At 39.1% G+C, this 60,948-nt stretch overlaps 1 protein-coding gene and 2 long non-coding RNA genes across 4 annotated transcripts; 1 reads left to right on the top strand and 2 right to left on the bottom strand.

Moving 5' to 3' along the window:
• Nucleotides 1-903: 903 nt before the first annotated feature.
• Nucleotides 904-44,181, bottom strand: slc13a1 (solute carrier family 13 member 1). Of its 2 annotated transcripts, none has more exons than XM_011475720.4 (16): nt 43,985-44,181; nt 39,887-40,194; nt 31,115-31,243; nt 29,870-30,006; nt 26,446-26,612; nt 24,302-24,341; nt 24,123-24,198; nt 17,713-17,870; nt 17,090-17,209; nt 9,982-10,080; nt 9,727-9,828; nt 9,481-9,575; nt 7,799-7,893; nt 4,908-5,069; nt 3,372-3,509; nt 904-3,284 (listed from the first exon to the last, which is right to left on the bottom strand). In XM_011475720.4, the coding sequence occupies exons 2-16, from the start codon at nt 39,989-39,991 to the stop codon at nt 3,141-3,143; spliced, it is 1,767 nt and encodes a 588-aa protein (XP_011474022.1). In that variant the 5' UTR covers nt 39,992-40,194; nt 43,985-44,181; the 3' UTR covers nt 904-3,140. The 2 variants fall into 2 exon arrangements, with proteins under 2 accessions (XP_011474022.1, XP_078804458.1); XM_078948332.1 differs by having other exon boundaries at nt 39,887-40,189.
• LOC144992405 (uncharacterized) lies at nt 13,881-14,305 on the top strand. Its single transcript, XR_013656313.1, has 2 exons — nt 13,881-14,013; nt 14,093-14,305. It is a non-coding gene; the product is annotated as an uncharacterized LOC144992405 (long non-coding RNA).
• On the bottom strand, nt 35,254-37,608 carry LOC144992404 (uncharacterized). The gene is made up of 4 exons (XR_013656312.1): nt 37,505-37,608; nt 37,050-37,161; nt 36,682-36,941; nt 35,254-35,690 (listed from the first exon to the last, which is right to left on the bottom strand). It is a non-coding gene; the product is annotated as an uncharacterized LOC144992404 (long non-coding RNA).
• Nucleotides 44,182-60,948: the final 16,767 nt, after the last annotated feature.

Below are 60,948 nucleotides of genomic sequence, written 5' to 3'. Positions count from 1 at the left end.
TCACATAAACACTCAATTGAGCACAGGTGTTAGCTCACCTTTGCACTAATAGTTTGCGTGATAGAATGAAATATTTCACACTAGTTGGTTTTAAGGTATAAGTATGCATGTGTGAACACTATCTGTTTTGTGTACATGTTGACATGTGGACATTATTGCAGCTAGCAGGTGTGTTTATAACATTTGAGTGTGTGTGTGGACAGGCCCCGCCCTTTGAGATTTGTATTACATCTGTACCTTACCATAATGATAAACATCCAGCAACTTATTGCTTTATGCTGCTTCATGGTTTTACCCCCCCCTCCTATTATCACCCTCCTATCCCCTCTCTCTCTAACGTCCCTCTCTCTTCTTCCCTCCTTTCCTTTTCCGTCCGGTCCAACACAAAAGATTTTCAAATATGATAGAAATGAATAAAGTTTGGCCTCAATTACAAAAGGGGTTTATTCAGACATACCTTTGGTTTGTCTGAAGATTAATAACCCCTGTTGTCAAAGTAAAATATGTCCAACACAAGAGGCCCTCAGCTCTCATCTGCCTGCCCAGCTGTTGGACAGGACAAAAAAAATAAATAAATGCTTTGTCATCCAGGCTGACAAGCCACAAACAATACTTCACACTAAGCAAGGATCAGTGCGCTGCTTAAGACTCAGGTGGTTGATTGTCAATGAGAGTCAGGTGAGCAGAATCTGGGGACTCCACACTGGGGTGACTGGGAGATGTAGCGTGGGGGAGCAATCCAGAGATGGCTCCCGCTGGTGACCAGAAGGGGAGGCAAAGCTCCAACTCCTGTTAACCCACTTTACCTTCTCAGCAGCCACAAAGTTTTTGTTATTTTGGAGCACTTTACTGACGTACATACATAGACAGACATTTTCGCAGGAAGAAAGAAATATAGATCCGTTTTTGGTTGTTGTTTGATACATTTATTTCCACATTTGAAATTAACTAGAGTCAAAATTAACAATACAAAAATTGCAGTTAAAGTCCCACTCCGATCATCTTTTGACCTGTTGTAAACGTGTCAAAAACCTGTGTCATTTTTCTAGGACATAGTTTCTGCAGAGCAGCAGTAGCTTTTTAGAAATTCAGCTCAATCTGTTTACATGCTATCCATTTTATGCTAGGGTTGTGAGGGGCTGTAAGCTAGCGGGAGAGCATGTAAACACATTTATGATGGGAAATGGCGGCAGGCTTGCTCCCACCCACATCTCACAGGTTTATTCATAATGTACTCCTGCCGCTCTGCAGAAACTATGTCCCCACAAAAGTTTTTTGATTTTGGCTAAAACATCATAATCATATAAAAACAAAAACACTTGGAACACTTTAACAATAGAAAGAGGGACCAAGCACAAAATTGTATTTTGTAGTATTTCTTTAATCAAACTGTTGTGAAATAGGAGCAGATGCAAAAATGCTGTTGTAAAAATTTTGTTGCAATGATGTAGAAACTGCTACGGCAAGCCACAAGCTTCCTGCTCTGCTCCATTCTGATGCATCAACCTGTACACAAAAAGATTCATCTACATCTTCATTTTTCTCTCATCAGAGCTGGCATCTGGCTCAAAACTGCATAGCTGGATAGCTCTGAAATTGCTCACCATTTTTGTTGCACTGACAATGTTAGAATGGGGCTGTGAGGGGCTGTAAGTAAAAATGGTGAGCAATATTGGAACTAGTTTTAAATCAGATGCCAGGTCAGAAAAACAAACAGGAAAACAAAGATGTATAGGGATCTATTTGTCTGCAAGTGGATACAACGGAATGGAGCGGAGCAGGAAAGCTGTGGCTTGCCGATTGTAGCCCCTACATCACTGCTACAAGCGTTTTAAAACAGCATTTTTGGATTTGCTCCTGATTCACAATGATTTGAACAGAGAAATACTCAGAAACAGAATGGTATGCTTAATTTTCTGTAAATGTGTACTTCAACAAGAGAAAAATGCCATAAGAACACAATAAACAAACCAGATGCATGATTTGATCTTAGCGGGTCTTTGAAGAATTACAAGCTGTTTCTGGCCTTGTCTAATGAAAAAGATACTAAAACAGCATTTTGATGAACTCAACAAAAAGCCATAATTAAGAATTTGCACATTTCAAGTTCGAATTAGTGGTAATATATTCAAACATGTATACATTCATAAAATGTTGTGTTGTACTCAAAATAGAAACCACACTACGTTCTTTTATAAAGTTTACTATCATCCCTGTCATTGTCCAGCAAAGCTATGAAGTTATTCCTGCCAATGTTTCTTATTCCTAACAATGTCAAACACAACGTTTTCTTCTATAATTGCACTTTGTCTTATTTTCTTGTGGTGGAAAGATGAAGCCCCTCCCAAACATGACCTGTAGACTTTTGACTCATGAACATTGTCTAAAGGTGCACAGTGACAGGCTTAAGCTACATTTTATTGCTAATGGCAACCATTCTTGGTGTATATATAGTCAATTAAAATTGGCTTTAAGGAATCTGTATAATATTTGTGGTTTTATTATGTATTTAAGGTACTATTTTTTTATTGTTTTTGTTTGATTGGGGGTTGTTTAAAAGGTAACAGCAACATCTGTGTATTTAATTCACTTGTATCAAGAATGGGCTGTTGTAAATCCATAAATATGGTTGGTAGTCTGGTTGTCTTCCATTCAGAGGACATGTCGCGCTGCCACACTGCACAACAAACAAATTAGGCTAGATTTCTTCAACAAATACTGAAAATTTACTCATTTTACCAAGGAAAAAAGCTGTTCCAGATGTTTTCATTCCACAGGTCTCAAACTAAAACCACTTTATTTTAGTTTGGGATTTACAGTATTGGTATTTGGTCATTTATTTAGTAAGCATTTTGTCGTATAGCAAACATTCCTTACTTGCACTGATCATAAAGAACATACAAAAAAACAGGAAAATACTAAAATAAATTAATGTTTTTTTTATTTGTTTGAAGTTAAAGCAATTCCTTATTGAATAAAGTCAACTAAGTTTGGAAGTTTAAATATTTACTGGCAAAACCAGTCTTTAGAAAACAGTGATAAGAGCAGATTATATTTGACGTTTCTGAGCCACACACACGCGCGCACACCCACACACACACACACACACACGCACACACCAAAAAATCCTGTCCCTATCTTCAGGGTGTTGTGGAGTTAAAATTGGGAAGAACTGGTGCCCAATCAGGGTATGAATCCAAAGAGAAGAGAGGAATTCCCCATGTCCCCACAGCCAAGAGGACAGAAAGTAGTCCAATGACATTGACACCAAGCCCAGCCTTCACCTGCAACAGCAGCAATAAAATGACCAACTTTGTTCCATCAAATGCAGAAAAAAATGTCTTGATTGTAATTGGTACTGAAGGACCCACCATATCCATGATAGTGATGTGTCCATAGGCATACACCACAGCATTGGGTGGATTTGACACAGGCAGCAGGAATGAGAAGGATGTGCACAGAGTGGTTGGGATAAGGATGTACAGTGGATTCACATGGATAGCCTCGGCCTGAAAAGTGACAGTGACACATTTAATTAAGCGATTGAACCAATCTGAAGGAAAATAAACTTTGTCAGATGCCAAGCTATTGCTATTCATGGTAAATGTTAATTCCATTTAAATATTTAACTGCTTCGTAACTGAGTAAAAAATAAATATTAATAAAAAAAAATTTGAACAAAAAGGTGTAAAAAACACAATATACTGGATATGAAATCCAGAATTGTGTTACACTTGGAAAACGTATAAGTTTGTCGAAGTGGAAAACCACTTACACTGTTTAGATCGACCATTAAAGTACAAGCAGCACATACAGTAGAAGAATAAAGGTAAGGTTTAATCATTTTTTTTATTATCAAACATCCTTTGTGAGTAAAGTCAGCTCTTGCTCTATCTCATATTCAGTCAGGCAGTTTTGAGCAACTGTTTCCCAACAGTAGCCATTCTATATTCTACTGTGTCTCCAAACATTAAAAATACATGGTTTGAGTGTATGGAGGATTGTGTCTGTGGTCAAGCCTAGCCCTTTGTAAACATCAACATGTCAAAGTAATAATGATAAATCTCAAGCAAAGAGGTGCCTCTTCTGCGTTTCTGCAGACATCCTCTATTTTATCCCTCTTCTTTTCTTGTACCCATGCCTCCCACATCACCTACTCCAATTTTATTAAATTGAAAGTTTAGCCTCAAATATAAAATGGGTTTATGCAAATATACTTTTTTTTTCTCCGAAACTACATAACCCCTATTTTAACAGTAAAATCTGTTTGCTCAGCTGCTGGACAAAAGAAGTAAAAATAAATAAAGGCTGTTTAAAAAGTTTTGGACTGAGTGAATGAATGAATGGGATCGTTGGAAAATATTAGTGATGTGAATTTTAAACAGTGGTATTACAGTGGGGTATGTTTGAATTCAAGGTGTGTTTAAATTGTGTGATTGAACATTCACCCTGTGGAAATTCTTGGGTCCAAAAAACGCTGACTTCTACTTTAAACAAAAGCTGCATTTACAGAATTTTGCATGCAAGTGAGATAAAATATGTCACATGCATATGAAGTATTCACGAGCAAGATTGTCACACCTTGCAGGTTGCAAAGGCTTTAAAAAGAGAAAACAATCAGAAAATGAAAGAAGTGAAATAGCTGAAACAAATACAGAGACACTTTTTTGTTTACAGTAAGCACACGCCGATCGCAGAGTTATGGGAACAGGATCAGTTTAGTTCAAGAACTAACTTGACAATGACTTTTCCATCCCAACCTTACATTTGTAGTTTTTGTAAAATGCACATGCAGTTCACTAAAAGGGGGAAATCTTGTGTAACTTGTAAAAGTTGGAATGACCACTCTTAATTTACTAGCAAAATATGGAGCTTGCCTATATGCACAATTTACAGTAAAAACCTACCAGTGGAGAGAGGATAGGGAGGAAGATGGTGGTGGTTGCAGCATTACTGGTCACTTCTGTCAGCATGGTAACAATAACACAGGCCACTGTGATTACGGCAAAAACTGGCAAATCTCCTAATGGTGTCAAGAGCTCAGCCACCCACAAAGACAGGCCAGACTCCTGCAGACACAAACATCACAAAACTCACAAAGTAGCAAAAGACATATAAAGTAAGTTTATGCAAAGTAATCATTTTACGCAGTGACAATATTCATATTAATGAATATCAAAATCCATGTAAAATGACTGAGATTACTGTAAGTAAACCATTTGAAAATGATCAAATCAAGATTGTTTTAAGAACTCAATAAGACTACACTCACATATCTGAAAACGTCACTGTGAGGCTACCTAAATGCAACCCTTTCAGCAAATTGGGGAGGTGGCCATGCTGCGGCATTTGTAATAAGGGGGTGGCAGTCGCATTTTTACACGCCTTGCGGTGGCCGGTGAGGTTTTAAGAAAAAGTTAAAATTTTACAGCGACCAGGTGATTGTTTGACATTGCTCAGTGGCTGCCCAGGCACAGTTGGAGGTTGATGGTGGGAGTACAGTGACAAGTGGGTGGCAGGAAGCCAGCAGCATGGTGACTGACAGGTAAGAGGTTCTCCAAGGTCCCCCAAATTATGTCATGATCAGTCAATCTCAGACTGCCATCTTCTAGCTATCCCCTGCCCCCGTGCAGCTGTCCCTCCACCACTGGAGGGTAGCATTGTAGGCACTCGACAAGGGCTGTTGACAAGGGCCGGGGCCCCAGCGATCGACCAGACATCAATCTGGTAATCTCATCCTCTGTGGGTCCTGCAAATAAACGGCAGGATGGCATTGATGCTGCACAATTCTCAACACGGCATTGATAGCACCACAGTGACTACAAGGTCTGCATCTTGATGAATTACGGTTGATGCTAAGAAAGATGCAAAGAAGACAGAATGTTGTGCTTGCTGCACTACTCAGAAAAAAAGCAACGCAGATAAGAAGGGCGAAGAAGAAGAAAAGGGTTTTGGGTGAAGTCGTGGTTGCAGCACAGAGTGTTGCTCGGACAGTTTATATACTCCCTGGCAACTGGGAGGTTGGCGAAATCAACCTTATTTATTATTATTATTATTATTATTAGAAAGATTCAGTGTTTCAAAATCAAGGTCAACAGTCCAGAGTAAAGGAGAGAGTGGAAAAGAAGTAAAGGAGCAATTGCAGGCAGGTTGGAATGGGTGGAGAAAAGTGTCAGGTTTGATGTGTGATTGATGAGTTTCAGCTTAGACGAAAGGAAAGGACAGAAGAAGACAAGAAGAAGAGCTGGAGGTAGCAGAGATGAAGATGCTGAGGTTCTCTTTTAGAGGGACCAGGATGGACAGGAATGAGGACATCAGAGGGAGAGCACATCTTAGAGGTTTTGGTCAGAGAGGTCAGACTGAGATGGTTCAGAGGAGGAGAGACAGTGAATATATTTGTAGAAGGATACTGAGTCTGGAACTGCCAGGCAAGAGGTCTAGAGGAAGACCAAGGAGGAGGTTTATGGATGCAACATGAAGGTAGCTGGTGTTAGAGTAGAGGATGCAGAGGACAGGGTTAGATGAAGGAAACTGATTTACTGTGGCGGCTCCTGAAGGGAAAAGGCAAAAGGAAAAGAAGGGGCTCAAAGTCGGAAAAGGGTAGCATGCAGACTTTGGTGTACAAAGTAATAAAATGTTCAAGAATAAATAGCACGGTGGAACTAACAAAAGTAAAAAGCCTTCCTTAGTCTAACCCCAATTGTCTAACCTTATGAGGGCTTTAGAGGAGTAACTTTCTGCGGGCCATGTTCCCGTAGATGTTAATCACATATAAATCATTGTGATTTATGGTTGTCTTTTTCAATAGAGAAGAGAAAGAGATCAGTGAGCCTCTCTTCTTTGCACAGGCTTCTGAATTAATATTTGACCAACTTTAGCTTGGACAAAAACCTCCTAACTGTTGCAATGAGCACTGGCATTGTGGCATGTCCATTTTTAACAGTTCCAAATATTTAGGTATTTAATTTGGTGTTCTATTTTTATTTTACTTTGCCTCATCTAGTGGTCAAGGCACGAGGAATAAAGTATATTAAAAGTGGCTGAATTGATTTTGGTGTTAATTTATTGTTTTTCTTTGCTGTCAGTTCTCACGGCACATAAGCCCTGTTTTAAAAACCTCTGCTGGACGTGCTTGGAACCGTTTCAGAAGCAGAGAAGTGGGAACCAAAAGAGTATGTTGACGTTTTTACAGTTCATCTAGAATGCCGTGCCAGACAAAGAATGAGGAGAGCCACAGGGCTGACAAGGAACAGGGGCTATTGAGTTATTTGAAAGTCATTCTTTTGCACAATAGAATGATTAAATGGTTGAACAATTAAACAGTTTAGTTAATCTTATGAAATGTTTTGGAATGTTTCCTTATGGAACGCTAGGGGCACTGCACATCCAGGAGGCACCAGAAAGGGAAAAAGGAAAGGAGTGCAACCTCAGCTCTGCTTAAAATTGGTTGTCCCTTTTTGTTTATATAAGAAAAGATAAACTCATATTATTGTATTTCATCAGTGATTCACTATTTGCAGAAAGAGTTACAAATTACTCAGATTTCCTTCACTGAGCTCCAGCTGTTTCTGATCAGAATCACTTAGAACTACAAGGACTGTCAGACACCGTTTCCCACAATGCATTGTTTTGTAGTCATCAGTCTTTTAGCCACAGTCAGGGAAGTACCATGTGTCCAGCTACGTTAACCTGGGAAGGTGCCTTGCACCCGCCATTTTCTTGCGCACCAGGCGCAGGGTTGCGTCCATCTGGGTAATCTCAGACAGGACTTATTGACATGAGAAACAAACAATCTAACCTTTGTCCCTTCAGCAAGTGCGAATCCTCCACCAACCAGAAGGGCAACTTTCCATGGCATGGAAGCCTGAAACTCACTCCAGGTAATCATTGCCTCTGTGTGAGGACAGAAAAACATCAGGTACATCAACAAGAACAACAGAAACACTTACTTATACTCTTTTTATAGCTGATAAAACTTTTTTAGCTGATAAAACTGGATAGGAAACTATGAACAATGTAGATCTTATATTAGGTTGATTATGTCTAGGATTTCATTTCCCACTTAAAAGGTGAGAGAGGTCTGTAATTTTTATCATAGGTAAACCTCAACTATGAGAGACAAAGTGAGAATAAATCTAGAAAATCGCATTGTCTGATTTTTAATTAGTTGAGTGGCTTAACCAGTCTCCAGATCTCAACCCCATGAAAATCTTTAGCGGGAGATGAAAGTCTGTGTTGCCCAGCAGCAGCCGCAAAACATCACTGCTCTAGAGGAGATCTGCATGGAAGAATGGGCCAAAACACCAGCAATAGTTTGTGAAAACCTTGTGAAGACTTACTGAGAATGTTTGACAGAGATCATTGACAAAGGGTAAATAACAAAGTGTTGAGTTGAATTTTTGTTATTGACCAAATGCTTTTTTTCCAACATAATTTACAAATAAATTATTAAAAATCAGGCAATGTGATTTTCTGGACTTTTTTTTTCTAATTTCTCTCATTTTGTCTCTTATAGTTGAGGTATTATAATGGAAAAACAGTCCTCTCTTTCCCTTTAAAATGGAAGAACTTGCACATTTGGTGGCTGACTAAATACTTATTTGCCCCACTCTGTGTTTATACAGTGGTGTGAGAACCTTTTTGCCCCTCTTCTGACTAAATACTTATTTGCCCCACTCTGTGTTTATACAGTGGTGTGAGAACCTTTTTGCCCCTCTTCAAGATTTCACTTCAGGATCTTCCCTCTCTGATTTTTGCCAATATTAATTGCGGTTTAGCTCAAAACAATTACTGAGCTGCTAGTGCCACCTTAGGATCTTTTGTGCCTTCTGACTTAACTTGTTGACCAGCTTTGATCTATAGCTCCCAAACATGAAAGTCTGTCAAAAGTGTTATAGTGAAGATGTTATTAGATATAGATAGATATAAACTTTATTAATCTCCCAAAGGAGAAATTCAGGTGTCCGGTAGCAAAACACACAACCACACACAACAAACAACAGTAAAAAGACAGTTCACAAAATAATATCAGTTCATATCAGGCAGGTTCATTAAACAGCCTGATAGCTGTAGGGACAAATGAGTTCTTAAAGCGCTCTGTCCTGCAGCGCAGTGAAAGGAGTCTATTACTCCGTGTGCTCCTCTGACCTGACATCGTGTTGTGCAAAGGATGTCTGGGATTGTCCAGGATGCTCTGAGTCAAGGCCCTCATCCTCTTCTGCAGCACAGATCCCAGAGAGTCCACCCTCCTCCCGATCACAAATGCACATCTCTTAATCAGTTTGTCCAAGTTGTTTAATTTGGTGTTCTATTTTTATTTTACTTTGCCCCATCTAGTGGTCAAGGCACGAGGAATAAAGTATATTAAAAGTGGCTGAATTGATTTTGGTGTTAATTTATTGTTTTTCTTTGCTGTCAGTTCTCACGGCACATAAGCCCTGTTGTTTTAGATCAAGTGGTGTCATTTAAACATAAAGTTACCATATTTTTTGGCAGGTCCATAGGCAGGTATGATGAAGAAGAGGAGGCCCAGCAGCAAAGCCACATTGGCATCAGTGAAGTAACCTGACTGACTCCTTTGTAACATGACAGAAAAACAAATTAACAGGATCACAATTTATTGTAAACTACGTTTAATGTAATTAAAAATAACAAAAGTTAATTTAACTAATAGGCAATAATACAACACAGAAAAAAGGTTAACATGGAAAAACGAGGGGGTCTTACTTGGGAAAAAGAGAAGCCCACCCAGGAAAGAATCCTGGAGCCCTGGTTAGCCACAACAACACCATCAACACAAAAACCACTCCAGTTACTATTTCCTGAGACCTGTGAAAGAGAATGAATTCTTGTTTGCATTTATTTATTCATGAAATCTAATTTAAAATTCAGTCACATGTTATGTACTGTAAAAAATACCCAGTTTACATTTATAATGGAATCATATTCAGTAAAGGGATAGATGTGTCACAGATTGATTACCCCATTGTTCCCAATGAACTGTACTCCTCTTCTATCACTTTTTTAGCTGACATCTCTTTCTCTGAATGTTGTCCTTTATGGCACCTTAGGAAGCGAAAGCTGTTTGCGAGAAAAATATTAAATACTCAAATCAATTTCAATTAAATGTTCTTAATTTCAAACACAAATGAACATACACAAAATAGTTTAAAAAAGACAGATAAAACAAGACAGTGTGATTGAAAAGGAGTGGGTTGAAGAGAAATCTTGTGTGATCCCACCCCTTTTTTACAACACCTGTTGATCTACGTATTTCTATTCACAGTGTTGAACACATTAACTATTAACACCAATAATAACACACTTTTGATTTATTGTGATCAAAATAGTACCACTGAGTGAATAGGTTTACTATCTATCTATCCATCCATCCATCCATCCATCCATCTTTATATATATGTATAATTACTTGCCAGTTTATTAGCCACACCTGTCTAACTGCTCATTAATTGAAATGTCTAATTAGCCAATCACATGGCAGCAACTAAATGCATTTAGGTATGTGGTCAAAACAATCTGCTGCAGTTTAAACCAAGGATCAGACTGGGGACTTTGAATGTTTTATTGTTGTTGGTGCCAGATTGGCTGGTCTGAGTAATTCAGAAACTGCTAATTTACTGGGATTTTCACACACACCCCTCTTTAGGGTTTACAGAGAACGGTCTGAAAAAGAGGAAATATCCAGTTAGCGGAAAAGTCTTTTTGATGCCAGACGTCAGAAGAGAATGGCCATAGTGGTTCCAGCTGATGGAAAGGCAACTGTAACTCAAAAAAGCACTTATTATAACTTAGGAATGCAGAAGAGAATCTCTAAACACACAACACGTCAAACCCTGAGGCAGATGGGCTACATTAGCAGAAGACCACCCCTAGTGCCACTCCTGTCAACTAAGATCAAGGAACTGAGGCTACATTTAGCTCAGGCTCGCCAAAACTGGAAAATGGAAGATTGGAAAGATGTTGCCTGTTTTAACCAGTCTGAATTTTTGACAGCTAATACCATTGCAACACTGGCTACTGCCTACCTCATAACCTATAAGTGACTATGAAACATGACATTTATGCCGGCACAGACATTGCAGGGCCAAACAAGATCAGATACACCCTGATGGAAAGTGGGCTATTAGAAGAAGATGGAAATGGACTAGATGTGAGAACAAAGTTCTGTTGGAATGCTACTACTCAAGTAATCCTCCTTAAAGAGGTTACATGCAGAGAATGTGGAGTGACTGGATGTTTCAAAACCCCCAATCATGGCTAACTGTCGAGCACCTAGTAGCTCATTTACCAACATCCAAAAATAGCAGCTCTTATGACAATTTGAGATTGAAGTGGTACAACACAATTGCAACCCCCCCTGGTGTGCCAAAACACCAGATCAGAGAGAAGGCTATACCACACTCCCATCCAGGAGTGTTCCAAACTCAGGAACACAGCCCCAGTAACGTCTGTTACACTGAGCGAGTAAGTACAGTAACTGCCCTGGAAGACAAGATCATGTCTAGAATAAACAACAGGCAATCCCAACACCAACTACAACAGTTAAGTGATGTACCTCCTGAAAGTCTCCTGGAAACTTTGAATGAAGAATTTGAGGGGTAATTCCTACCACAATAATCACAGAAACCAATGGACGTGTTTATACTTCAGCAACAGTGATCCATGAGATGTTTGGCCATAAGAGCAACCATGGGGAAAAAAAAAAAACACTACTCACCATGAAAGCAATGATTGGAGGCCAAAATCAAGGCAGCTTGAAGGGATGTGAGTAAGCTGGCAGAGGCTCAAAGTGGTGCAATACAAAAAGCAAATACCTAAGAGATACAGCCAGATGCCCATACCTGAAGCCCTGGATACTGCCAAGGAAAGGCTCCTAGCCTTGAGCAGACGCCGAAAGGGATAACCAAGAGACATTGAAGCCAGATGGATAAATAGACTGTTTGCAACTCAACTTGCGACCGTGTCAAAACAGCAGAGCAGACCCACCAAGGCTGGAAACCGAATAGTACTGGAAAATTATATGGGAGAAAGAGATAGCACATAACAGCAATCTTTAATGGTGGTCTCTCTGAGAAAAGAACATAGCAACCTCCCTGAACAGAATCCAGTAACCATCACAGTGACAGACATCCAAGAAAAAGTCTCAGGTATGAAGAACTAGACAGCAATGGGCGCCGACATGATACATGCCTAATGGGATTCACCCATTCGTTCATGAAGTTAAGTATAATGAGCATACTAATCCACTTTTTCTTAATACATTTAATTTAAAATTACAGGATTTGGTAGATTTTAAAGTTGTCCAAATTATGTATAAATCAATAAATTCTCTGCCAACTAATTTTCAATCTTTGTTTCAAAACAGAGATGCTGGTAAAAATATAAATTAAGAGCAATCAACAAATTCTATCAACCTGAATTAAGGACAACCCTAAAATCGATGTGTATATCAGTAATGGGTGTCACACTCTGGAACCATTTATCAGATGATATGAAACTTGTAAAAATCTTGTTCATGTTTAAAAGATACCTAATGAATAAGTACCAAGATGCAATGTAACATTGAGGAGTATGTGTATTCTTTTGGACTGTGGAATGATCATTACCAAAGTTGTTGGTTTGTTTTGTTCTTATTTCTTTTTTCAGCTGATGCATCTCGTTTCCTCCTACCTTTTTGGTGTTTGGTCGAAGTATTTGGGCGATTCTTTGAGTCTTCGTCAGGTGTTTGTCGTATGTTAGCGTTATTATGTCAAATTGTTTAATTTTGTTGTTTTGTTGTTATGAGTGTTGTTGAGTGGGGGTTTGGATTTTTATAAGCATAAGCTTCTTCCATTCCCCTTTCAAATTCTATTTTCAAAGTCGTGTGTAGACTTATTTTTTCATTTAATGTAAATGTTGATTTGATTTGAAATAAATCTTGTCCAACTACCCATGAGTCACCCATGGCTAGTGGGGTGAACAATCCTGATCCAGAAGGATCCCTGAAAGAGTGCAGTACCATCCAACTACCGTCCAATAATCTGTCTCTCCACAACATGGAAGTTTGTGTCAGGCATCATTGCAACCTAAATAAATAGGCATAATACATAAGCATCAATACATGAGCAACGCAAAAAAGGGCATTGGTAGAGATTCCAGAGGAGCACCATCTCCTGGTTGACAGAACCGTCAAACTGCACAGAACAGACCTCAAGACTGCAAATCACGACACACCGACCTGTGCCCAGCCTATATTTATTACAAGAAAGCCCATGACTCAATGGCACACGTGGATCACTGAATGCTTGGAGTTGTACAACATCAACAGGACTCTAAGAGCCTTCATAGGGAATTTGATTTGATTTGAAGTGGTTTATTTCAAGTAATTAAAGCCAGTATAATGCACAAAACGATACAATCAACAGTTATACATTCATACAAAGACGTATCAAACTTAGGATAATTGGACATTAAATTAAAGACTGTTTGAAAGGGAGTGGAAGGAATTGAATTTATATAATCCCACCCATGTTCTAACGTACCATTTTATTACATGATTTATCATTATCCGGTTCATAACTTCTATCAGACAGAATTAATAATCCTTAAGTATCAATAAATCATATGACAAAGATGACTTACTTAATAATTATGTAAAAACAGACATAACTGTTTTAGAAATCGGCATAGCAAATGCAGATCAGTTATTTAAAATATATGCAGATTATATTCATTAGAAAAATATGATTAAACATAACAATACATCAGAAAAAATAGACACAACACTGTTTCAAAAAATCTTCATAGAAGATATTGATCAAGTATCAAAAGTTAAACAGATGTGCAAATTATTTTTCATTAGGAAAAATTGTCATGGTGCCATTGTCAGCTCTCCTCCCCCTCCCCTCTCTGCTTGGTTCCTTATTCGACACAGCTGTGACCATTCACCTCATAACCTGCCAGCCTTCAGGAGATCCAGTTCCAGTATTCATCGCCAGTTCGTTGCCCCTGATGGTGCATAGTTGGTCGCTAAGTTTACTTAGTCCATGTATCCTTGCTTTTGTCCTAATCTCGTTCTATGCCTCGTTCTCAGGACATCATTATCACGAATGGTCACCTGAGTCTTCAGTCCTCCTGAATTCAAGTCTCTGCTGAACTCCAGTCACGCCACGAGCCTCGGTCGAACCTCCAGTCAATCCACGAGCCACGGACGAATCTCCAGTCACGCCACGAGCCGTTATCCAGCCTCCCACTTCGCCATGACTCCAAGCCACGCAAGATCATAAATAAACTCTATTACTCACATTATAACTCACCCGTGTTTTCCTTCCGGGTTCCAGGGGTCTGCCTCGCCTAGCTTGCCATGACAAAAATAATGAATCTTTTTTTACAGCAAGTGAAGTGATATAATTAGAGATCAATCAATAATCTTCGATAATTGATTAAGCAATTTAATATCATAAGGTAATGCTGTGAAATAAAAAGGGTCCATATTCTGACCATTGTCCAAGGTTGGTATTCCATCTTCTGCTGATTGACAGCCATCCTTCTGGGTTTCACAGAGTTTACGAGTTCTATTCGCTGTAATGTCTGCAGACATTGTTTAAGGTCCATGTCCTGCAGCGGTTATCAGCTCGGCTGAGAGTTGAGGTCAAATTGTCTGCAGGTCAGAGCTCTCTGCTGAAAATCAGGTCGACTGTTAGAGAGAGCGCAGATCTCAGGCGCCCCCTTTTATATTTCTTGAAATTATATTTGGCTCCTTGATTTTTTACTGAATTTGTTGGCTCAGACGTCCGTGATCAAACACTTGATGAAGCTGTGGAAAGCCACCCTTGAAGCCAATGGCAAGTCACTTGCTCAAGTGTCCATCAAATATGGGATATACCAAGGTGACACTCTGTCCCCACTGCTGTTCTGCGTAGGTCTGAAGCCCCTCAGCCAAATAATCAACAAGACTGGCTATGGATACCGACTCAGAAATGGGGACTCACTCCCAGATGGAACAACAGCAGACATTAAGGACAGCTACAAGTACCTTGGAATTCCGCAGGAAAAGGGGAACCTGGTACAGACAACAATAAACGCTGCAACAGCTAAATATCTCCAACAAGTAAGGCAAGTCCTGAGAAGCCAGCTCAATGGCAAAAATAAGATCCGGGCAATAAACAGCTATGCACTGCCAGTTACCAGATACCCTGCAGGAATAATAAGATTAAGAAATAAGAAAGGAAGAGATACAGACCATGGATGTGATGTGAGGAACAAGCCCTGAGCACCAGAGCCATAGAGGCTCAGATCTACCACACCAGACAAGACCCAAGGTGTAGGCTGTGCAAAGAGGCGCATGAATAAAATCTAGAAAATAACTGCAGAAATGGGAAACACCTCTGAAAGTGGTAGAAATGAGAGAGCAAAGATCCTGTGGGACTTTAAGATATAGACTGACAGGATGATAATGGCAAAGCAACCACACATTGTAGTGGTGGATAAAGTCAAGTCAACTTTATTAATAAAGTGCTTTTAAAACAGCTGAGGCTGACCAAAGTGCTTAACAACGCAGGATAAAAACAAAATGACAGACAAAAACAAACAGCATAAAATCAATAAAATAAATAAAAAACAATATAAAACATCAACTCACACTGAGTTAAAAGCCAGGGAGAAAAGTTTGAGTTTCCGCCGTGTCCTTGGCACACCAATGGGGTAGCTGGTCAGCTGATTTAAGCGAGCAGGAAGGGGAATGCAGCTGTAGCAGCTCAGAGAGGGAGGGCGGAGCCAGACCATTCAAACATTTAAAAACAAATAAAAGAATTATAAAACCAACTCAAAAATGGACAGGCAGCCAGTGGAGAGAAGCAAGAATTGGTGTAATATGCTCTCTCTTCCACGGTCCAGTTAAAGAGCAGAGGAAAGCCATTCTGGTGACTGTGGCAGTGCCAAGCGATGGCAACATCAAGAAAATTAAACATGAGAAATACCAGGGACTCAGAGAAGAACACAGTGGTGCCTGTGGTAATTGGAGCAGTAACCCCCAAGCTGGAGGAGTGGCTACAGCAGATCCCTGGAAAGACCTGAGACATCTCAGTCCAGAAAAGCATGCTCACCCCACATAGGTGCGAAGAGCCAAACGGTCTCCCAACTACAATCAATACGCCCCAGTGAGAGCCCTAGAACCAAGTCCACAATGTGACACCCCCACTCCCTGAACTCAAGGCCCCACACCCTCTCGGACAGACAAGGAGCTGCAGCGCCCTAACTCCCTAAGTTGTGGAGATAGCTATGGGGGACCAGAAAAACAGAATTCTTTCAAAGTTCAGTAAGCTGTGGGCTGATATTTTGCCAAGATAGAATTAGCAGCAGATTCTTGTATTGGCTATTATATAATAATAACTAATTTTATAATATTATGTGTTCTAGGTTAATACTTTGTTTTTGCTATACAAGGGGTGGTGAAAATTACAGATACTATTTCTTGCTCTGTGTTAATGAAACTCATGTCACTAAGCACACAAAGTGAAAGGGAGGCCCTGATTTAAATGTTTAGCCAGACTAAAAGATCAGCACACACCAGCTGTCAGAGAGAGTAGGTGTACAGAAGACCAGAGCATGCATGTAACTGTTGAAGAGTGCTCAAAGATGTCTCAGTTTCTAAAACCCATCTTAAACATTCTATCTCCAGTACAGAATTTCTGTGAAGAATTTTTAACTGAATTTGTCGCTGGATTGGACTTTTTGTTAATTAAAATGTGTTTAAACAAGGTATAAGTAATGTGTAAATATTTTTTTTTTACTAGTCTTCCAATAGCACATTTGTGAGGTTGATGTTAAATTATAAGGTCTAGCTTACACTTACTCCCCTCAAACCAAAGATTTGTGTCTATAATATTCTAACCACCAGATATTTATATCACCCTTGACTGAAAATGCCTCTTTCAAGAGAATTTGTGGGATTAAGATGGCTAAAGCAAAGCATTAAGGATGCAAAACACAATTTGTTTGACACTTCTAAAACAAAGAACATAACAAAATCACAACATAACAGAAAGAGAGAAAGATAAACTGATAGATCATTGTTGGCATTGAGACTCACTCTGAGCCAATGAAGAGCCAGTAGAGCCATATCCACGTCAGAAAAAGCATGAGGATGCTGATAGGAAGGCACAGCAGGAGCCAGTTTCCAAAATTAATGCTGTTGCATTCTGGATAAACCCTGTGTTCAAAGACAGTTTTAACATCCATTACAATTTTCTAATGTCAAATTAAAATAGTCTTTTTCAATTACATCCATTAATCTTTTTCTTAAATATTTGTACAGAGTCAGTTTAAGCGACTTATTGCTACTTTTAAGAATGTATTCACATTTTTATGATCAGTAAGCATAATTGATGGTTGGTCCATTTCATCTATGCCAAAATATGGTATTAAACCGTGTTTTACTTTCAAGTAGAAACAAAAATAAATGTAGCAAGAAATCAATAAAAATAGGAATTAGTTAATAAATTATTTTCTATTTATTTTGGCTAAGATCAGGTAGTCATATATACATTTTTAATATCATGAAAATATATGAAATATGACGGGCACCACTATCATATTCAAATCAAGTGAAAAAAAATTCTTTCTAAATGTTCAGATGTTGAAAACCTAAGTCTGAATTGATGCCTTTTCTTTGTTACATGGACATGGATTGAACTCAGATGGACAGCCACCCACTGGTTGAGATATTCAGAGAAGATTAGGTTGGGAGAGGTTCCCGGAATTGTAGTGATGCCACCGATGTTTGATGAGTATGCAATGCCAATGGACATGGCTTTGCACATCATAAGGTCCTGTTTCCTGCTGTTCATTGCTTCATGCATTGGAACTGCAGCCTGAAAACAACAATGAGATAGCAATACATCTTTAGAAAAACAGCAAAAATACACCCACTACTTACTGACTGACAAAACACTCATAGATTATGATCTGCACAATAAACAAAATTTTGTTTTTTTTCACGTTCTCCAGTTGATATTCATTAAACAGAGAACTTACTCAGATGATTGAATACTACACTCTGAGCACAGACGCCCTACGGAATCTTTCAGTTACAATAGTACGGAAAACGTAATAATTAACACTAAAACACAGGTAGTTCAATAAAATAATCTTGAAACAGTTTTGTGACTAATTTTGAAAAGTAAGACTTCTAAATTATATATAGATCAGTGTTTCCCAACCTTGGTCCTGAAGCCACACTGTCCTGGATGTTTTCAGTGCTACTTTGCTCAAAAACATCTGATTCATTCCTCATTAACCTTTGTCGAGACTTTACAAAGACAGCCATAAAATCCAGATGTGTTAAAGCCAGGTAGAATGGAAAACACAAAGGGCAGTCTGACCTGAGGGCTTGGGTGGGAAAACTCTGATGTTTATTTGTTGCTCATTACTTTTGAAGTATTTTTTCATTGATGCATCTTCAGAAAGCTTGACAGAAGAGGGCAGCAAAAAATCCTGTAGAATTTCATGTTAGATGTTTGATTGACTGAGGACTTCAGTAAAAAGAAGACCAACACTGACAAGGCTCCCAAACCATCACCGATTGTGTCTTCACACTGGAGTTCAAGCAACATAGATTGTGTGCTTCTTCACTTTTCCTCCAAACTGTGGGATCTTGACTTCCAAATTATATGAAAATTACCTTTCATCAAATCATCTCAGTTTGTGAACAACTAATATGACCTTTGGGCTTGCCCCCCCTTTTGTGAAGGGTATTGATGACTTTCTTCTGATTGTCTGTCAAGTCAGAATTCTTTCCCGTGGTTACGTAGCCACTGATCCAGACTGAGAGACTAGTTTAAGATTTAGGAACTCTTTCTAGATTTCTCAAGTTAAATAACATAGAATTTTCTTTGTTACCTGTAAGGCAATAAAATATTTGAAATATTGCTATTTATGTATAATGATTTATTACAATATATAAGAGTCCTTCTTTGAAATGACTGGCAAAAATTATTGAACTTTTTTAATAAACATTCCAATTTTTTTAAGGAGTACCTGCCTGGACATTAAACTAACTGTTTGTGCACATAGTTGGCACTGTGGTTGGCATTTGTGTTCAAGGGAAATAGTGTGGGATTGTGTTTTACTAGCTTTGTGGAGTGCTGTACTCAATTCAAAGTAGGAGAAACAACAATTAATTTCATCCTGAGGGTTTATCTGTTTCCTGTTTTTCTGTTTATGACTTTCATCTCAAACAATCTTGTGATATTACACTAAACTTAAGATTTTACAAGGTGATAAAATTGCTGGTCATAAAAATCCTGAAATAGATTTCACTTTACTGTGACCAGAGAAAAAAGTCTCTGATCACAGTCTTCTTTCTCTTTCGGCTTTTCCCATCAGGGGTCGCCACAGCGAATCATCCTTTTCCACCTCACTCTATCATGAACATCTTCTACCCTAACGTTAGCCAACTTCATGTCCTCTGTTAAGACATCCATGTATCTCCTCTTTGGCCGTCCTCTTGCCCTCCTGCCAGGCAGCTCCATCTCCAACATCCTTCTACCAATATATCCACTATCCCTCCTCTGAACATGTCCAAACCATCTCAGTCTGGCTTCTCTGACTTTGTCGCTAACACAGGCAACATGAGCCGTCCCTCTGATGTACTCGTTCCTCATCCTGTCTAACCTGGTCACTCCTAAGGAGAACCTCAACATCTTCATCTCCGCTACCTCCATCTCAGCCTCTTGTCTCTGTCTCACTGCTACCGTCTCTAACCCATAGAGCAGAGCTGGTCTCACCACTGTCTTGTACACCTTTCCTTTGAGTCTTGTTGGCACTCTTCTGTCACACAACACTCCTGACACTTTCCTCCAACCGCTCCAACCTGCCTGGACTCGCCTCTTCACCTCTTTTCCACACTCCCCATCACACTGAACTGTTGACCCCAAGTACTTAAACTCCTGCACCTTCTTCACCTCAGTCCCCTGTAACCTAACGCTTCTACCTTGATCCCTCTCGTTCAGACACATGTATTCTGTCTTACTACGACTGACCTTCATACCTCTTCTTTCCAGAGCAAACCTCCACCTCTCTAGCTGTTCCTCCACCTGCTCTCTACTCTCACTGCAAATTACAATGTCATCAGCAAACATCATTGTCCAGGGAGATTCCTGTCTTACCTCGTCTGTCAGCCTGTCCATCAGCATAGCAAACAAAAAAGGACTCAAAGCTGATCCTTGGTGTAGTCCCACCTCCACCTTGAACTCCTCTGTCTGACCTACAGCACATCTCACCACCGTCATACTTCTCTCATACATGTCCTGAACCACTCTGACATACTTCTCTGCCACTCCAGACGACCTCATACAGTACCACAGCTCCTCCCTCGGCACCCTGTCATACGCCTTCTCTAAATCTACGAACACACAATGCAGCTCCTTCTGACCTTCTCTGTACTTTTCCATCAACATTCTCAAAGCAAAAATGGCATCAGTGGTGCTCTTACGGGGCATGAAACCATACTGCTGCTCACAGATCTCCACCTTCTTCCTAAGCCTGGCTTCCACTACTCTTTCCCACAGCTTCATTGTGTGGCTCATCAACTTTATTCCTCTATAGTTGCTGCAGTTCTGCATGTCACCCTTGTTTTTAAAGATCGGGACCAGAACGCTTCTCCTCCATTCCTCAGGCATCTTCTCACTCTCTAAAATCCTATTGAACAACCTTGTTAGAAATTCCACTGCTGTCTCTCCTAGGCACTTCCATACCTCCACAGGTAGGTCATCAGGACCAACGGCCTTTCCGCTCTTCATCCTTTTCAGAGCCTTCCTAACCTCATCCTTTCCAATCTCTGCTACTTCCTGCTCCACAACAACCACATCTTCCTCCCTTCTTTCCCTGTCATTTTCCTCGTTCATCAGCTCCTCAAAATACTCCTTCCATCTTTTCTGTACACTCTCTTGGGTTGTTAGCACCTTTCCATCTCTGTCCTTAATCACCCTTATCTGTTGCACGTCCTTCCCATCTCTGTCTCTCTGTCTGGCTAGCCTGTACAAGTCCTTCTCTCCTTCCTTTGTGTCTAACCTGTCATAAAGCTCATCGTAAGCTTTCTGTTTGGCCTTTGCCACCTCTCTCTTCACTCTACGCTGCGCTTCCTTGTACTCCTGTCTACCTTCCTCAGTCCTTTCTACATCCCACTTCCTTTTAGCCAACCTCTTCCTCTGGACGCATTCCTGTACTTCCTCATTCCACCACCAAGTCTCTTTACCGTCTTTCCTCTTTCCAGATGACACACCTAGCACCTTCCTACCTGTTTCCCTGATAATCTCTGCTGTAGTTTCCCAGTCATCTGGAAGCTCATCCTGACCACCCAGGACCTGCCTCAACTTCTGCCTAAATTCCTCACAAGTTTCTTCATTCTGTAGCTTCCACCACTTGGTCTTCTTTTCTGTTTTCCCTCTCTTCTTCTTCCTGACCTCCAGAGTCATCTTACACACCACCATGCGATGCTGTCTGGCTACACTCTCTCCTACCACCACTTTGCAGTCATTAACCTCTCTCAAATGACCTCGTCTACATAGGATGTAGTCCACCTGAGTACTCCTACCTCCACTTCTGTATGTCACTCTATGTTCCTCTCTCTTCTGGAAGTAAGTGTTGACTACAGCCATTTCCATCCTCTTCGCAAAGTCCACCACCATCTGTCCCTCCAGATTCCTTTCCTTCACACCAAACCTGCCCATCACCTCCTCATCACCTCTGTTGCCCTCACCAACATGCCCATTAAAGTCTGCTCCAATAACAACTCTCTCTCCTCTGGGAAAACTCTCTATGACCTCATCCAACTCACTCCAGAATCTCTCCTTCACTTCTAACTCACAGCCAACCTGTGGCGCATACCCACTGACTACATTCACCATCACCCCTTCAATTTCTAACTTTAGGCTCATCATCCTGTCTGAGACTCTTTTCACCTCTAGAACACTGTTTACAAACTCCCCCTTCAGAATCACTCCTACCCCGTTTCTCTTCCTATCAACACCATGATAGAAAAGTTTGTATCCTCCTCCAATACTACGTGCCTTGCTGCCCTTCCACCTTGTCTCCTGCACACACAGTACATCTACCTTCCTTCTCTCCATCATGTCTGCCAGCTCTCTGCCTTTCCCTGTCATTGTGCCAACGTTAAGAGTCCCTATTCTCAAACCTATGTTCCTGCCTTTTCCCTTCTCTCTCTGGCCACGGACCCTTCTGCCTCCCCTCTTTCTTCCACCAACAGTAGTCAAATTTCCACCGACACCCTGTAGGTTAACAGCATCGGTGGCGGTCGTTGTTAACCCGGGCCTCGACCGATCCGGTATGTCTAAAGTGTTGTGGATGATTCGCATGGTTATTTTGGCAATTTTTACGCCGGATGCCCTTCCTGACGCAACCCTCTCTATTTATCCGGGCTTGGGACCGGCACAGAAGTTACTGGCTTGCAACCCCTGTGGCTAGTGGCAGTAAACATCGTAAAGGCTTAATTTGTATTGATTAGACCATTTTGAAGATATGGAGGATTTGATGATCATTCTGCTGACAATCATTTAGTGGTAAAATGCTTGCTATGCTTCCCACATGATCTTTTTTTTACCCTTGTGCTATCTTAGATGACCCACCCTTACAATGACGTGTTTTCCTACCATGACAAAGGTGGATAAAGGTGGAAAGATTTCATGTAATCCATGGACACCAGTGAAGATCACAAATCATTGAAGAAAAAAGTTCAGAGCACTGTCTAGTGGGTCTAGATCAGTGTTTTTCAACCAGTGTGCCGCGGCACACTAGTGTGCCGTGGGAGATGGCCAAGTGTGCCGTGGGAAATTGCCCTCATTAACTGATCTAAAAACATTTCCCATCTCCAGGATTTTAGCTCTCTGTTCATCCAAACAGGCCCTGATAAAACACTGAGGAGTTAGGAATATAAAAGATCGTAAAATACCTTTTCTTTGCGTTTATTTTATTTTATTAAAGACATTTTGATAAGAATGACGTACCGCGATTCAGCTGCACCTTCGGCTGTATTTTGGAAAAGTCCCGTGTTGGGGGGGTTAATCACATGTCATCGGTCTGACCAATCAGAAGGGCTTAAAGTCTTCACTTCCTTGTCCCGATTTAGCTCGTAAAGTCGCTCAGTTCTAACAGAAATACCAGCTAAAGCTCGTCTTTTGCGCTGTAGCTTTCCACAGAATCCGGTATCAGACCGTGGAACAAGTGAACAAAACAATGAAGCTCCGAAAACCGATCTTCGGCCGTTTTATGCACTACATTTCCCATGATGCATTGGGTTGTGAGAGTGACAGCGCAAAAGGAGATCTGTTGTTAAACGTCTTGAAACTAACGAACACAAAAACTGTTTTTAAATCTTCTAACTTAACTTTTATTGCATCTTTTAGAAAAAAACAGCTGCAGTTTCCAGCTTTTTCTGTAACAATTATCTCAAAAAAGCATGTGAGATTGTGCAGGGGCTGTAGATCAATACAGACTATGAGTTTCTCCTTTTTTTTTAATTTTTGGATGCTGGTGTGCCGCGGGATTTTTTTTAAGGTTAAAGTGTGCCGTGGCTCAGAAAAGGTTGAAAAACACTGGTCTAGATCACCCAACTCCAAATGGTAAAGTGCCTAGGATAGCACGAGGGTTAAAGAATTTGTTACACATTTCTTCACTAGCTAATTTAAAAAAGTAACCATGTTCTAAAATTAAGACCTGAAATTGAACAAAATAGGTTGCTTTGGGCAGTTTATTTGAACTATTCCAAAAATAATGTGACGTGATGTCGAGACGTGCCCTCAGCCAGACTACAGCTGCCCCCATCACTCCTAAAATGAGCTCTGGCAGAGCCTGCTTTAGTTAAATCTCACTAGATAGCACGTGACAAAGAATTAAAATGCATTTGTGATTTTTTTGAAAGATTTGTTCAGAGTTAAAAAGATATTCAAATACTTCTACAAATCCGTGGAATCTGTCATTGACCTTTTGCACCCCAAGCCTTAAACAAATGCTGAATAACCCAGATGCAAAAAGCATAAAATGTACCTTACAAAGACAAGGATATTTTCAATTGCGAAAGCAATGACAATGACTTGTAGTTTTAGTACCTCAGCTGTGTCAGGCTGGGAGACTGGTTGGATTTGAACAAAAGTCTCTTTTAAAACATGCGGCTGCATCCCGTTACTAGCAAACAGAACAATAAGAGAAAAAATTTAGATCAATGACACATATTCAAGTCTACAGTATAAAAAACATTTGAAAAAAAAGTTACAGTTTTTCCACTTACCTCTTAGGTTGTTTTTTCTTTTCATTAGAGATGTCAGTTTCTGTAAAAACAACAGACTCAGGTAAAATTTTCATCATTCAAATTGTGCTTGTGTGATAAAGATGTTGAGGTTCTCTTTGGGGAATGATGAGAATGGATGGATCAGGAATGAATATAGCAGAGGAACAGCTCATGGTAGATGTTTAGGAGATAAGTGCAGGGAAGCAGATTGAGATGACTTGGACCATTGACTTTATAATAGAACTGGACTGAGTTACCACTCCCCACTCACAAGCCAAAATCCCATTGACTTCTATAGAAAATAAACAGCCATTCTATTTGTCAGAATGACCTGAACCAGAATGTCTTGACAGGCTACATTTTTCTAACATGTTCTTGCTAGTCCTATTTTTTCACAATATTATTTCTTTATTGCAAGTTATTTAAATATAGATTGGCCAATCAGATGCCTCAATAAAATCATGTGGAGCCTGCTGGCCTCAACCTTTACTGATAGAAATTTAAATGGAGACTGACTTGGACCAATTACTGCTTACTAACCCCGTCTGGCTTCAATTGACAGCATTCATATAATGGAAAAGCGGTGACTAATTTCGAATGTTATTTGTCACATAGATATGAACACATAGTATAATATGCAGTGAAATGTATTGCATGACTGTCCGACAGTATGAGGAATGACAATGATAAAGGTCAGGTGACTGAGTAGAGACGAAATTTCAATGATTACAAAACAATCCAGTTGACTTGAATGACCTTATTTTGTTGGAGACAGAATTAAGCTGTTTTCTATGGATGACTCGCTCATTCCAGTTCTCTTAAGCTACATTCACACTGGGCACAGCAACATGTGTTCAAGCGGCCACTTTCAATGTTCAGTCTATGTAAACTTTCATGAAACTGCGTTTTGGGCTTCTGTGTTTAAATCAGCCTATACCATGCAAAATCAGTTTTTTGAGCTTCTAAGTGTAAATTAATGTTCATTCCTCTTGAAAAGAAATCCCAAAGCGGAATTTTGATCTGTTTATGCCTCTTGTGGTATTCTTCTAAAACCTGATCTCGGAGCACCAGCCCCTCCTAACCCACGAAAACTAGTGGGTTAACACGAGCTGACGTAGACCAAAGAGGAACAGCCCCTTCCAGGAGGAATCTGCGCTGCCAACCCCGCCCCCAAGCTAACACAAACACCTACTTTCTCAGCTGAGCTAGCAGGTTTGGGAAAAATCCTTTCCTTTTACATGCACAATATGCACATACATCTTTGCAAAAGTTTGAATGTTGTTTGTCTTCCTGGGCGAGACGCGGACACGCTGCCGAGGCCGGCTATAGGTTGACGTCATGAAAAGCAAAAAGCAGTACCTCAGAGAATAAGCTGTCTTACTTCCAGGTTGGAAAAAAGCTCAGGAAAAAAACTAATATTTAATTAAAAATTTATATTTTTTTGTTTGCCAAAGGTAATATATTATCATATACATCAATATTGTTTGTAAGTAAGACCATAAGTACATAAGTAAAACACAAGTCACCGCATTCCAACCCAAAACATTTTTTAAACCAACTTCAAAATATTGGTGGTTCGTTTTTGCTAAACAGTTATGCTTGTGTGAATGACAGTGTTTCTACCCAGTTAATCAACTTGTTAAAATTATTACAAATGTTGAGAACATTCGTTTTGGTCTTTTAGCTGTTCCCTTTAGGGGGCGCCACAGCAAATTATCTGCCATCCTCTAACCCTTTATTTTGCCTTCTCATAAATCTTGGTTGGGTGGTGAAAAAGCTTTAATTTCAGTTACAAACCATCCATTGTTTAACATGTTGATGACTGCAGCCTCTTTTGTACGCAAACAAAGAAAAGAATCCAGTTTACCCTTTAAAAACTGCAACCTAAATTTCTGTGGTGCTTAACCTATAATGGCCTAACTTGACTTTGTTTCAGTGTAAATGAGAGAAGGGCACCCTTGTTGCTAGAAGACAGTAGGTCCTATTAGATGTTTTTAGAAACTGTTTACTTAAATGCATGTTCACAGGCCTGTAGTATTTAAAAACAAATTCAGGTTGTTGTCCTTTGAGTTCTAAATAATTTCCCACAATGAACTTATTGTGGAAAAAGATGAGTAAAACAGTTGTTTGTGTTTTCCAGCTACCATCCAATTCCAGATTGGGGTTGTCTTTTCCTGAACATTGACCCTCTTTGGCCCTCAGGATCTGTTGGAGGACGGCTTCCACGATGGGCATCACCATAGTCACAGCAGAGGTGTTTTGGACCCACATGGAGAGCAAGGCACAGCCAGACATGAACCCCAGCATCAACCTAAACAAAGAATTCAGTAAGAGCCTAGTATTAAATGAGAAAAGTCGGAATCCAAGCGTCTTTCATTTTTATATACTTTTAGTCCTCACTTAATATAATTAGCTGTTCTGCAAGTCTTCTTTGTTTTCAACATTTTTTGAAGGGTATTGTCCTACATGGACATGGTCGATAATGTTGCATTTTATTTTACCAGATATTTTTAGTGAGGACAACTATTCTATTCTTGCCCATCTGATTTCAGAATATCGGAGCATGTGACTTTAAGTCTAAGAAGACTCTCATTTATCCAGGTATTCCATCATAGTTGTAGGTTTGAAGGTTGTCATCTGGACTTGTTTTGGTTTTTTTAAGTTGAAGACGTGTCACCTCTTATCCAAAAAGCTTTGTCAATTCTGAAAAAGCTGGTAAAAGAGCTGGTTTCTATGTGCTCATGGGGGAGGAGTCAGACCTGAAACTGGATGGTATCGTCTACTTAGACTACATGGTTTCGGGCCGTAGGAGTCCTTTGTCCTCAGCTGGGGTTGGGGAGACAGTGACTCCATCCCCAACCTGGTCATCTCTTTTAGCTGTTAATGACCGCGGTGGAACTGGTTCAGTTTGTTTGGTTTCAGAACACTGCTGTAGATGGATGGAAGAATAAACCTGAGACCACCATTTTTATTAAGAGAAGGGTTAACCTTCTTGAAAAAAAATGGCTTCTTTCACTCCTCGCTCAAACCATCCTTTCTCTCTGGCTAAAATTCAGATCTCACTATCCTCGAAGCATTTCGAGGTCATGAACAGCATGGTGGATGCATCCAAATAGGAGGGAGGTTGTTCCTGCTTATTGTACAGTAGGTTGCATTGCTATTTCAAACAGCATTTTTATTGTCAGCTCCTGATTCACAACAGTTTGGAAAAAGAAATATTCAGAAATACATTTTTAATCTTAATTTACTTTATTTGTGACCTATCATGCTACAATAACGTGTTGGAAACACATTTTCCTGGATCTTTAAGTAAAATCGCACAACACTAATATTACTTTTAACCAATGCTTCTCAAATAGTGGAGTGCCCCCCCCCGGCATCCCAGCGCAGTAGCAACGGTTTTATGGACAGGTAATACGGGGGCGCAAATTGAATGGGGGGTAGTTGCGGCAGCGGTTCAGTGCTTGGAAAAAAATCGGTGCCACTATTGGTTTCCTATAGTCTGTTATATGACAGAGTTTGTAACAGCCTGATACTGTGAACTGCCGTCCCTGTAGCTGCTCCCCTATCCTGTCACACGCGTGTGTGAGAAGGACAGGGGAGGGGTAGTTGGCTCAGGCTGCCAGGTGGAACGAGGCATGCGGAGAGCTGCCTCCATTGAGCAACACCAGGATCATGGCGTGCCTTTAGATCACTCAGCTCATGCTAATAATGTCATTCTTTATTAACTATTGTAGACATTTTGATGACCTGTCTTTATTTTCTATCAATGTATTCTTTGTCTGCCTGTGGTTAAGTTGGTGTTAGTATTTGACATACAGACATCAGGTAATGCAGGAAAACAGCTGCACTTTATGAGATCCTAAATCAACAATCCATCATTTAGAAAAAATAAATCAACAAGATGGTTTTATCTATTTCTTCAGACTAAAAACATTAAATATATTGGTGCTGCTGTGTTGATGTTTCAGATCAAGTTACATTCAATATTATTTATTGATTGAATTATTTTACTCTAGTTTAAATATGGACAGACAGATTTTTTATTTCAGGCACATTAAACTTCTTTTCTGTTTTAAACTAGAACAGGGTTTCTGTGGCAAAATCAAGTTAATATTCATTGAAAGTGGATTTATATTTCTTTTTTTCTTTTGTTAATGTTAAAAATACAACTTTAGGTATATTTACACAATTTTTATGGATACTAACCTAATATATATTGTCACTGCGGCGAGTGTGTGTGTGTGTGTGTGTGGGGGGGGGCAAAAAAATTTTTTTCCCGGGGGAGCCTTGCATATAATAATTGAGAAGCACTGCTTTAAACCATAATAAATTTCGTGCCACAATAACTCAGTGGTCTTCCTGTTATATAGGGCCGCATTTACACTGCATGGTTCAAGTGATCCAATTCCGATTTTCTTTCTCTCGTGGCACAGATATGATATGATATGACCGGTGAACGTGTTAGCAGGAAAAAAGCGCATGGATTCCGATTCTCTCAGATCGGATACAGGCCTCATTCATATGTGGAAATAAATCGGATACGTGCATTTGCGTGTGCCATGTAAGCAGACAAATCGGATATTCCCCAGTAAATGCGAGTCGTACGTCAGTGACGTCAACTCAGGACACCACCAACTGAGATCACATGACTCATTAAGGTGCTTTTGTGTGCTGATTTTGCTGTTCGAGGACATGCTTCTACGTTACGTAGTCCTCAGAACATCTACGTTTGATAGTTTCAGCATTGTATAGTGTAAATGCAAAAATCGGATATGGGTCACTTTTAAAAGATGATGTAAGCGGGTCATCAAAAAAATCGGATATAGTCAGAAAATCGGATATGGGCATCAAGACCTGCAGTGTAAATGTGGCCTAGGATGTTGCTTGAAATGGAATAATATGACATTTAGTTAAATAAATATGTAAGTTGTATTAACAACTATTGAGTTTTATAGACGTAAGAAATTAAGTTGAATAAATTTAACTCAATTGTTACCAATGGAACTAATTCCTTAAAGTTGGCAAAATTGGATAAGTTATATATATATACACATATATATATATATATATGTGTATATATATATATATATATATACATATATATATATATATATATATATATATATATATATATATATATATATATATATATATATATATTTATTGAGAATGTCTTTATGTACTTGACATGCACGTGCATTAACCCAGGGTTACCAAGTCGAGTGTAATGACGCCAACTCATATCCAGTCTTTTGGAACCGACATACCCAGAGTAAGCAAGTTCAGGCAGATTTCAGCCAGAGTTCAGGGTTAAAGTCAGGGTAGTTTAAACATAATTCCTGGAATACCCCCCAGGTCTTCTCAATAAATGTTTTCACATATGCCCTTATTAACCATTTAATTGAATAGGTTTTTCAGCTCTCTCATATAACTATTTTGCTTGAATTTTGTTTTGCTTTTTCTAAAGGGATTGGTGGAATATAAAGCCACCAACAACATCAACATGTCATTAGCACAGGGTAAAACAGCAGAAACACACAAGAAACATGGGAGGTAGGTGCTTACCACGCAGGGTTGACTCCCACCAGTGTGACAAGTCTCAATGCAATCCTGCGATGCAGGCCCCATTTTTCAATGGATGTGGCGAGGCAAATCACACCCACAAGCAAGAAGTGGAAGTCTTTAAAATACCACTTTGCCACCTGAAAGAAAAGCAGTTGAAAGTTTCAGCATATCAGAGGCAGAAGAGGTATGGGATGTAGGCGAGGTAGAGTTCAGCATCATAAAGTTTATGGCAGCACAGTGCAAGAAGGTCAATATGAGTTTGCTGGATATGACTCAGACATTTTACCTTGCAGAGTCTACAGTCTCCACCCAGACTAAAGAAGCTTGGTGGGTTTATCTGTCATATGTAGGGTTTAACAAGTTACTACATATGAAGGGATATTTATGAAGATAGAGGATAGAGGATCCTTTTCAAAACAATGAGAAGAAACCACTGCTGTTGTTGGATCAAGAGAGGTTCTCAGTGATCAGTACACCCAAGAGTAGTGCTGCCCAACACCTTTGTTGAAGAAGGTAAATGGATTTTCTACCTTGATTAAGACCTAAAGCGTTTTACAGTCAGAAGCTCACAGGAGCCGTCTAAACGTCTAAAAGTCCACAGGTTGTCGACAAGGTCAGACAGAATTTGTTATCTTGCACCACAGATGGGGGTGACTTATCTATCTCCTGTAATTACTTTTATACCAATTGCAGACAAGTCGGCATAAGACGTGTTATCCTTTCGGTCTCCTATTTCCAGATCAAAGGGATGAACTCTGTGTTTATTGAAGTCTGAAATCCTCCCCTGTCATCCACACCTCATAAATAGTACGAAGAGTTAAGGACTTGTTGGAGATATTGTGATTAATAAGAGCTCCTGATAACACTCTGTTTAGCAGCTCCCTGACTGAATATTGTTGAAACTTTCCTGTAATGCTTTCACTGTAAGCCTAGTACCTGCAGTTGTGCATAAAATGGTTTGGTGTCTAACAAGTGGGCTAAATGCACATCATAATAGTGAGGTGGTCTAGAGGTATCAGGTTGAGGAAGGGTTGTAAGCTCTTTTCTGAGTGGTTTCAGGTTGGCTTGGTTGAATTCGCCAGCCCATCTAGAAAAGCATCTAGGGGGTTGAGCATTGCTGACTTTTTGAAAACTTTATTACAAAGTCCTTCATTTTTAAATTCAAATATCTAGTCCAAACCCTTTTAGGTTTATATATTAACTTTTGATTATTTTGGTTCAGAAGTAAGGCTTAGGGATACTTACATCAGAGGACTTCATAATGCCAAATAAAGGAAAGAGGACAGCAGGTAGCATAGCAGTAATGGACAAGGGAAGGATCTCTGTCACCCAATACACTGCCATCAGGAGCATCACAAAGGCACATTCTGCCTCCTAAACAATAAAAAAAACAAATAAACAAAAAAAGAGTAATTTTGTTAAAAGGAAATTCTAGATATACATTATTTGCTCATAGGTTACACAGCATTTAGTAAATGCATCCTCCACGTTACTTATTTTAAGGAATGTGACAAAAGATGACAAGTGTTTAGGAGAAATACATTTTTTATCTATTCCTTCTACAAATCTAAACCCTAGATGTTTCACTTGACTGTGGTTGCCCGGGGTAATAAATGGCTTTCTCTTTATATGTTACTGTTGCTTTATCTTTGGCTCAATAAATGTCTGGCTTCTGCGAGATTATACTACAACTACAAAAATACTTCTAGAGTAATCTACTTTCTGCTCCCTTTTATTGCACAGTGAAAGGTAGCAAGATACTGGAAAGTGATAAACTAAAAATAGATTTTAACATGGTGCTTTTATTTATTGCAACTATACAATATTATTGTGCAATATGCCCTCAGTGGCTACTGAACACTTTTTAACGATTCCATTATTTTGTCATTGCACTGTTATATTTTCTAGAAAGTCATTTCCCTATATTCTTATTCTAACCTAAATCTCTTCTTTTTTAAATACTTTTTATTGTTTTTTAACAAAGTTTTAAACACACAACACAAACACTGCAAGTGTACAAATGAGAAACACAACATAAATACCCACATACAGTTACAAAGCAGAAGGTTTCATTCAAAGAATGCAGAGAAAGGTAAACGATCTAACCTCTTCTTTTTGCATAAAAATTAATTGTTGGTCATTTGAAGTATGCTGACACAGGTTTCATAAACAAGTTTGGAATGTATTTGAGGTTTTTAAAGTTAAATGGGCACTCCAAAGTAGAAAACATTGGGTTCTTCAGTTTGTCTTTGCTATCAGCATCTACTGTTCAAGAAATGTATTTAATCGTTGCTAACTAGTCTCATTAACATGTATGCGTCTTTTCTGAGGATTTAAGTAAAAGTTCCCAGGTAAAACTATTATTGTGTGACCAACAACTATTTAAATGGCGGAGCAATAAAATAGTTTACTGAAATAAAGTACTTAAATGTAACAAAACAAACATGGAAAAAAACTTGATGTACTCAAAAGTAATATAGCTCTAGTGTGAAAACAGCTTGTTAGATGCTTTTGGGAAACTAATAGATTATTTTAACGTAGTTTGTAGCCCATTACTGTTTCTGTTGATTTCATTTGTTTGCAACATTTATTTCTTAAAATCATTAACAAAATATTCTATAATAAGAATATAGAGTCTAAACGAAATACATTAGTTATAAATCTACAACAGTACTACGGTGTCTTAGGGCCACCAAAAAAAAAAGTAAAATTACGAGATTTAAAGTCGTCAATTTACAAGAAAAAAACTCGACTTGACCAGATTAAAGTGAAAGTGAGCATACAGAGCAGAGCAAACCTACTATACTTAATTGAACAGGTGAGCTGAATGTTCCAAATGTTTGGAAGCTCATTAATTTGATTTATGATTTATTAATGTTTTATGTATTGATGGGTGACTTGCAGGATCTCTGCAGACCGTTGCTGAAGACATCGGTGTCCCTGCAGATGTCCACTTCCATCCTTTCATCCTCCACTAAAGACCAGATCTCTACGTCTGTGTGACGCTTCTGAGGAGGAGCAATTTTTCAACGTTCTAATCCTAATATGACAGACTATTTTCATTCATCTTGTTTTATGTTGAGACAGGACGTTTCATCTGGAGGATGACTGTAACTGTAACTGTTTACACATTGGTGTTCTGCGCATGACAAGTTCATGATGTAATGAGACAAATGGACTTCTGGGTATGTGAATAAAAAGGAAGATAAAGTAGTGGTCCTTACACCCAAACGTGTCTCTGAACTCCTTATTTTACTTAAGAAACTCCGCTTTACCGACACCGAACCCTTTAATGCCGGCTGCACTGACAATAATCTGATTTTGAGTCGTCAAAAGGTTCAGGGTTTCTTTGTTTTTTAAACCTATTCGGAAATAAAGCTTCACAAAATTCTCCACATCTCTCATCTTCCAGCTAGGGTCCGATAAACAGACATCTTTGGTGTTTTTTCCTCGTTAATCTATGACTTTTTTTTCTTGTAAATTTCTATTTTGTAAATGTAAGAGATTTATCTCGTAGATTTACGAGAAAAAAGCTTGTAAATTTACGAGATTTTCTCATAAAGTTTCGACAGATGATCTCGTAATTTAACAGTTATGACTTTTTTTGTCGCACATTTACGACTTTAAAGTAGTAGTTAAGTTAAGTTTGTAAACTGGCCCTAAAACTCCATCGTACAACATAAATGTTGAAAATAAAAAAAAAAGGTGAAAATCTAGATTTTTTCCTAAAAATGAGCTCTTCGTGAATGCGACCACATGATTTGAACCAACTGTGGCCCATTTTAATATAGGACCATTATTTTCAAAAAATTGTTATGACAATCAGAGTCAAAAAGACATAAAATGGGATAAACAATTAAGCGTTGAACCAACTCCTTAAGTTGGATATTAAAACTTGCTGAATTGTATGCATGCTATTTTACATTTTGGTTTAATGATTCTTGTCTAATATTAGAAAAATTTTAGAAAAAATAAAGTTCTGCTGAACCAAAACGAATGAGAACCACTATTATTAAATATTTTTTATAATGGTTCAATAAACTGATAAAAAATATGATGAAAAACTTTTTCTAAGTGGTTTACGATCTCTTGTAGGTTAACACTCATGAGGAACAGAAAAAAAGGAAGTATCAAGCATATAAATGTTTTTGTTTGCTTTAGAATAAATTTAAACAATAATGACATCAAAGACATTCCTATGGAGTTATTTCAGTCTCAATAATCAGAAATGCACACAACCGGTTTTACAAATACACACGCTCCGATTCACAAATGTCATTTTATGCAAACGTGAAAAATAAATTCGGAAATACACACCCTGTGTTTCACAAACACACAGATTGTGTTTCACAAATGCACACTAAATGTTTTACAAATGCACAATAAGTGTTTCTCACAAATGTGCACACTGTTTTTCACAAAAACATTTTAGAAATTCACAATAAATGTATCAGAAATACACAGTAAGTGCTTCACAAACGTGATTTTTAGTTACACATGTGATGTGAACTCACAGATCATTCGAATTGCAGACTGTGCATTCAAAATCCCGTTCTCGTTTGTGAATCTCCCCGTGTGTGTGAGAGATTTTTCTACGGTGAATATTGAGACTCATCTGACGGAGCGGGTCAACTAATGTCACCATTGGCTAGTGAATCTGTCAATCAAACTCATCGGCAAAGCAGGCGGGTTCGCTTTTAGCCAATCGAATGGCCCCTTACACTTTCTCTACGCTTTCTGCAGGTGGCAAAAGCTCCGCCCATATTTGATTCTGTACCAGTCGGTCGTTAGCGTGTTAGCCTTAGCATGGCTTGTCGGTTTATCTGCCTTGGGTTGTCAAAAATTACTGGCTTGTGCAACTTTTCAGTGGACCTGGGAGCAAGGCAACAGTGGTTGAATGCAGTTGACATAGAATCCATCGAACTCTGTACTGGTCATGAGATTTAAAATGAATGTTTCACTCGGGATTGTTTGTACGTTATTCTCTTAGCTTTCATGCTAGCGTCATTTCAACACTCAGACACGGTTCCCTTCGGTCGTGATCATCTGAAGGTGGAGGAGAAAAATCTTTAACTTCCACAGAAGGTTTTGTGGAGAAACTGGCATCACTTTGCTCCGTACCACGCAGTGGGACTACATTACCTCAAGTTCATCTCACTGTCAATCACAGACGCCCAATATACACCTCCCCTGCTCAGCCCAAAGTCACTTTGATGGACCTTAATTTTATTTTTTTAATAACTCAAATGTCATTGATTTTATATTGTAACCATATACATATACACCTCTTGGCCAGGTCACCCTTGCAAAAAAGATCCTCATCTCTCTGGGTTTTATAGCTGGTTAAATACTACACAACAAAAGATGGTCATAGAACAACAAAGTGCAAACATTCACCCTTTATTGCAGAGTAAAATTCAGTGAAAACATGGACAGATTAAAACATCAAAATTTAAGCAAATGTGGGATCTCTACTGATTTGAATTTTATTTAAAGTGGAACTAATTTTCATAACTTCCTTACATACAATGAAGTCCCTTGAACAATACAGCAGTATTGATTTGAACTCTGTCTTACTCCCCTCAGTCTCTCTTCTTCTGTATGTAATTATGTCGCCTAAATTAAGTTCTAAACAAACGGGACAGTAAAGATGTAGGTCCACTCCCACACGGTCTGAATTAAACAATGGATTGATGTCGTCTTGCAGTTCCAACATTTGTGGACCCAAAAGGTGACTGTCCCATTCCAGGACATTGATCCCAGGATGAGGTTCAGCCATGGATCCACTCTCCTCCCATTCAATCTCTGGAACCAGCATACCCTGACAAAAAAAAAAAAAAAAAAAGATACTGTTTATGAACAGCACTGTTTTTTTTAATGTTTTAGATTATGTAGGAACAGAGACCCACTAATAATGACTTATATTGTTTCTAGCAGGCAGACCTCATATCTCCATAACTGTTTATAATTTGCAAATAAGTGACTCTTAACAAAGTAGTGAGATTAGTACAGCTGATGGCTCATAATGCCAAACATTGTGATGCATTTTGAACTTGCAGATGTGCTATTCTTCCTACTTGATTTAAAAAACCAAACAATTTAGGGAAATAGTTTGCACCACACAACAATAATACTTTTCATTCATTTTTGATGAAAATTCCTTGTAGTCATTGTGATTTCATCATACTGTTCTTGATACTTTCCACTTTAGTCGAACTGCACACAAATCAGTTGTCCAGTACAGTGAGATTAAATAAAGCAGTGTTTTTCAACCAGTGTGTGTGCCGCGGCACAATAGTGTGCCGTGGGAGATGGTCAAGTGTGCCGTGGGAGATGGTCAAGTGTGCCGTGGGGAATTGCCCTACTTCACTGATCTAAAACCATTTCCCATCTCCAGGAAATCAGCTCTTTGTTCATCCAAACAGGCACTGATAAAACACTGAGTAGTTAGGAATATAAAAGATCTTAAAATGACTTTTTCTTTGTGTTTATTTAATTCTATAAAATACATTTTGATAAGGTTGACAGTACCGTGATTTAGCTGCAGCTATAACCTTGTAAGGAAAAGTCCCGCCCCTTTAACTGTCTCCACCAATCATTCTTGAAGGCTTAATCACATGTCATCAGTCTGACCAATGAGAAGTGGTTAAAGTTTTCACTTCCTTGTTTTTAATTCTGCTGATAAAGTCGCTCAGTTATAACAAAAATACCAGCTAAAGCTTGTCTTTAGCGGTGTAACTTTCCACAGAGTCCGGTGTCAGACCGTGGAACAAGAGAACAAAGGTTGAAAAACACTGAAATAAAGCACTTACCCGGGGATCAGAAACAGGGTTCTGGGTCAAGCCCAAATGCCACAGCTGATTTGGTGTCATGCTTTGCTCCGTCCTGATTGGCTGTCCCACGCGTCACTAAAGACATCCAAACTGGCCTGAATGCGTGGTAGGAAGATGTAATGGCAGCAGAATACGTGATGTTACTGATATTGAGCAAGTCTTGGTCCTCAGGAGAGTGCAGGATGTTGTAATATAAACCAGTAACAGTCATGAAGACATCACACCAGAGGGGCTCAATCCTGTATTTGGAAAAAAGCAAAAAGAAATATTATATTGTCAGATTTATTTTTAATACATCATTCACTTTTATGTATATATTAAAGCATCTAAAACTAGGTTCAACTCACCGTTGATTGTGTGTACACTTTTCCCACAATGAAGCCGTTTGTGTCAGTTGTACGTACTGTGAGCATTAACTCGGCTATGCCCACGTTTTCTCCTCCGTGATCTCCTCTCACCCTGACAATAACATGAAAATCATGTCTCAAACACATAATTACAAATGCATCGCCAATACGGTACACATCAACTTAAAATGTAATGTTCTTATGTATGATGCCAATAAGTAGAATTTCTAGGTTAGATAAATTGCAGGAGTGGGTTACATGTATCACTGGGGAAAAAAATGAGGTGAGAGAGACTGTTAAGGGGGGGTAAAATGTTATTCACGAGGGGAAAGTTTTAGAGTTGGCTTTGTTTTCAGAGGAGTCTAAAAAAAGTTATTTTATTTTTGTACAAAAAACCAAGTACTTATACTGCCTGATATGTGAATAAAATATTTCTTTATGAATAACATGAATACCTCAGAGGTAAGCCATAAACGTTCACAGCGTCACTGAAGAAGGCCAAGTCTGCACAGTTGTTCTCTGCTATCTTCTCAGGTACAAGATCTATGGAATACAAGTACAAATACTTTCAACTGACAGATATTTACAGGGGCAAAAATGCTAAATTCCCAATTGACAGGTAAAACAGTAATACAATAGGATGATAAAATATGAAATAGAATAGAATAGAAAGGTATTTAGGATGTCACGCTTCAGCAATTCCTAGAGAATAAATAAAAACACAACAAACATGGATGGATCATTTAGCTGTCTGAGATTAAATTACATAATTTTCAAATATTAGAAAGGTGAATTTTTTAAAACACTCTTGCTATGATAACTTGAGCTTGTAGTAAAGAACAGCTTTAAAAAAATATCAGAGACAAGACACTGATCACAGGAAGCCTGTGTGTAATACTTACAGTAACTTCTACTCAAATCACTGTTGACAGCAGATTTCTCCCATCCGCCCTTTCTGTGACTACTTATTGACTACAAAACAGCCTAAAAACACAATGTTTGGGATTCTTGTCATTTTGTCATTGGAAGTAAAGATACGGGGAATTTAGTGGCTGTCACTCTGACACAATCTCATAGGGCTGGTCATCACAATGAATACGGGTTCTAACGTTAGAAACGTTAATGAGGCTTCTTTCATTCTCAGTGGATTCATGTATGTTATGTTTAAAAAATGCCGTTTTCATGAATGTCATATGAATTAACTTTGTTGCACATATCCACCCCGTCTTAAAGTCTGGGTTGTGAAAAGACTGTCTAACTTTAACCCGGATCGCGTTTACATAAAGGCAGCACACGGGACAGCTAACTTACTAGCTAGTTAGCATAGCATCAGTGTTTAAACAAATCCCCGTCTCTAAATCAATACTTTTTATTAAACTTTCTGTGCTGCTGTAAATCCGGCATGTTTTCCCCTTGGCTCCTTATGAATCATGTTAAGAACCTACATTGGCTGTATATCTAGCTTGAACCGACGCGCTAGCTTAAACTTCCCTCACACTCACACAGGGCAGGCAGACACAATTTGAGTCGAAAGCCGGCTAGTTTCGAGGCCCCTGGTTGGTTGTAGTTACTCGTGTTGTGTGAAGAGCTGGTAAAACTTGACAAAACCATAAGTCCTCCCCCGCTTTCATAAAAAATATGACCGCACAGGCTAAGCTAAGCTAATTTGCGGTGGGGGTACTCTGCAAACGACTCGGCTGCAGTGTTCATAAAGCATTCACACATGTCACTTGGCTAAGGAGACCGCTTCAACTTAGTATTCAATAACATTACAAGATGTACAACGAGGGAATGATAAAATAAGTGCATTACTTACGGGCTGAGACTGTTCCCGTTCTGAAGAACTCTCCGCCATGTTTGCCGCCCGCGTCCTCCCAACTGCTGTGCTGAACAGCTCCCTCCCTCGTCAGTTGAGAGTGAAGAGTGTAAGGGGCCATTCGATTGGCTAAAAGCGAACCCGCCTGCTTTGCCGATGAGTTTGATTGACAGATTCACTAGCCAATGGTGACATTAGTTGACCCGCTCCGTCAGATGAGTCTCAATATTCACCGTAGAAAAATCTCTCACACACACGGGGAGATTCACAAACGAGAACGGGATTTTGAATGCACAGTCTGCAGTTCGAATGATCTGTGAGTTCACATCACATGTGTACCTAAAAGTCACGTTTGTGAAGCACTTACTGTGCATTTCTGATACATTTATTGTGAATTCCTAAAATGTTTATGTGAAAAACAGTGTGCACATTTGTGAGAAACACTTATTGTGCATTTGTAAAACATTTAGTGTGCATTTGTGAAACATAATCTGTGTGTTTGTGAAACACAGGGTGTGTATTTCCGAATTTATTTTTCACGTTTGCATAAAATGACATTTGTGAATCGGAGCGTGTGTATTTGTAAAACCGGTTGTGTGCATTTCTGATTATTGAGACTGAAATAACTCCATACATTCCAGACATAATCTTTGGCCAAGCAAAAGCCTAGATTTTCTTTTGTTTCCTAGACATGATAGCAATTGGATAACAGTAATGAGTAAACAAAAAAAAGAATCAATTACAAATAAACAAATATATTTTTTTTCAGACATATAAAGATCTAAATAGTATTCATAGTTCAAGCCCCTTGAGGTTTTTTTTGTTTTCAACAGTTAACTTTAAAAAAAAGTAATCAAGTAAAAAAGATTTAAGCACCATTAGTCTCGGGGTAAGAGAATCAGAAAGTAATAAAATCACAATTCTTATATTGTTCTTATCAACTTGATATATTCTTTTCCAGTTCCAACTCTTTTTTTATGTTTATCACACTTGTAATACATACAGTTATAAAGAAACTCACCTTTGTCCTGATGACAAGGGGAATAGGTAGCAGGAGCAGTGGTGTGAGGATGATTAAGAGAAAGCTGCGGAAATTCCATAGTCTTTTCTGAATGTTGCTGAGCATTGCTTTACTTCTTTGCCTTCCTGTTGTAATCGTGGAGCTGTTCAGTTGTGAGACTTGGAAAAGGTGTTGATTGACCCAGGTGTCAAGCAGGTTTGAACACGGTCACGTTGTCCTCAACTGTTTAGGTTGCAGGTCACGCATTTATATCTGCTGATTTTCCCTCTTGAGCAAGACACCGAGCCTCAGTAAGCGTTATCTCTGTGCTAACACAAAAGTGAGAAATGAAGGTTATACGTGCAGACACAGGTCTTTATACTTTCAGGTGTAAATGTAGAAGACAAAGTAAAAACTGTTTCACGTTCATAAATGTCTTTTTGTGACAACCTTATGATTATTATTATGATTAGTTTCTGAGCATAGTCTTTTATTCCTTAAGCTAATATTTCTCAATTTCATGTCATTATCTGGATGTTATGCATTTGTAGATTTTTAAAACATGGAGGGTCCATTTGAATACTTTAAGAGGAGGGGATGTGATGGAAATTTTTATGTGCTAAACTATTTTTGGTTTTCTTTCACATTTATTTGCAGGGGAATCTCTTGAGGGTCCTGTGCAGTATTTTGCTCTTCCTGTTGTGCTTTCTGGATTGAAATGTCTTTCCAGGGGTCTGCTGTAGCCAGGGCTCTAAATTGACTTTTTTAGGTACCATCCAGGGTAGCTGGTAACATGCAAAGTCTACCAACCAAAATTGATTTCTAGCCAGAAAATTCCCTGGAAAAAAATTATTTCTTTGAAAGAAAACCGTTATTCCCTTTATTTATAACATTGTTCTCTTATAAAAACAAAACACTAATAATGGTTGAAAGTGTAGCTTTTTGTCAAGTCTTATAACATGGCAGAAATGTAATGTTCATTCATTTTCTAACGCCCGTTTGTCCCCTTTTGTGGTCACAGGGCTGCCAGAGCCTAGTCAGGTCTCTCGTGGGTGAAGGCAGGGAACATCCTGGACAAGTTGTCACAAATCATACACCCATGCAGTCACACCTAGGGACAATTTAGAGTAACCAATTAACCTATGAAGCATGTTGTTGGACGAAAACTAAGAGAACACATTGGTGTTCAGTCAAAGCTCCTCACCATACATTGGGGGTTCCATCCCAAATCCAGCACCCTGAGACTGTAAGATAGCAGCAAGGAAGGAGGCCAAGGACTAGAAGCCACTAGGATGAAAACATCCAAGATGCAGGAATACAACAAGCTCAAGGCCCCAACTGACAGTGTGCTCAGTGAATTTCTCAGGCAATGGAGACCAGAGGATACAGTACTGGAGGACAGATCCTCATGGGAGGACAAACCCCTGCATGGGATGTCCCACCGGACCATAACTGAAGTGGCTGATATCAAGAAGTCCTACCAATGGCTAGAAAGGGCTGGCCTACAGGACAGCACCGAAGCACTCATCCTGGCATCCCAGGAACAAGCCCTGAGCACCAGAGCCATAGAGGCTCAGATCTACCACACCAGACAAGACCCAAGGTGTAGATCTACCACACCAGACAAGACCCAAGGTGTAGATCTACCACACCAGACAAGACCCAAGGTGTAGGCTGTGCAAAGAGGCGCCTGAAACAATCCAGCACATAACTGCAGGACGTAAGATGCTGGCAGGGAAAGCATACATGGAATGCCACAACCAAGTGGCTGGAATATAATATACAGGAACATGTGTGCAGAATATGGACTGGAAACCCCAAGGTCAAAATGGGAAACACCTCCGAAGGTGGTAGAGAATGAGAGGGCAAAGATCCTGTGGGACTTCCAGATCCAGACTGATAGGATGGTAATGGCAAACCAACCATACATTGTAGTGGTGGATAAAGAACAGAGGAAAGCCGTTGTGGTGGATGTGGCAGTGCCAAGCGATGGGAACATCAGGAAGAAGGAACATGAGAAACTGGAGAAATACCAGGGACTCAGAGAAGAACTGGAGAAAGCCTGGAAAGTGAAGGTGACAGTGGTGCCTGTGGTAATTGGAGCACTCGGGACAGTATTGTTTATTCTTTTAAGCATCAACTTTTCAACAAAGCCAAAATGTTTTTTTCTAGTTATGGTCATTTGTATAGAACTTGAACTTTTTTGAAGAAATTAACTCAGTTTCCAAACCACAAAGGTTTTTTTCAATGTACAACAGAAGAGTAAAAATTCAAACTAGTGATAAATACAGTTTTTCTCATTCATTTTGGTACATTTCTTACAACAGTATTAAGGTTTGCACCACTGTTAAGGCAGTTTATCAAAACAGTTAGTGCAAACCGCAAAACATGGTAGATAACCTGAAAAAGTGAGTCAATTTACACAGTCACATGATCAAAATGTTCATATTTCAAAACCAAGTCCCTTAAATCAAAATGGATAATTTGATCTGCAAAGGCAAGTATTTAAGTCAATGAAAGTGTCAGCGTTGTCAAAATGACACATGACACTAGCATTCCACTATTTCATGTTTTTGTCTGACTGCAAAAATGGTGGATGTGATTTCATATATATATATATATATGTATATATTGCAGAAAAACATCTGCAAAATATTGCAGATAACATGCGAGAGGCTCTTCACCTTGGAGACCTGCTGCGGATATGGGTACGGCCTGGCGCGAGATTGCAATATCTATCTATCGTTTGCTGGCGTTAATATGACTTTTTGGCTGGAAACCATGACACTACACTTGCAGAGATTAAATGAGGATTCAAAGCAATTTCTAAATCCTGGTCAAAATAAGCAAGGTGATCCGTTCGGCTGTGAAAAAAAGAAATGGTAAAGAGAAAGCAAGACATTTGTTCCCAAAGTTCCCAAAGTGCTGGAAGTCGGATGAAATAGGAAAAACTTTGACAGAATAAAAACTAAAAAACTTTGTTCAACTTTTAGAACATACCTTTTCTGTCTTTTGTCCTCTCTATTAAAACATGACAACTTAAAGAAAAGACAGAAAATCCTAAATTGTTCTTTCTAGGAAGTGAGGATTAACAAATTAGTGCATTTTAGAAACAATCTTTCTCCAAGTAAAAATGAAGTAAACATTGTAAAATATTTTTCTTTAATATTTAAATTTGATGTTAGTTTTTAAAATTTTATCAAAACATTTGCATTTTTGACATTGATATTGTCTTGAAGTGGACCAGTGAGGAAGTTATTCGGTGATTTACACTTTAGGTGAGCATTTAAAAAAAAAAAAGCTATTTCAACAACTGCAGAGAGGCCGATGTTATTTTTCGCCCTGGGGCCCCCAAACTGCTAAGTCCGCCACTGTTTACCACATGATCCACAAGTGTTGCCATGAGGTCATTAGCAATCTGTCTGTGTTGTTGGCCTCTTCTTCCCCAGTTTTGTCCGGTTCCTCCACCCATCCTCCCCCCTCTACCATGAGGCTGACCTTAAGTTTGAGCCCCCTGTCAGGTGATGAACAATGGGCCCCTTCGTGACACAGCAACACTTATTCACTGCGATACAGCGAAGGATCACTGTATGAAACTTACTGTAAATCGATGTAGGAGATTTTATGAAAAAATGAACTTTGTGCATGATTATAAATGATTCAGTTCAAAACTTTGTTTGTACAAAAGAATGTTGCAGGACAACCATGGTTTTCATATAGAAGGAATGTTTCCTCGCACTGCTGTCGTTGAAGATGCTTTAGAATCAAAAATGTATTTCAGTCTGGTGAAAAATGATGCACTGCAACACTAAACACAACTCTTATTTATAAATGCATCAAATATGTATTTTATCATTTAAATATTTTAACACATAACACTACACATACAATAGCACACGAGTTCTTAATTCTTTGCACATGTAATACCCACAAAATTTATCTGCCACAAAGTTTTAAAAAATTGTCTATTTAAAATTGCTGAATTTCTGTTTCTATAAAGTCAGTGTGAAATGAAGATTTCTACACTAAAGAAACTAAAACAAAAAAAAAGAAATAAGAACCTATTCATTTTAACATTAAAATCACACACTGTAAACCACAGCAGTACTTAACACCTACCTTGTAATTGTCCAAGTAGGAAAAATCTCAGCTTTTTGTGTCAGTTTTAGAACTCTCAAGGACATAGATGAAATGCAAAAGTTCTATTCCTCAAAAATTTGGCTCACCTGATCTGTTTTATAGATTTAAAAACATAGCTTTTCTTAGTACCCGAGTAATCATTAGCATGACACTGAAGGATGGAGCTTTTCCCAACTATGTTCATAGGAACTGTCATAAAAGCAAAACAAAAGCATTGTTAAAATATAAACTTATATCTAATCATCTTTTATTAACCAAGTGCTGGAAGTGGCCTTGTTAATTCCAATAACAGTTGCATAAGGGAGTACTAGTGGCTCCCCCTCTTCCTCATGCACTGTCCTGCCATCTGATATCACGTGTACCGTCTCATTTTTGTTTGTGCTTCTTGTTGTTTGATGGCCCTTATTTTTTTCACTTATATTTAGAGCACAGGTACAAATGTATGTTCTTTTTTGGCACTGCTGATCCCCTGATGTATTCCCCACCACCACTACCACACATCGACCAATAAAGACTATTCTGATGTTTTAGATGCAGTGTAAGCTTTTGATTGATCATTAACACCACAGTTGATGAAATGTTTTGAAATTTTTTTTTTTCTTTTCTGTACCAAATATAAAACTCTGTTTCCACTTTTGCTAGTATTTTAGGTCAATCACAATAATATATTTATAATGAAAGTGATCACTTTCATTATAAATATAATTTATATTTATTTATTTATAATAGGAGAATTTAATTGTGCTGTAAAAAATTACCTTCTAATGTAAACATTATAACATCAAAAATCCTTATCTGAGTGCTGTAAAATGCCTATCAGTTTGAATTTTTATTGCAAAGAAAGCTTAAAAACAGTAAGTGAAACTAAGATTCATAACTAAGACTTTTGTTTCAGTATGAAAACCATTTAAAAAGTTCAAATTGGCTTCAACCATAAGTCTGTTTCACTTGGCAGACTTAAACTTGGAGAAATGCAGAGAGAGGGGTTGTGTCAGAAAGAGCATGAGAGAGCAATCCTTCCTTGTCTGGAAAATAAACCTATTCTTCTGCTAGAAATAAATTTTATCTGGAGGCACATATGCATCTACTAATGCATTTTGTTTCTATTAAGAAACTTAAGATGCACAACATTCACTACTTAAAGTTGTAAAGAAAATACATAACTCCGACTTGTTGACAAAAAGCGAACTTGCAACCCTCTAAGTAAGTGCCCAGAAAGGCGCCATATGAATAAAATTTATTGTTATTATATTATTAAATTTAAATGTAAAAACAGTTGCACAAACATGTAATAACAGGTAACTCTGTGGGACTACTAGGACGTTTTTTATGACAGAGAGCTTTTTAATAACATTTAGAGTGACAACACCATAGGAAACAATACTATTTATAGTTAAAACATTATAAATAATTGTACCGTATAAAAAAGTAGATTTAGATTGTTCAAGAGAGAATGTCTTGAGACTGACTTTTCTCTGATAAAAGCTGTGAAAGACTCATAAATCTCTCTTGAAATTTAGATACTGTACTAACCCTGGATATACTGTGTCTATGTGCTGTATCAGCTGTTCATGGCTTCATGTGGCATTTGATTTAAACTTGAAAACAGATTTATTTAACTTTTAGAACAAAAAACACACTTAAGCAACTCAACTAAACCCAAATCCCTCGTCATTGTCAAAAAACATGAATGCCACTTTGGGCAAACGTGTTTGTGAACACTATAGGTTACTGTCACAATGCAGTCATTTTCATAAGCCCAACTTTTTTCTGTCAGACTGCAAAGTAGATAACTGTGATTCATCCCTTTGGGAACAAGGTATCCTATTCTCTGTTCACATGTCAGTGGTGGCTTGCTTTTTTCACCAACATATGATGTGTTTAATGGATGCAACAGCCCAGCCATGGAAATGTCATGCATGCATTGGAGGCATGTGGACATTACATGTGAATATCACAGTTTCATACTGGAATTACCTGGGTGCTTAAGAACAACCAGTTGCTTCATGTTTTACAAATAAAAATGTTCGAATGGTCTTAATGGTTGCATGATAATTTATAGACTTGTGGCCATTGAGGTGATTGGAACACCCACAACCAATTATTTGGTCAAGTAAGTAAATGTTTTTTTGGACAAATAGTGTGTGTCTGTTCTTAAGCATGATTGTGAAATGTCATACTGAAAGAGTGAACTCACTCTAAAAGATGAACTCTTCAGAGAATTCAAGGAACTCCTCAACTGTTCTCATCTCAAAGAAAATTTAATAGGTTTCCCCCAAAACAGAGTGTATTCATTCTTGGATTTCTAGGATGTGTGTTACCCTTTAACTTTTTTATCTTGAAGTCCAAAAGGAATGGTTAAACAGTTGCTAACTGTGTTGCTGACCTTTTACCTGTCTGATTACCAAACATAAAGACAGTAATATTCATCATGAGTTTCCATGATCTGAAACTAAGAAAATGAAAAAGGTCTTGGATCATACCAAATGTTTGGTGGAGATATTTTCCAAAACTGTTCAACCAACCAACAACTAAATTAGTTTTCAGATTTCTGCATCTTACTCACAATTAAGCATGAAAATATTAGCATATTTTGGAGTGGCATAAAAAATAGATGTACAGGAGTTCTGGATGGAAAAACTGATGCGTTTGGGCTCCTGCCTAAATCCCATTCACATTCTAATTTTCTCACTTTTTATACCAAAGTAAGTGCATGTAACTGTGTCTTAATATCTTGTAATAACCTCAGACTACGAGAATTACATCAAGATCGCGAACAGAACAACAAAAAAGGATGATACCATCAATGAGCCTGTCGTGGCTACGCTAAAAGCTATGCTAGAAGGTCACAGAGCATCAAAGTCAGCATAGTTTAATGCCTCCATCACACGACTGTAATCAAAGTTCGATAACATCCAGTCTACTATTGAGGACCACCTTCAAAGACTGTCCTTGCTGGAAGACGTGGTGACCGATTCACATAAGGATACAGGACATGGAAGTTAAGCTAGTTGCGGTGATGGAGGATAATGCTAAGCTAAAGGCGAAGCTTGTTGACTTTGAGAGTAGGAGTAGAGGTATGATCTTAAGCCAGAGTCCGAGTCAGAACCCAACCCGGCCCGAAATTCGGGTCGGGTCGGGGACTAAAATGGCATTCATTACGTTCGGGTTGGGTCGGGCCGGGCTTCTCTCTCGCTGACTTATTTAATAAATATATGTTTATAAAAATGTATTCTAAAACGATGTGTGAATACTAAACTAAGGAATACTTGTTATAAATAAATAATTTGGTTAAAAAAGAGAAGGCGGTGTAAAGTAATTTTTATATAACTACTACTAAACAGGAAGCGCAGACGCAGAGCCATGGCACGCTTTGCGCACGTGTCGTGAATGTAATCTTCCCTCCACAATAAAGCCTAGTGGGCTGCAATATTTCTCCGCGTAATTAAGCTAGTGCACATCAAGAGCTCTCTTTCACTCTCTTTGTCTGGCCTCTTATTCTGTGTTCCAGCGTTATTTCGTTGTGCAAATGCATTTATCATGACCATAAAAATATCCAGATTGTTTTAACCTTAAGAAATCTGGCGTTTTTTTCTGCCAAAAATACTATTTTGTGGTTCTTGCCCACGCTGCCACCCAGCCTGGCTTTTCATTGTGACCAAACAGGGGTATTGTAGCTTCACCCAAAGATGCCAAGAACCACATATAAGCAGCTATGAAGCTTTAACTGTCTTTCCAGGTGATTTTCGGATCTTCATTCATTTTTTATTCTGTTTTGCTGCCTATCCCGGCCACTTATTGGGCGAAGGCAGGGGACACCCTGGACAGGTCGCCAGGCTGTATATTTAGCTAAACTGCTCACTGACTGACTGGACCACCGGCACTTATCCTCAGTTAAAACCACAGTTATCACACAACATATTCCAGTTCACATAACAAGCAGATCTCACAAACATCCCCAGATCAGATCCACCAGACCCACAATTAGATATCTCCATCACATTCACACATTACCGGACAAAAAAGATAAATCAATCCATCTGCACACACACACTGTTTTGAACTTTGCTGTTTTAAACATTCGCTCTCTTTTAAACAAATCTTTTATCGTGAATGAGCTCATTTTAGAGAACAATTTAGATTGCCTTCTTTTAACAGAGACCTGGCTGGGTACTGATGCTCCTGTTGTTCTCACTGAAGCTTCCCCACTAAATTTTACCTTTTTATTTTCTACCAGGGGAGATAATAAAGGCGGTGGCACTGCATCGATTGCTCGTGGCTCATCTGCAACCAAAAAAATCAAACTACATAGCTACTCCTCATTTGAGCGTTATGCATTTTCTTTTAACAGCCCATCTATCTTATGTGTTACAGACCACCAAAGCCTCTCCTGTTTTATTCGAGAATTTTCTGAATTTTTATCAATAATACACTCCAAATATAGTAGAGTTCTAATAACTGGTGATTTTAACCTACATGTTGATAAAGATAGTGATGCTCATGTAAAGGAGTTTCTCAACTTTTGCATTGTATGGGTTTTACACAGCATGTCACACAGCCTACCCACAGCAGGGGGCACACTCTAGACTTGGTGATAACCTATGGCCTGTCCTGCGGTGTGTCCTCTGTTGTTGACATGGCTGTGTCAGATCACTATTGTATATTTTTTAATATCACCAGTTTCACTCGACAGGAAGCTCCAGCGAGAACTGTGAGGAAACGATACATAACTCCTGATGTGGCTGCAAATTTTATCAATATTTTACATCAAACTCCCGCTCATATTTTACCTGCATCATGTGATTTTATGGTTGAACATTTTAACAACAAACTACAGTCAGCCATTGATGCTGTAGCTCCACTTAAAACTAAAACGTTGAAAAATAAAGCTACAGCACCCTGGAAGAACGAACCAATCAGAGTCTTGAAACGTGAATGCAGGAGAGCGGAGAGGAGGTGGAGAAAACCGAAGTTAACTGTTCATCGCGAAATTTTTAAAGAACAGCAAATGATGTACAGTCATGCAATAAAAAAAGCCAGAACCCTCCACTTCTCAAACTTAATTTTACAAAACAAAAACGATCCTAGAGTTCTCTTTAAAACAATAGACAGTTTAACTAAAAGAGACTCTCAAAGGTCCTCCATAGCAGCCTTAGATGCTGTATGTGAGAGTTTTGCAGACCACTTTAGGAGTAAAATCAATGCTATTAGATCTACTCTCTTAACTCAAAAAGGTGTTGCTTTTAATGAATCTATAGCATTGTATTTATCAGAGGAAACACTGGAAAGTTTTGTCCTGGTTGATGCTGTGGCACTTGGTCAGGTTTTCTCCCAGTTAAAGCCAACCACCTGCCTTTTAGACCCAATCCCCACATTGTTGTTGAAAACATTTTATGACTTCTTTGGGTTTAAGCTTTTAAATATAGTAAATTACTCTCTTCAGACAGGTGTCTTCCCTGCTGCCTTTAAAACGGCAGTGGTGAGGCCTCTTCTGAAGAAGAATAATTTAGATCCAAACAATTATAACAATTATCGTCCAGTATCCAACTTGCCATTTTTAAGTAAAATGATTGAAAAAACTGTTTTAATCCAATTTAATGAGTGTTTAAATAGAAATAACATATTTGAAAAATATCAGTCTGGTTTTAGGACAAACCACAGCACAGAGACGGCCCTTGTTAAAAAAGTAAATTATATTAGATGTAATCTGGATTGTCAGAAACTCTCAGTTCTGGTACTACTGGATCTCAGTGCTGCTTTCGACACTGTAGATCACAATATTTTACTCAACAGACTGAGAGGTTTGGGCATCTCTGGTACCGTACTAAAGTGGTTTTATTCCTATCTCACAGATCGAAGTTTTTACGTAAGTATGGATACTTGCTCCTCAAAGGTCTTTGACATCAACTGTGGGGTCCCCCAAGGTTCAATTGTAGGCCCACTACTTTTTAATCTATATATGTTGCCACTGGGGGACGTCTTCAGGAGGCACGGCATTTGTTACCATAGCTACGCTGATGACACTCAACTCTACATCGCTATGTCTCCTGATGATGAAGAGTCGGTCAACACACTCTTAAAATGCATTTTAGACATTGAGTCATGGATGGCAGAGAACTTCCTACAGCTAAACCGGGACAAAACAGAGGTTTTAGTGATCGGTTCTGAAGACAAGAGAGAGATAGTTTTATCTAAACTAAAGAATTACAAAACTTCTCAGTGTGTGAGAAACCTGGGTGTCATTTTTGACTGAGATGAATTTTATCCCACAAATTAAAAATTTCACAAAAACAGGATTTCATCATCTAAAACATATAGCCAGAGTCCGCCCATTTCTCTCTCTTGCCAGTACAGAGGTGGTTTATGCATGCTTTTATTACCAGCAGATTAGATTACTGTAATGCCCTGCTCTCTGGTCTTCCCAGAACAAGAATAGCAAATCTGCTGCAAAATTCAGCGGCACGCGTGTTGACGAGGACCAGGGGGCGGGAACACATTACACCGGTTTTATGATCGCTGCATTGGCTCCCTGTGCAATTCAGAATTGATTTTAAAGTTCTTTTATTGGTTTACAAATGTTTTTATGGTCTAGGGCCTTCATATTTATCCGACATGATTTTAAAGTATGAGCCCTCGCGTACCCTGAGGTCCTCTGGTCTTTTGGTTATTCCAAAAGTTAGAACAAAAACATACGGCGAGGCATCATTCAGTTTTTACGGACCTCGCCTGTGGAACAGCCTCCCAGAGAGCCTCAGGGCCGCAGAGACTGTTCATGTTTTTAAAGGAAGGCTTAAGACCTACCTTTGTAATTTAGATTTTAGTTGAATTTTAGGAATTTATTTGATATTTTAATTTTTTTTTCTTTTAACTAGTTTTACATGTGTATGTATATACATTTATTTATTGTATTAATTTTTAAGTCGCTCTTACCATTTCATATGTCTATTAAGGTTTATGTAATTATTTTTTTTTTGTTCATGTTTTATATATATTTTAATTTTATTCCTTTTGCATTTTAATACACTCCAGTGTTTTCCTCTGAGGGATCCTCCATATCGGTGACTGACCCTTCTCAGTGAACGGGGTCGCTGCAATGGGATCTCCTGGGTCTGACTCTTTTGATCGGATCTGGGGGTTCTGTGGTAGTGTTCTCTGTGAACTTGGATTGGGGGGTCGCTGATGTGGACATGTCCCCAAAATATCGTTTCCCCAGGTCAGGACAAAGCCAGGTCTCTACATTCTATCATTTTATCATTTTTTTTTTATGTGTGTGTGTGTGTGTTTTTGTTTTGCGGGGGGGGGGGGTTGTCGCACTGTTTGTCTTGTCATCTTGTTTTTACATTTTATTGTATTTTATGCACAGCACTTTGAGTGATATATGTTGTTGAAAAAGTGCTATATAAATAGAGGTTGATTTGATTTGATATATATATACACACTGGTGTGAAAACTGAAAAAGATACACACCGGTTATGGAAAAATGGCAATGGAAATGGGGCAATTACCATAACAATGGAAATAGGGCGATTACCATGACAATGACAGGTAAATAACATCACCCAGTGAGGGTCCATGGCCAAGATCCTTAACGCTAATGCCTACCTCACAAAATGAGAGATAATGAACCACAGACGTCGCCCGGCCAAACAAGGTCTGCGTCAAGTGCTTAGGGACCAGAGCACCCTGATGGAAAGTGCGCTACTGGGACAAGACGGAAATTGTCTAGATGTGAGAACAAGGTTCTGCTAGAATGCTACTACTCAAGTAATCCCACCCAAAGGGGTTACATGCAGAGAATGTGGAATGAATGGATGCTTCAAACCCACAATCAAGGCTAACTGCCAAACAACTGGTAGCCTAGTGCTCTAACATCCACAAACGGCAACTCCTATCACAACTTGAGATTGAAGTGATACAATACAATGCCACCGGAGAGCCAGAACAACAGGTCAGAGAAGAGGTTATACCACACTCCCACCCTGAGATTGGGTACACAGCCCCAACAACCACAATTACGCTGAGCGAGGCAGCAACTGACCTGAAAGACTAGATCATGTCTACAATGAACACTAGGCAACCCCGACACCAGCTACAACGGTTAAGTGATGTACCGCCTGAAAGTCTACTGGAAAATGTGAATGAAGCATTGAGGGCAACTCCTACCACAACCATCACAGAAACCAATGAACTGGTTTACACTTCAGCAGCAGTGATCCTTGAGATGCTTGGCTATAAGAGCAACCATGGAAGAAAACAGTACCCACCATGGAAGCAACGGTTAGAGGCCAAAATCAAGGCAACTCGGAAGGCTGTGAGTAAGCTGACAGAGGCTAAAAGAGGTACAATGAGAAAGCAAGTACCTAAGAGATACAGCCAGATGCCCATACCTGAAGCACTGGAAAATGCCAAACAAAGGCTCCTAGCATTGAACAGCTGCCTAAAGAGGTACACAAGAGACAATGAAGCCAGACGAATAAACAGGCTCTTCGCAACTCAACCTGCAAAAGTGTACGCTCAGTGGCAGGGTCAAAACAGCCGAGCAGACCTACCAAGGCTAGAAACTGAACAGTACTGGAAAAGTATATGGGAGAAAGAGACGGCACATAACAGCAATACCCAGTGGCTGGTCTCTCTGAGAAAAGAACATAGCAACCTCCCTGAACAGAATCCAGTAACCATCACAGTGGCAGACATCCAAGAAAGAGTCTCAGGTATGAAGAACTGGACAGCACCGGGCCCTGACATGATACATGCCTACTGGCTAAAGAAGCTTACCGCACTCCACGAGCGCCTGGCAGCACAAATGAACCAGCTGCTAAGAGATGGGACTCACCCCGAATGGCTAACGGAACGGCGAACGATCCTGATCCAGAAGGATCCCTCAAAGGGTGCGGCCCCATCCGAGTGGCTACAACAGATACCTGGAAAGACCTCAGACTTCTCAGTCCAGAAAAGCACAGTGCTAGGAACAGCTAAAATACTGCGCAGGACCCTCAAGCTCCCAGGCCTCTAGTAGAGGACCCGAGCTTGGAGGAGAAACCAACCGCGGAGGGTGAGAGGGGCGTTTATATATATAAATATAATTTGTTGTTAAACAAGAGAAGAAGTCAGCCTTAAAAGCTCAAATTTTAATAAAAAATGCATAGTTGCAAGACTTCTTACAAATAATAAAATTGTTACAATTGTTTTTCTTTAAATAATTTCTAAACATTTACACGTTATAAATAAAGTATATATAAATACATAATTATATATAATAAGTCAATAAACAATGTAAATAAAAATATAAGTCATTAATAAATAAATAATATGTAAATAGATAAATAAATAAGAAATAAATAAAAAGTCAACAATAAGTCAAAAAGTTAACAATATATTTCCTGATTCATGTGAGTGATCAATTTGTGTAACACAGATGGTATGGTGTAGGGCGGGCATCGTCAAATGGCGGACCGCGGTCCGAGTCCGGACCGAGTGACGAGTCTGCCCGGACCAGATTTGATATTAATAAAAATATAAATCATTTGTTCATGCGCAGCTAATCTAGTAATTGTGACAGGAGCGTCATCAATAGCCAAGCCAATCAAATCGATTGTTTACCTTTCAGCAACCGCGAGTTTGAGAGAGAGATAGAAAGGAGATGAGAGAAATTGCCTTGCTCAAAAATGAGAAAAGTAGATGCTGAAAACCGAACTTTTAAAGATGAATGTACGGACAAATACATGTTTATTCTTCCTGCAGCCAGTTCTAAACCTTTTTGTCTCATATGCTGTGAAAATGTGGCGTTAATCAAAAGTGGCAACGTTAAGCGTCACTATGAGACCAAACACGGGTCGTTTGAGGAAATGTACCCGCAGAAGTCCGCAGTGAGTGAGGGCAAGTAAAATCATCGAATTGAAAGCATAGTATGACAGGTCGACTCGTGTCATCACGCATGTATTTACCGGGTAGCAACGTGCAAATGAGTGTTCGTTAAAGATCGCGTGGATTTTGGCGCAACACAAGAAAGCATTCAGCGATGTGACAGTTGTAAAGGAGTGCTTAAATGTGGCTGCAGAAACTGCTGGCAGGACAGTTACATGCCCATTTCTCTCACTAGGAAAGAAAGATTGAAAGGGAGTAAGGAAAGGTTGAAAGGAGAGATGAAAAAGGGAGCTGCTCAAAGTTCTGCACTCTTTTTATTCAGTAAATTCTGCCCTGTTCTATTTTACTTGAAAAGTTTCCTGTGTTATTTTATTTAAAATGTAGTTCATGTTTTAAAAAGGTGGGAGCTCAAATGTCTTTTTTAATTTTTTCTCTTGAAGATTAAAAGCACTTTTATTTGATTCAAAATATTCTGAATGTTTTACATTACTTGAAATAGGCCCTAAGTTCAGGCTGCTCAAAGCTGTGTTTGCACTTTTATTTATTTTATTCAGAATAATTTCAGTGTTGTTTTCCATTCAAGTGCCATACAAGTTCAGACTTTTCGGTATGTTAAAAGCATATTACTTTCAAAACACTTGAAATGTAACAATAAATTATATAGAAATGTATGTGCGTTATTGATTTTATTAACATGAGGGTACATTATGTTAAGTGACAACATAAGATCCGGACCTTTGCTGGGAGAAAATTTTAGTAACTGGACCTTTTTGAATTTTAATTGAATACCCCTGTAAACAGTCTGGCCAGTCTTATCAAAATCTGTTTCCACAAAATGTTTTGAATATAGCCAGACTGTATTACTATTCATTCATTCATTCATTCATTCATTCATTCATGAATGAATGAATGAATGAATGAATGAATGAATGAATGAATGAATGAATGAATGAATGAATGAATGAATGAAAGAATGAAAATGTATTACTAGTTTGTACCACAGTGATCCATCTGCGTTACCTTTTTTTATTGCTAAGGCCCACTTTTTCCTTAAGTCTGAATCCATTGGAAACCTGCAAGAAAAGTTCAGTCACTGAGTCAGAAATTTTTAAACCTTTATCTTTAACACAATAGAGTTTTTGGGTTGCACGGTGGCGCAGTGGTTGCTGTGAGGCAGCAATCTTGCTTCACAACAAGAACGCTCCTGGTTCAAGTCTCGCCTGGGGGACCAATGGGGGACCTTACTGTGTGGGGTTTGCATGTTCTCCCCATGCATGCGTGGGTTCTCTCCGGACGCTTCGGCTTCTTCCCACCGTCCAAACACATGCTTCATAGGTCAATTGGCGACTTATATTGTCCCTTGGTGTGAGTGTGAGAGTGAATGGATGTGTGATTGTGGCCCTGCGACCCCGAAAGGGATAAAACGGTAGAAAATGAATGAACAATAAAGTTTACATTTATGCCGACAGCAAATTATACGTACATCATGCAACATGTTGATAATAGCCCTGCAGCATCACGCATGTCAACATATGTTCTATTAATAAAGCCTGTGCTGCATTAAAAGAAAAAAAATTATAGTACTTACCTTTCAAATGTTATGCCTTCCTCCTTCGTGGACTAATTTCTCCGATTTTGGCAGTCGAAACCCGCACAATGAACTGGCATTTTGCAAAACATGTGTTCACATGCATGCACTGCAGCAGTGACTTAACCTCACCAAGATGGTGTTGCATTCCTCCATGAGGTATCATGTGATTTCTCCTCTAGTGATAAAAGTCATTGTGTTCAACAGCAATGTGTTCAGTCATCATCATAAGCCATTCAGCCCTTTGAGTGGCAATGCAAGTAAGGTGACATGTTATAGAGATGTAGTTAAGAAAGTTGTAACTATTGCGGCTATTTGTCATATATAGCAGTATTTACTAAGTTTGTACTTATCAGAGCATAATAATTTTACATGCTGACTTTAGTTTTGCTTTAATTTTACTTGCCTTATTTGTTGTGTTTGGTGCAATATATTTACAAGCCAAAAATACAAGCATTTCCATTTTATTTAGAATGGAACTGAACATGTGTACATTTTTAGTTTGGTATTGATGATTACAAGAGCTTGTTTCCATATGTGGGTGCATAATCTCTTTATTCACATGGTCTTCTGTGTGTATCTTTTTCAGTTTCACACTTCTGTGTATTAAATCCAGTTCAACTACAACACCTGTCTGTTCCTTGGAGGATGAAATGCAAAGAAGAGTTTAGCTGGCTGTGAATCTGAGTAAACGACACAGGTCACATTAAGTGTAGTACCTGGGCTGAGGTCTCTGCTGGTCCAGTTTCTGCACCAGGTGAGGATGTGAAGGGGGTTGCTTTGTGTTGTTATTGCTGGAGCTGAAGGTTGGAGAGCCACTCTAAGATTGTATAACTCCTGTATGAGACCTTGTTCTATCGGCTGCTGGGCCTCCAGGAAGGTTTTCATCATGGTATTCAGGTCAGTTGTCCCACCTGATGGTCCCAGGCCGGGGTGAGGCTTCTCTTCTTCCTCTTCTGAAGTCCTTTCTGTGTCCCACCAGGCTTCTGGACCAGTGGCCAGGTCAGACTATTTTTTGGGGCCGTGAATGCAATCCAATACGCCTGGGAGGGCAAGCTGTCTTCTTACCACGACTTGCCATCCCACTTCTGACACCACCAATGCGCTGCGTTCAGTTCGCGGTCTCGTAAGAGGCATGGGTTCAAATCCCACTTCTGACACTACTTATGATGAGGATGGGTGTTCCACAAATCCAGGCAGTTGTGTTTCAATTGAAACAGGTTTATTTTTTCTCACAATTCCCCAAACGTGATAATCCTGCGTGAATTCATTAGATACATATATAAATATACACCAGGATACACAGGAGGGGAGCATATTCCCGTCATCCTTCACTGCCCCCGCTGCAACTTTTTTTTTAATTGAAAAAAACAACAACATTTGAGGTTTACAGTATTGTGGCAGTTGTAAAAGTAATTCAACAAGTTACAATTAAAACAGGTATAAAAATAGGAAACAGCATTAAAAAGAGTTAAAAAATATATTAAATAATTCAGAAAAATACAAACTTAAATAGAAAAGAATAAAAGAAAGGGGTTACATGGGCATTGTAATGATCAATAACTTAGGGGTTATCAAGATGCTGCAAGTTACCGTTGATATTTTGAAGATCCCCGCTGCAACTAACCTCTTCCTCTTATATAGTTTAAGCCCCTCCTATAGGCTGAATTCCCAATTATTCCTGAATAGGCATTTTCTTCCCCACATTATGGCCATTTCTGCCAACCATTTACAAAGAAAATACATTAATAATTCCACACCATTTAGGAATAAATTCCTCCATCCCAAATTTCCACACACAATGACATTGAAGAAGTAAATTCACATTGGCCACACTTAATATTTGAGCAAAGATGCTCTTTGCTGGATTGCCCACACATACTGAGAGTGCATCCAAGACTCAATGTTGTAGTCGGTGGTATTTAAAGTTAAAGTCCCTTTAGTTGTCACACACCTGGGTTAGTGAAAGTTGTTCTCTGCAGTTGACCCATCCCCTGGAGGAACGGTGAGCTGCAGACACTCGGAAACCATTTGGTGTATTAACCCCCCCAAAAAACACTAGCTTTTTAACCCTTCCTCGGGGTCCGTGGGACCAATAAAAAAGTTCTGCACTGGCCCTGCATGATTAGAAAATGACATGCCAATGGTTGTGTTTTTGCTTTTATGATATTTTACTTGTGCTATTCTCATCTGCCACACTACATCTAATGATTTTGCCCCTTCTGTCTTACTTTTTCTATTATGTCAAGTGACTAATTTTTTTGGACAAATCAACATTTCTCTTAGAATAATCAAATCAAATCAAACTTTATTTATAAAATAGCGCTTCTCATGCACTTTGTGCAGCTCGAAGCACTTTAACATTAAAAACAGAACACACACAACATTACAGTAAAAACCCAACCCACCCTTCACCTTTCCCGCTCCCCTCCGTTAAAACATATGACCCATGGCCCCCACGTACAAAGAATGATGACTATGTAGCTTAAATAAATAAATACATACATAAATAAATAAATAAGCAAACAAAAAAAAACAAGTATGGCTTGGCTCTGCTGTGAGGAAACAGTATTTGGGGATCCTTTCATACCAGGAGCCAGCCCGGCCACGGAGCATCGCCACAGCACCCACCCAAACCGGGACAACACTGGGGTCCACTTCACAGCCGTGAAGCTACAAAGTTAGACCCCAGCCGCCCCAGCAAGGTCAAGAACTGCTACAACAACTGCTGACCAAGCCGGCAAGCCCTGGAGGAAAAGATCCCCACAAGAAACACTGGGGCTAAAATTATGATAAGATAATAAAATTAAAAACATAAGATGTATATAAAAACATAAAATTGAGAATAAGATGCATTAAATGAAAATAAATACCTAAAATGGCCTAGACTAAAACTAATAGAATAAATTAGCAATTAAAATCCCCTAAAAGCTAAATTAAAAAGGTGGGTCTTGAGCCTCTTCTTAAAAACCTCTACAGTCTCTGCGGCCCTGAGGTTCTCCGTCAGGCTGTTCCACAGGCGAAGACCATAATGGCAGAACGAAGCCTCACCATAAGTTTTGGTCCTCACCTTTGGAAGAACTAAGAGGCCAGTGCCAGAGGACCTCAGGGTCCGCGAGGGTTCATATTTTAAAATGATTTCATTTAAATAAGAAGGCCCAAGACCATAAAAACATTTATAAACCATTAAAAGAATTTTAAAATAAATCCTGAAACGCACAGGGAGCCAATGCAGCGATTTTAAAACCGGTGTAATGTGTTCCCGCCCTCTGGTCCTCGTCAGAACTCGTGCCGCTGAGTTCTGTAGAAGTTGTAAGTTTGAAAGAGATTTTTTGGGTAAACCAGAGAGCAGGGCAAAACAATAATCTAAACGACTGAAAATAAAAGTATGCATCAGCACCTCTGTGCTGGCAAGAGAGAGGAACGGGCGGACTCTGGCAATGTTTTTGAGACGATAAAATTCTGTCTTAACGACATTTTTAATGTGTGGTATAAAATTTAGCTCAGAGTCAAAAAGTACGCCCAGGTTTTTCACACACTGAGAAGGTTTAAAATTATGAAGATGTGGTAAAATCCTCTCTCTTGTATTCAGAACCGATGATTAAAACTTCAGTTTTGTCCTGGTTGAGCTGTAAGAAGTTTTCTGCCATGGTAAATGGCGTATACTTATATAGCGCTTTCTACCTTCTTTCGAGTGGCCCAAAGCGCTTTACAGTCACAGTCCCGTTCACCCATTCACACACACATTCACACACTGATGGCGGCTCCACTGCCGAACACTGGCGCGTGGGGTTCAGTGTCTTACCCAAGGACACTTCGACACATGGGCGTGCGGGAATCCAACCTGTAATCTTACGATCATGAGTCGACCGCCCTACCGCTGCACCACGCCCGCCGCCATCCATGACTTAATATTTAAAATGCATTTTATAATAGTGTTAACAGGTTCAAGGTCATCAGGAGACACAGCGATGTAAAGCTGTGTATCATCAGCATAGCTGTGAAAGTCAACGCCATATCTCCTGATGACCTCCCCAAGAGGCAACATATATAAATTAAAAAGTATTGGCCCTAAAATCGACCCTTGGGGAACCCCACAACTTATTTCGTGGATTCTTGAAGAGCACGTATCGATACTTACAAGTGTCGATCTGTAAGGTAAGAGTAAAACCACTTACGAACATTTCCAGAGAGGCCCACTAGACTACTAAGTCTGTCTAATAAAATCTGGTCATCTACTGTATCAAAAGCAAAACTAAGATCCAGTAGCACCAAAACAGAAAGTTTCTGTGAGTCATAGTTTAATCTAAGATCATTAACGATCTTTAAAGAAGCCGTCTCTGTACTATGGCTTTTCCTAAAACCAGATTGATATTTTTCTAAAATTTTTTGGGCATTTAAAAACTCATGCAGTTGAGTAGCGACACTTTTTCTATAATTTTAATTAAAAATGGTAAGTTGGATACGGGTCTATAGTTATCCAGATTTTTTGGATCTAATTGACTCTTCTTCAGAAGGGGCCTCACCACCGCCGTCTTACAGGTAGAGGGGAAGACCCCCGTCTGAAGAGAGCAGTTTACTATGTTTAAAAGCTCTGACTCAAAGAATCCATAAAATGTTTTAAAAAGTAAAGTGGGATTGGGATCTAAAAGGCAGGTTGTAGTGTTTACTTGGGATACAATTCGACCAAGCATCTCCGCATCAACCAGGACAAAACTCCCCAGTGTTTCTTCTGGTAAAAACAATGCTGGAGGTCTGTTAAGATCAGTGTATTGCATGGATGAAATGTTTGATCTTATAGCATTGATTTTACCCATGAAGTGGTCTGCGAAGTCCTCACATGCAGCATTAGATGATGGTATGGAGGACTTGTTGAAGTCTTTATTTATTAAAATATCAATGGTTTTAAAAATAAATTTGGGGTTGTTTTTATTTTCTGAATTGATTTTTGAAAAATAAGAGCTTCTGGCCCGTTTAACTGAGTTATTGTAGATTTGAGTTATTCTTTTAAAATGTCTTGATGAATTATCAATTTCGTCTTCCGGTATTTCCTCTCTGCCCTCCTGCAGTTCTGCTTCAGACCCTTAATGTCGTCAGTCTTCCATGGCATTTTAGGAGTGGCTCTTAATGTTTTTGTTTTGAATGGAGCCACTGCATCTATGGAAGACTGAAGTCTGTTATTAAAATGATCAACAATAAAATCACAGGATGCAGGTAAAATCTGGGCAGGAGTTTGCTTAAAAACATCAATAAAACTTGTAGCCACTTCAGGAGTTAAATACCGCTTCCTCACAGTTCTCACTGAGGCTTCCTGCTGGATTTCACTGGTGACATAAAAAAACACACAATAATGGTCTGATATGGCCAAATCAACAACAGAGGACACCCCAGTGGACAGACCATAGGTAATGTGTCTGTTGTGAGTTGGCTGAGTGACATGCTGCTGAAAATCCATGCTGTTTAGAAGATTTAAAAAATCAAAGGCATAGAT

Source organism: Oryzias latipes, chromosome 6 (assembly GCF_053564925.1).
Source record: "Oryzias latipes strain Hd-rR chromosome 6, Olatipes_Hd-rR_3.1".
NCBI lineage: Eukaryota > Metazoa > Chordata > Actinopteri > Beloniformes > Adrianichthyidae > Oryzias > Oryzias latipes.
This window is presented reverse-complemented; position numbering and strand designations above follow the sequence as displayed.

What these genes read in the sequence shown, in the direction of transcription:
- slc13a1 (XM_011475720.4), bottom strand. Translation starts at nt 39,991, where the DNA reads ATGCTCAGCAACATTCAGAAAAGACTATGGAATTTCCGCAGCTTTCTC. An exon ending in AGTTCATTGGGAACAATGGG is followed by an intron (nt 9,829 to 9,981) that starts GTAATCAATCTG and finishes TCTCTTTCACAG; the next exon opens with GTCTCAGGAAATAGTAACTG. An exon ending in ACATCACTATCATGGATATG is followed by an intron (nt 3,285 to 3,371) that starts GTGGGTCCTTCA and finishes CTGCTGTTGCAG; the next exon opens with GTGAAGGCTGGGCTTGGTGT.